General features: G+C 40.7%; 2 protein-coding genes across 2 annotated transcripts; both read right to left on the bottom strand.

The window, feature by feature from the left end:
• Nucleotides 1–5,385: 5,385 nt before the first annotated feature.
• On the bottom strand, nucleotides 5,386–15,388 carry calcrla (calcitonin receptor-like a; the record flags this gene model as incomplete). Its single annotated transcript, XM_079231304.1, has 12 exons — nucleotides 5,386–5,607; nucleotides 8,386–8,427; nucleotides 9,582–9,800; nucleotides 10,465–10,531; nucleotides 10,924–10,984; nucleotides 11,871–12,024; nucleotides 12,150–12,276; nucleotides 12,385–12,476; nucleotides 13,001–13,113; nucleotides 13,646–13,756; nucleotides 13,974–14,121; nucleotides 15,314–15,388. 12 exons carry the CDS (start codon nucleotides 15,386–15,388, stop codon nucleotides 5,386–5,388), a joined length of 1,431 nt encoding a protein of 476 aa, XP_079087430.1.
• A 17,053-nt stretch (nucleotides 15,389–32,441) lies between these two features.
• tfpia (tissue factor pathway inhibitor a) lies at nucleotides 32,442–67,163 on the bottom strand. The gene is made up of 7 exons (XM_079231402.1): nucleotides 67,074–67,163; nucleotides 46,353–46,550; nucleotides 37,803–37,979; nucleotides 36,894–36,971; nucleotides 36,304–36,357; nucleotides 33,501–33,689; nucleotides 32,442–33,325 (listed from the first exon to the last, which is right to left on the bottom strand). The coding sequence occupies exons 1-7, from the start codon at nucleotides 67,144–67,146 to the stop codon at nucleotides 33,258–33,260; spliced, it is 837 nt and encodes a 278-aa protein (XP_079087528.1). The 5' UTR covers nucleotides 67,147–67,163; the 3' UTR covers nucleotides 32,442–33,257.
• Nucleotides 67,164–72,089: the final 4,926 nt, after the last annotated feature.

Here is a 72,089-nt window from a genome sequence, read left to right as displayed (position 1 = left end):
CAAACACATTCTTGTGGAGGGACACCGCGGCATTCAACAGGAACTGTCCGCCACGCTGGTGGACTTCTTTGTTTTAAAGCCGGTACTGGAAAGAAAGACAATCACAACAAATCATTAGAGTCTATTTGTGAACAGTTTCTGGAGCACAGGGATGGAGGGTGTGGGTAATATTGTGCAATGACAAAATATGCCACGTGTGCATAATCGAACAGCCCTGCATCTACCCATCTTATAATTTCATGATTAATACAACACCATAAATATGCCATGGGGTCCGCAGTCTTTGGAAATTAATAATGCATCCTCTCAGAGCATCATTTAATTTATTACATCAACAGCCCCAATGTACCATTAAAAAGTCCCACACTGCCATGCTTTTAAATGTATGATATTATTTCCAAATTAATGTCCAGTGGGAGGAAATGCAGTGAGTTATGGCAATCAACGGGCGTATTAGACTGACACTCTCACTCTTGTTAGATAAAAGATAGATAAATATATGTTACAATATAAAGCAAAGTATTCAGAAATCACCACTGATGGTCAACCCCATGAGTTTTTTGGCTGTGTTTTACCAGAAAAATTAAATTAATCTCATGCTGTGACAAGACGATATTCATTGAGTCTAACTTTAACTTTAACTTTATCATTATACACATAAGCAGACACGATTACTAATATTTAATTGTCACCCACTTAAACCACGGCCAATGATTTGTTTAGTCAAGATGAGGAGAGCTAAATCAAACGGGACAATAAATGAGACTAAATGAGACTATTTCCACTAAATATATAATATAACACCATATCACATTCAACTTATAAAGTCTATTCAACAACCTCTATAGCAACCTTTTTGAAACTCTGTGAGGTCGAAGTATTGAGTGATACTACATACTTTACATATAAATATGTTACTTCTAAGAAAAGCTTAATTATGTGCGACTTAAATATTAACTAATATGTCAGGGTTTCTTTTCCATTCTGCAACATTTTAATGATGTGTCCAGCGCTGTACCATTCATACAAAAATGTATCACATCTTATTTAAATAGTCTTTCCTCAAACTACTCCCCACCAAAGGGATTGGGGATATGAAAAGAAGCTTGTTTCTTCCAATTGACAGTAACTGTGGGGATGTTTTGCCAGTGAAGCAGATGTTTCTCATTACAAGGCTCCACCACCGAGCCGCAGAGGTGTCAATTCGGTTACATTGTGTTCTTAAGATTTTACAGACATGACTTTGACACTAAACTCATACTGTATGCAGTCAGTGAGACAAACACGAAGGCTATTACACGTTTGTATGTCTTGAATACTCTGCTAAATGGATTTGCTTGGGTGGTTGAGGAGGGACAGGACCTTTAATAACTTGAGCAGACCTGCACTGGTAATGGCATTCTGACGAGAAGGGAAAAGGTGATTAAAAGGTGTGCGATTCATTAACTGGATGACACGGTGCAGAAAGGTAAAGCAGCTGTTCACCCTCAACTGTCACTTGTGAAGTTAAGATGTTCATGACAACATGTTTTAAAGATGGATCACTAGCAATTCAACTCACTGGGGCTGGACCAACCTCCCAGCCTGGTCTGCTAAAAATAACATAACATTCCCATACAATGACACTGTATTGTCAATTATTTATCGGAGGGAAATGTTTTTTTCTTTGGCATTATGTTTGTTTTCAACGTAGGCCTCTCACAAATGCGTTTAAATTCATAGTCTGGGGAAGGAAGGAGGAAAGGTTGGATGGAAAGGTCACCCAGGAGGAAGCTGTTCGTGTCCCGCGTGAAACCAAAAGTCAACATTGATTTAACCCAGAGATACTTGCTTTTTAACCGCTCCATTCCACCGCTGCGCTGCCCCGACCATATGTGTTCATACGCGTATTGCATCTTGCTGGCGCAATTGTACCCATTTAAAGACAAACCATGCTTGTTGCGTTTTTCTTTAAAACGTTAACCACGTGATCAAAATCGCGACCGTAATCCTGGAGAAAATACATTTCCCTCGACGTATATGTCATTGAGAATTCAGAAAGCAAAAAGGTGTGTGGAGGAGACAGGGTTGCAACCTTCACACTAAACCCAAAAGAACAATAGAGCAACATATGACAGTATGTGTGTGTACAGCAATAGTGTGCTGTAAAGTCTCCCAATTAAGACAAACAAACAAAAACAATGACTGGAGTTGACAGCTGGTGCTGTGCTATACTGTATTAGTATGCAAATACACACAAGATAGCAACATTGTCTAAATCAGTGAAATAATAAAAAAGACACATTGTATTTATACATACATATGTACATACTTATATATATATATATATATATATATATATATAACCAGTTACATTCAAACAGTGAGGAGTCAATGTGGCAGGACTACAAAGTTAAATACAGTACAGTAAAACTACAGACATTGCCCTCGATGCTTTCGTTGTACATTACATGTCACCAGTGTCACAGGGGACTTCACAAAACCTTTGCAGAGAAACCGTTTGCATGAAACTCAAATATCATACATAAAATACTGTACACAACCAAAATAACACAAGTGAGTTAACACATTTGCCAGAAGCCGCTGGCTTTTCCATAGTTGTGATGAAATTGCTGTCGCTTCATGAAAGATTATGATGCATCACTTCACAATACATGACTTAGTTTATGAAGACTTAATTGTACACGAATTGCTTGCTGCAAATCAGAGCCTTGTGACGGTCATAAATGATATCTGTATATATCTGTATGATTAAATGGAGAAACTGTCCCGCAGATCTGACATAAAGAAGTAATAACTGTATGTGTGATAATGACACCTGTTGCTTAGAATACTGGGAATAGATTCCTGTGTCTGAAATTGAGCCTTTGCCTCAAACATTGGCAGCCAACGTTACGTATTACCCTAGAGGGAAATCTCTTTACCAAGAATAACTGACTGGAAAATTAAAAAAAAGTGGAAAATTGTGACAGGATGTGAACTTTTTGTTTTCACACTCATTGAAAGAGTAAAGAAAACATGCATTTTGGATCGGTGAATGTGAGTCTTCACGTGTCAGACTTGCAACACTATTTGTTTCAGGAAACATTTATGTCTGTTCTGGTAAATATGGCATGAACAACTCACACAGTAATACTTGTCTTTCTTCACTTTCGAATACAGGCAAAACAGAAAAGGTGACAGACTCCACCGATGACGATGGCAAATGCTATGGGCAGACAGACAGAGTAGCTTGTTGCAAGCTATTTCACTCCCTCCCTTTGAAAAAAAAGTAGAACGTCTGTATCAACGTCCCACACGCAGTCACATAAAGACGGTCGCTTCGTGGTTGAATATGAGTCAGAGTATAAAGTACTCATAAATACTGTATATATACACCGTAAATCATGCACACACACACACACACACACACACACACACACACACACACACACACACACACACACACACTCATATGTTCAACTTCCCCTCTTCGCAGACACGCGAGAATTACAAAAAAATATATATTACATCAGATTACACACGGCCTGCTTTAGCTAAATGCTTTACAAAGAATGTTTGTTGCAGAACAATTTTTTTTGCACAGTTTCTTGTGAGACCTGATAATATCATCACCTCTGAATAAGGCGTGTGTTCAGACTGACATGAGCGCTACAAAAACGCAAAGTCAAACCTGACTCAACTTTTGCTGCAATAAAACCCAGCAACATCTGGAGACACACTGCATTTGGCCAACCAAATAGGTGCAAGTGCATTTCAGGAATGTCCAAAGCGCACTTCACAACCCGAGGAGACGGAGGATAAAAGTATTCTCCCCATCGTCTAGTAGAATGTTTCCTCATGGTGTTATGACTCCCTTGGTGTTTGATAAGTCATGAAGGACGGGTTGGGATTTTCTAAAATCTATCTTAACATAATACTAACATGCCAACTAAGGCCGTTATCATACAGTAAAAAGTAATTTAAGCACATGTATGCTGAGAGTCGTTGGTTAGCAAGTAGCTAGCAGGTACTAACTCACATTAGCTGATTGGCTGAACTTCTTTTCTCCTCCCAAGGACTGTGGATTCCGTCCTCACAATGTAGTTTCACTATGACGGAGGGAATTAATTCAGCAGCCAATAACCCATTAAATAGTATACGAGTATTGTATTAAAATGGACATGGGAAATGTCCAAACCTATCCTTTAAAAAAGTCATGGACGGATCACTCAAACTGTCATTGCTGGATCATATTTCATTACCTGCATTTTGAACACAGTGCTGTTTTCGGTCTGAACACATGGTAATGCTTATACAGTGGTTATATCTAAAGAATCTCAGAGGAGTAAGGCTAAAGAGAGCAGTGAAGAGGAATGTGATACGTGTCTGTTGAGAGCCAAGTCTTCGAACTTCACTGTTACATTCAAGTGTAATGGGTGGATATAGGAGTACATGTGATTTAAAGATGACTTTGTTGGTGATAATATTGTGTCAACAAGTTACATTACAACCTATCATGTAGTTTACAGGATGCACAGGTCACGAAGGATCACTTAAACACGCTGAAACATAAGCATGATAACATTTCTAAAAATTAAGCTTTCAAGCTAACGGTATGATTCCGTAAATCATCTGCATTACCTGCACATGTAGAAACAAACACTGAAACAAACAAGAAATACATATAACATTTACAGTACATGAAGCTGGCAACAAGTCATATTTGACTAATTTTGAAAACATGTAGCATGTCAACTTCAATAAATACTGTATGGTATTTATTACTTTTTTCCTTCAATAAACAATTATACGTTCAGATAAATTAGGTTTAACATGTGAAAGATATAATATAGCTGTAATGTATTTTTATGCTGTCCTATCTTTGTTCTAATTCTGTTTTGAAAATAAATGATGAAATTAAATGAGGCAAGCGAGGATTTCTTGGTTTGGCACGAACCATGTCAAAAGAAATTTACAGTGTAACCAAAGGCTTTTTTTGTGCACAACATGACCGCCAAAAGGACAGTCAAGCAGTTCATATTTATCCATTTAAAAACAATTTTGTCAGGCAGAAAGGTCGCAACAACATTGTGATTATCAGAATGCATCTTCGGTCAAGTGAAGCAGTTCAGTGTCAAATTGGAGACAAAACACAGCGCAGAAATATTTGTATTGAGCTCACCGTACAGTACTGTTAAAAGGTTCTCTGTCGGTGTGACGGAGAGGTCACACTTTCCTTCAGGTGGTTGAGAGCCTGGGTACACAATCCATTTCCTCACTCATTGCTTCCGACATTGTATCTAAAAGAAGAGGCGAGTTTCCCCTGGTTGACACTGCGCCCCAAACATGCTGCAGTTTTTAAGGGGGAATGGGGTGGGCAGGGCGATGGGAGGAGCGTTGTGGTCAGGCGAAAGGGCTGTCTGACTTTAAGATAGAGGCGTCGGTGTCGTGGCAGCCCTTGCCGTTCATGTGTTCTGTGTGGCTGTCGATGCTGTAGCAGCCCTGTACCTCCGTGATGGAGGAAGCTGTATAGGAGGCTGAGCGCAGGGCATCCGAGTGGTTTCCTACGCTGCTTCCAAACTGGATGTGATACTGGTTCCAGTGCCTCCTCAGAACCGCTTGGACCTAACCATAGAAATCACATACCACATGTTAATGGGACTGCTAATGAATCATTAGTCAATACACGCTTTATTCATTTGCATAGACATTTTGGAAAATACACGTAACACTCGCCAAGAGTTAGAAAATATCAATATGAGTTTAATTTATGTGCATTGCATGGAGCTACACCCTTGGACACAATTAGCCTAACTTAACATACAGAAGGGAAACTGCTACTTTAGCTTAGATAGGCACTTTACACACCTTGCCCGATTAGGCTTTGAGGCTGGTCGTGGACAATATCTAATAAATGTCGGTAACATATCGAGTAACAGGTGCTTTTGCAAACAAAACACTTATTTGTTTCACTGGGAATTGTTTTTTTTTATGTCAAATATAGGAAGCTCACACATATGGTGGGGATTGGTGACTTCACACCCATTCAAAGGATCAGAGGTCTCAAAAGTATTCACATTCATAACTCAAGTAGAAGTATAGATACTAGGCCATAATGAGATAAAGGCCATAATGACTATAATGTTTTAAAATGTTCTGTTGAAATATGTGGGATGCACTAGGCTACCCGTTTCAGCTGCATATATGCCCATTTAAAATGATCACATTTTATTACAATGCAAATACATTAAAATACCATATGTGTACTACTGAGCATTAACATGCGTTTCATAAGTATTGTAATAGTTCAAAATAGGCGGCGACTCCGACACAAACACTTAAAGCTGTGGTTCTCAAACTTTTTCTGTAAATAACATAATTGTGTGACTCATCTGTGCTTTTATAAATAACAGAATAAAGAACATTGCAATCACTTTCAAGTAAATCAGATTGCCCCATCAGACAATGTTTTGTGTAAGTTCTATCTGTGCAAAAAATTACTCATATTTAGTTACTACTAAATAGCTCATTGTGGAAAACAATAAGCTTTTATTTTTTTTTGCCAAACAAAACTGAATGAGTGCAGATATGTGAGCCATCACGTTGTATCAGTATTAGTGGCTGCAGTGACCTGCTTTCCTCGACACATATGTTATAGGTTAGATTTGATACGGCCTCTCTCAATTCATGCTCAATATTGAGCTTAGATCTGTTTTTTTATTTTGAGAAACGCAACAGCAGGAAAAGACGAGCTCACAGAGCTCACGGCGTCGCGTCAAATCACGCATGCGTAAGCGTAACTTGTTAACGGCGTACCGTAACCATTTACCCGAAAGCACAGGCATTTGTCCATGTATTTATTAATGACTTAGTTTTATATCCGTGTACTTTGTACTTTTGTAATATGTGAAGCCAGCAGCTCATTGTTGGTAGAAGACACGAGCACTTTGGCTCGTTTCACCTGGAGCAGGACAGCTGCTCCGGTGCGAGGAGAACTCCGGTTGCTCCTCACAGGAGAGCTGCTGTTGCATCTTCACCCTGGGAGCGTTTAAAGCGCAGATATAGCGGTCTGCTTTTCATGCGACATATTTTTCGACGCTTTCTGTCCGCTGCTGTATGTGCTCAGCGCTCACCTGTGTGCGCGCGCGCACGTATCTGTGGGCAACGGGGCGGAGAGGTTTTTTGTGTGTGTGTTTTTGAACGATGACAAGCCGGAATGAAAACAAACCAAGATGAAATAGTAACGAGGCTATTTTTAAAATGTAGGGAGTAGAAAGTACAGATATTTGCGTGAAAATGTAAGGAGTAGAAGTAAAAAGTCGTCTGAAAAAGAAATACTCCAGTAAAGTATAGATACCCAAAATTTCTACTCAAGTAAGGTAACGAAGTATTTGTACTTCGTTACTTGACACCTCTGCAAAGGATGTATAACACTTGATCCTGACCGAATACCTAAACGTAGTAAATGGAAAAAATATAAAACTGTCTCAAAGTTTCTTTGTCTATAGGCTTGTCTATCTGCACAAAGAGATGAAAAATGTCTTCATCCACCGAGTTAACAGTTTCCCTGTGCAACCAAATATATTGTTTAGCTAAACTAGGCTATTAGTTTAGCTTGTCATTGACTATAATATTATCTCAATCTCAAACAAAGTGTATTTCACAAATTGTTAGCCAGCTAACTAGCCAGCTAACTTGGCTAAGTGGAAACAAAAACAAAAACACATAACTGACTAAATAACAAGCTACATCTCTTTAGTTTAATAGTCCACAAACATAAATGTAAAAAGTAAATGTGTGCTTATTAGAGATGGTGAACAACAGCCAGGCACAGTGACTCGTGTTGTTGTCATAGTAAGCTAGTCAGGTTTGCTAACCACCATACATGGACAGAGCAAGCAGGCTAGCTGTCTCCCCATGCTTCCAGAGCTCGGCTAAATACCAGCTTGTTGCACATAAATGAGACTGGTGATTATCCTTGTATAATAAGGTTTATATACACATTTTATGAGACAGCCGTAAAGCTCCACTATGTGTTAACCTTATTAACATGATTCAGTGGGAGTAAGACATTCACTTTGGGCGTAGACAAGTTATTTTGTATGCAGATCAATCACCTGAATAATTTATAGCAATCAGTGTACACTCCCTGGCTGTTTGCTAACAGTAAACAATATTTAGTCCATAGCAAAGCCTTGGAGGACTCAGCTTATCAAGACATTCCACTTATCCACCATCCTGCTCTGAGGGTCATGCAGAGGAAGCTGCCTCGTCTATCTTTCATTACAAAGGGGAAGTGTGGATGTATGTATGCAAGTCTAAATATATATATATATATATATATATATATATATATACATATACATATACACACACACAGTGAAAGGACAAGCCAAATCTTACTTCTCCGTTGAAAAAGCAGAAGATGGTGGCCACCAGCAGACCCTGAAATACAGAAAAGGAAACACATGAAGAAGCGAGATGATAATTACAAAAATCTTGTGTCTTAAGCATCAACAGTCACTTGTCTGTAGGTGTTATTTTAAAACCTAAAGTGCTGTGAAGCGGAGTAACTGATACGACTAAACTGAATGAATTTCGAGAGCTGATTCTGCCTGTTGCTCAAGACGCTCTTCCCACACTGCCCCACGGCTGGGACAGCTCAGCATGATCAGATAACACCTCACCAAACATCCAACTGATTTCATCCCCCTCACAGATAATTCATGCCTTCCTTCCTGCTGTTCTTGTGTGCGCTACAACATAAACAAAGCCGGGTCAGAGGCCAACGGGACTGTTCAACTCCTAATGAAAGTTAAGATGGGGTTCATGTCCAGGCAACAGTTCATATTAGTAAAATAAATGTCTCTGGCATTAGTGTAACGAACGTAATAGTTTGTTCCTTTTTTTTGTCCTTTATTTTAATCCGTTTTGTTACTGCAGTTGGTGCATTTCTGGTTGCGCTCTTATTTTGAAGGTAGAAAAAACGGAAGTTGTTCGTAAGAAACGGAAAAAAGGAAAAGTTGCCATAATAACGGAAAACAGTGATAAAAAGGTTACGTACGTATTAGTTTAGCACCTGGCTGATATGGGCACAAGGTTTGTACCTGTTCAAGTTCATTTTTTGAGAAAACATTGTTTTAGATTGTTACGTTTTTTGTCTGTGTCAGAGCTTAATCTAATCAACTGCTATTTCCGTTTTTCTTCATAGTTCTTACGGTGAGTTCAATAAATCTTTACGAACCATCAGTTAAAGACTCCAGACTATAATTTAGCCGGGGATGCTACAGTTGGAGCAAAGTCACCATTAACATGCAACCAAGTTTCATAGCAAATAGTTCACATGTTACAAGGACAACGGCTTCATAAATAGTGCAGAGTACCCTGCAGTTCAACAGACTGTAAACTTTGAATAGCATTCTAAAAATACACTCTGGGCATGGATTTTAAAGAGCATGACACAATGCACAGCTGTTTATGTGTTTATAAAAATGGAAATGTTCGAGGAAGCTGGCGGCAACCGCTCAGCCACAACTAAGACCCATCCCACAGTCTTGGTGTCTGGACAAGTCAAACCTTCACACTGGCCACCGTCTCACCTGGTAATGCATCAATATGTGCATTATGTAGTCATATATCTCGGAGGATACCCGTCCCTCCGGCTTGTAGGGGAGCAGGACGTACTGGATTCCCAGAAGAGGCACGAGGATGAGGGTGGCCCTCACGGCTTTCATGTAGAGACTAGACTCCGCTTGGTGGGTCACCTTCAGTTTGGTGATGAGCACTCGCACAATGTTTAGTAGAAAGAACAAGTTGACCTAGGGGTGGTAGCAGAAGAGAGGGGGCATCAGTAAATCAGCATGATATCATGGCTATTAGCTGGTTATAGATAGAGTGTAAATTCACAGTCTACAGACCTTAAAATATATGCAGAAAGTGCAATAATATATATATATATATATATATATATATATATATATATATATATATATATATATATATATAAATGTATTTGGGTACATCCTGGCATACCCTGACTCTTGCCACATCCTTTCATTACTAAAATGTACAAATCAAGTAAATAAAACAATCCATTCTGAGCAAAACAACATCAAGACCTATTTTTGGGGGTCTATAAACACAACCAAATCTTTGTTTAAGCACTGAACATTTAGTCCTGCGTGAGCGCTAAGGGACGAGCTTTCTCTGAAGCATGCCTGGCTGTGCTGACTAGGTGAATTCCTAGAATGCAACACAGGCCTGGGGACCAGTGGGTGGATCTTTAATGGGGCAGAAACGTTGATTTCGCAAGATAAAAGGCAATTATGCATCCTACGAAAACATGTCCTGGATTCAGACCCCCCACTGTGTCCACTCAGAAGAAGGCAAACAGATTTTTTTTTCATTGCGCAATAATAACACTTAAGCAAGAGAATTATGGAATAAATAAAATATTATTTGTGATTGACTGAAGCTTCTTACCAAAAGAGCAGCGCAGATGGGACCATGGATGATGTAGAGCAGCGACGTTTTGGAGCTGATCCAACAGCTTCAGCCAAAGAGGGAGAGAAGAGACGGACAACAGAGATATGTTTACACAACAGTATCAGTGCATCATATGACAGCTGACCCATGATGCAGATCAATGGCTTTAATGAGAAATGTATTAGCATCAACAGCTGAGTGGAGGGATTGATTAAAGAAGCTTTCAGCGAGGTTGAACGATGTATTGATTGTTGCAAGGTAGAGATAAACATCAAACAATATTTATAATATATACAGAATATATTATTTTTGTTACTGTGACATTATGTTGCCCGAATCAGTTGAATCCCTCATTTTGAACAGATTTCCAAGCAGGATTTTAATCGCTTTAATAATTTTATATGAACTTATTTTACGACTTATATATAAGCTATAATAATGCACTTGAACACTTACTTGTCGTTGTAGTAGTAACTTCGAGCAACGGCATGTATGATAGCTGGAATGAGAGGAAAACCTACCAAATAGATAAAAATAAAAAAGTTACAGGTGTTTAAACATGAACAAATACAGGGGTATATGTAAATAAATATTACATTTCTGCTAATAGATCCTACGAAATGCAACACACTGGACCAAAGCTGTTCAATCACACTTCCTGTAAAGTACAAATGTGGTTTGAGCCAATTTCGTATACTAGCCTTTTAAGCCCCGAATGGACCTATATAGGTGATGTTTACATGTATTACAAGTTCATGACCAGATGTGTGACGCAAATGTGCCCAAAATGTGCCCAAAAATCTCGCCTGAATTCTCTCTGTACTAAACCCTCTAACTGTGTTCTGCTTCACTTTTTCAAAGTCAAACTTTGCAGAGAGAATGTTCACATATTGTGTTATGATTTTGGAGAGATTTAGACCTTAGTGAGACATCATTTCAAAGAGATAATCATCCTGAAAGTGTTTTTTTTTATTTTCGGACTTGAAACTTCTATTTTTGCTGTGTTTCAATCTTTATTTACTCTTAACCAGTAACATATGTACTAATATTTACACATCTGAACAAAAGCTCACATGGGTTGCCTTTATTATAACACCAAATTTATTCAAATAGCCCTTGTGGTTGCAGAGATAAACCCTTTTTAGTTTGGGTATGCAATTTCGAGCAGAATCCTAAAAACTGCCATAGGGCTTAAAAGGCTAGGCTTGTGCTTATAATGATGTATTTATTTAAAGCTCAGCCATGAGAAGGAACACCAAACCTTGTTTTCTCTGTTTTAATAAACTAGAATTAAGAGACTGGCTCAAGTTTCACTCAATTAACAAATTAACAAATTATGGATTCCTTATTACAGCAGAGAGAGAGAGCGGCTGCCATTGACACGAAACCTTATGCTGACTTACCCCAGCCTAGGAGATAGTACCACATCAGGTGCTGCTTCTCAGCAAACACAGCCACCACGATGAGCGTGTGCAGGTAGATTCCCTCACACAGCATCCAGAAGTAATTGCAGCCAAACAGGTACAGATGAATGAACTGGGCCACTTTACAGCTCGTCTGAGAAGGGAACAAAACACACACGTCCTCAATGTGGCTGCTTAACTCTGCTTCTGCTATTTCACTGTCATGTGAAATTATGAAATTTAAATAAATGGAAATGCAAAAATGACAGATAAACTTACTGGATTCCTCAGCACCAGCTCGTGATTGTTTGCCACCGCTGTCAACCAAATGATGGTGACCACAGAGTTCAGGACAAAGGAGAAGAAGAGGTTTTTGTGAAGCGTGATCCTTTGGCAACTTAAACTCCTGCGAGAAGACAAAAGGCGACGTTAAATCCTGGGCGCTATTCATTTATGCAGTCGATAGGACACATGGGTCCGTAAGGCCTGCTGAAGATGAGGTTCGTTGACTCACTTGAAATGGACGAATATCCCGAGGGAGACGAGGAGGGAGGTCAGTGACAGGCCGTGTCCTATGAGAGCTAAGTACAAAAGATTCATTGCAGTCTGGATAGAAAAAGAAATAGACACAGATTAGATTATCTGGATCTCCTAATGACTGTCATGTTGTGAGACGATACTAATGTCCTCTTGAAGAGGCCTTATATCCTTTCAAAATCATGTTGAACTAGGATTTAAAGATTATTACGTCAATAGGTACTGACAGATTTTGTTATGGATATTCATGGTCACCGGAAAATAATATAATTATAATGGGGACCCCTCATCCTTTCATCAATTGCCATCCCATTGACCATTATAGTTTTTCTGTTCTCCCTCCCAAACCGCACATTTAGAGAATCATCCCAGTACATTTCAGCCAACGTGAGCATGACACTTGTGTACTAAAGTAAAATGCATGTGTGAGAATGAAGTGTCATGCGATATGGACATTAGTGACCTCTCACTATCCTTTCATCACTGCATATCTACAGCCACTGTCCACAGATTTATAATGCAGGTCAGTGCTGATCACGACTCACTTGCTTTTATTCTATATGCATTTGGTGCCGTTTCATGAAGTGACCTACCACTCTGGCTTCATTGGTGTTTGCGTTGCAGCGGGAGTAGTTGGTCCACGTCCGGTTGCTGTCCGGATGCAGGAACCAAATACCATTGTCGGTGCAGATCTTCGTGACTGTCTCTGCAGGTAAGCAATGATGCAAAGATGAGAGGACAAACCACCTTCCACTGATAGCTGTGATATGCTACACTCCTGTAGGCGGCTTCTTAGAGGATACTTCTTGGTATTTGTGTTCACGGCTAAACAGGTGGGAAACCTAGGGTTAAGTCAAAAAGAAGGTCCCCTTGGACACACAACCAAACAGTATTACACATGGGACTACGGAGAGCAGCTTTTAGAGGGATTGAATCTAATTATACATCAGCATGTCCTGTTGAAGGATGTACAACATTAAGTTAACGTCATGCTGCTGTCTGTATTTACTTACCCAGGAAGCCTTACATGGTCATTTTTTCCAGCTGTTTAATATCTATTTAAGTCACATTATGGAAAGTGCAGTTTTAGAACTTTATCCAAAGTAAAAGTCAGAATATAATATATATTCAAATTATTATTTAATTGATCGGTCTTTGTGAGATCCCTGAACTTTGTGGAATTTGCGCTACTAAATTGCACCTTAGGGCAAATGCAAATGTAAGGCACAGCTTTTTACCTGAAGGATCAAAATCCTGGAAGTGGTCGGGGCAGTGCTGCTCGGAGTTCACACCCGCCTGGGTGTCGTCCCAACACAGCCAGCCATCCCAAGTGCGATTACACATGGGCTCTAAAAACCACAGGAAAGGACATTTTTTCAGCATAAAAAAATACTTTAACTAATTATTTAGTAGAGATATTATACTTTTATATACTATGATCCAGTCTAATGGATTTTGTCCTACTACACTAAGCCCAAATAATACCAGTGCAGAATTTTGCGAGCAGTGTATTCCAATTACTCTCGACAGCTGTAAAGTTCAGGAGCATGAAACTTAACGAGCTACCTTGTCTGTCTTGGGGATCGTCCGTCATTATCTTTTGATAGCACTCAAACTGTGCTGAAACGATCTTGTTCCTGGTGAGTGTCAGCTCATGGTAGACGTTGGTTGGATGCTGGGTTTCGTTCACCTCCAGGCTTGCCTTCACAAAAATCTGCAAGGAAAGGGAGACATGGTGAATACATCTTTTCGGTTCTGATTTTAATCATAGGATGTTTGCCCAAATAGGCCCCGGCTGGTGTCTCACTGCAGGCACGTGCATGAACGCCACAGAGCAGCCACAATCAGCGGAGAAAAATGCTTTATTTCAAAGTCTTTGACCACTGAGATTCATTCCGGGGAAACAGAAAGTGTGTGCATGCAAGCATATGTCTGGACCCAATTTTTGGCTGTGTATTCTGACTCTATGGGACTGCCCATTATATCCTACTTAGAATGCAGGAAAGGGAGTCCAACATACACAAGCTTCCATTAAATCCATTTGCGCTCCATAGAAAATATGACATCTTTGCAGAAGTATTGCCAAACAGATATGTTACATTACATTTAGCTGACGCTTTTATCCAAAGAGACTTACATTTTTGCTCTATACACCGCAGACACAGCAACGGGGAGCAATTAGGGGTTAAGTGTCTTGCTCAAGGACACAACGACATGGACTAGCAGAGCCGGGGCCGGGGCACGAACCACCAACCCTCTGATTGAAAGACAGGCATGCTAACCACTTATTCACAGTCGCTCCATGTTCAGCTTATTCGTCACACAGCAGAAACTAACCTGAAGCAACTTTAAATCCGTCACAAAATCCCCAACATGAACTGAAACTGACATTAATAAGTCTAAATAAGTCAAAGTAAGTCATGGTTGAATTGCGTTGCAACTTAAACTACATAATCTATAAAGTTTCTACTACCAACGGATTCATGGTACAATAAACATCTAAAAAAATGTGTCATGGTATTACACAAATAAAAAAAATCAATAACGAACATTATTATTATGTAATATTATTGTCATTACTTGTATTTTCATATTCAAATTATAATTATCAACTTTCATTTAAACAAATGCTTTGTTATAATTGAAAACATTTATTTTAATGGAAGTATGTGTAGAAATAGTCAAGTTATCTGTCAATTATTTATTTTTCCTTTTACCGTTGATAAGCGAATTCATGAAAACCATCCATTTTCATACCATGGTGTACTGTGAACTATACTGTGAAACCGCCATACCACTGCAACCCAACCAAGCATCGACACATTAGATGTATTCACACAGGTACATTTATTAAATGGAGTATATGTTGTGCGTGTGTGTTCTCGGCTGATTGCAGGCTGTCCTACCTGGGTTACATTACACAGCAGTATGAGTGCCACCATCCCACTCCGCACAATGCTATCCATCTTCCGTTTGGCCATGTCAGAGCCGGTTGATGATTTAACAGCTGCAGATCTGGAACGGAGAATACAATATGGAGCACTGTTATTAAAGCAAAAATAAAGGCCACTTCATAACACTACTCATCTCTCCTGCTGCATACAAAGCCCATAGAGAACATAAGATCACAACACACACACACACACACACACACACACACACACACACACACACACACACACACCAACTTATTTTCAACATACACAGATCTTTTTCTGTTTGCTGTTTCTGGGCCGTTCTTAAAGTCTAACATAACATTCAAAATCATCTTAGTGGGAACGACAAGCAGCTAATGGATCGGCAAGTTACCAATTCATTACTTAATAATACTTATTATTTGCACAGCGCTTTTTAAGGACACTCAGGGGCACTTTGCATGGAAATAAAAAGAGTAACGACAATAATGAAAGAGGAAGAAGGTGGGGGCTAATGGATCACAGATTAAAAGCATGTAAAAACAGGTGGGTTTTGAGTGCAGTTATGAAAGCGGGGAGTGGGGGAGAATATATAAGGTGTCGGGTGAGAGAGTTACGCGGGGAGGGGGGCGGCACTGGAGAAGGCCCCATCCTTGGACGGTTGAGAGGGTGAGAATGTTTGCGGCGGCGGATCTGAGGTTGCAGGCTGGAGTATGTGTAGGAAGTCAGTGAGGTATGAGGGGGTATGTTATGGAGGGCTTTGTAGGAGATTTTAAACTGGATTATTTGCCGAACGGGGAGCCAATGGAGGTGTTGAAGTAATGCAACAAAATGTATGCTTTTATCTCCCGACTCACCGGAATAGCGGCAACGTAGATCGAGCTGGATCCGGACTCAACAACTGCAATACGCGTGTGTCTACCCCTTTATAGGCAATATGGCGTGCTATCACTGACTGTACATTAAGCCTGTTTCAGAGTTAAATGTGCCCACCATGGTGGTAGTATTTTGGCTTGGCGATCGAACAACACTGCTGACACAATAAGCCGTTGAAATCAGTCCAACAGAACCCCATCGATCTCATAAAGTTCCGGTTCCCTAACAAAGGTCATGGAAGCACAGCTGAGACGACAAAAACCCCGCGCTCTCACTGCCGCTGTGCGTTTGGCGAGCCATGTCTCCTTTGGATTCTATCATAAATTCTCAAATGTGGCACCATTGATTATAGTGGGTGTGTTACTTGTTACTTTTTGGGGGAGGGGGGTTTGTTTAAAAGGTGACGCCGCTGTCTCATCAAAGCAGAATCCCAGAAAGTAGTTTGGGGCAAAGCTGCAGGCCACTGGGATTTAATGTCACGGCTGCTGCATCGCAGATGAGACAGAATTTAAATGGAAACACATCCCCCAGGTCGTACAAATCTGCTTTGCAAAACAGTGGGAGCGGGTAGCGTTAGATACTTTAAGCCTACCTGCTACAGCTAATGTGCAGCTATCAAAGAGGTCTGCAATTGCATCGGCTCTCTGTGTTCAGATTCTATAAGCCCTGTGTGCCACTTATAGTGAAGAATGTTGTTTTTTATCTATCTCAGCACAAACCAGGAGTTTTATACTGGCAAGCGTAGGTAGTACGCATTGTTCGAAGACCTGATACAAATCACAGGTTAATTTTCTTGAGCAGTGCAGAAACAACAAGAGACAGGAGGGAGAACCTGAACCCAGGGTGACACACATGTAGGTACATGGCCTTCAGGAGTGGATTACATCTCTTTCAGATGTGAAATTCAATAACGTCTTTCATACCCCAAAGGAACTAGGTCATGATTTGTTTGCAATATCTCAAGTCTAATTAAATTTGGTGGAATGGGAACAGCTAGTCAAACTCTGCAACAGGAAATTAGTCAAATGCATTGAAGAGGGGGGCGTTCACAAGAAGCAGGGCCTAACATACACACATTTGTTTTCTATAACTGATGATGAATCAAGTTGTTTTTGTGCCTTAACTGCATTAATCAAATAAAGGTGGAACATGTTTGATGTCCTAAAAAAAAGAAGAAGGAAACCACCCTCTGCAGAATTTCTGCTTTCTGCAGGGGGTGAACAATCCCAGTGTGCAGTCTCTGGTTTTAATTCTGTGACCAATACATGTAATTTATTAAAACCCTGTATTGACACAGTTTGTTATGAGTGAGGTTTTAACTCTATAAACTGCCGACATCTAATGAATCTGCACTGATCCATAGTCAGGAGGCGGCGATCAGCAAAATATTGTAAAGATAAAGTACACCTAAACTAATATTGATTTAAATTGGAGGGCCTTTCTTTTAGGTTTAGGTGCTGGCCTCATCCACAGCATTACAATACTGGGAACCTTGTTGTTACTCCTATCTGCTTCTTGAGGGGGGGTCTACTGTAGGTAATGTACTCACTACGGATAAGGTACTTATCCGTAGTGAGTACAACCCCACTTCAAAACACTCCAACTATCACGTTAGTAATTAGTTTGCCTAATCCTAACCAGTTGTTTCTCAATGTTAACCCTGTGGCATTGTGTGTTTCTGCAAGCTAATACCAGTCTGAGCGTATTAGGAAACACATGTTTGGTTCAGAAACGTTAACATTCAACAAATCCAGAGGTTTGAGGAAAACTACCATGCCACAAAATGTTTTCATAAAACTTATTTTTACTACTACTAAGTATGCAATAATAATGGAGCTTTGCTTAAAGCTTGGATATTCATTGTTTGGTTGCCAAAACACATTTAATACAGTCTTGCAACACACTGACAAAGGAGGCGCAGCAGCACATCACTGAGAGATTTGACCCAGTTGATTCTTAGAAGTCTCCCCGCTGCTCTGTCACCAGAGGGACGGGCCCAGTGCCTCCTCAAGTCTGCTCAGAGTTAAAACTGCATTACCCTGGGGAGAGGAAGGGGAGGGGCTTACTGAAAGTGGGATTGTAAAACATTATGGTGATTAGAAACAGCCAGGAAAAGATCAGCTGCTCTGTCGCACATGCACACGCAGACACACACACACACACACACACACACACACACACACACACACACACACACACACACACACACACAGCACTGCGCTTTGCCAAGTTCCCTAGCTGTTTCTTGGCAGAGGCTGTTTTTCATACATTAGCAGACTGATACAGAGGATATATCTTGTCCGATGGCAGCAATAAGCGCACGTTGCAGTATGCTTTACCAATGGCTGCTTAAATGTTGCTTATAGCTAGTTGTGGATACAACTAATGTTTTGTTTTGTTTTTTTGATCATACATTTAACTAATACTAAAGGTGATAATTGTCATGGTGGACACTTAGTTAATTTCTGCCTTGTTTATGATGGACTATGTTTTGAACAGCAGGCATTGAACAGTCAATATAGAAGATCATGATCAACTTCAGGCGAGTAAATTAACTATATACATACATATTGGGTGAAGAACGTCAGGTCTTAAATACATTTTGTCCAAACAAAGATACATTATTCTTTTTCCATTCATTAGGAAACCCCTTTTCAAAAAGCTATTCTTGGTTCTTCAAACCAACTGACTCTAGTTATAAACAGAGAATATGCTTTCAATTCTACGTGTCCTAAAACCAACCTCATCTCCCCACTGCCACACAGCATGCACCCGATATAGAATACCCATTATGTGCACCAGCAACTTTCATTTCCAGGACAGGAAGCAGTGGAATGTCCCAGCCCAGTCACAACAAGCCGTAATCTAACACGGCCATAACGTTTCCCTTACCCTACTACAGCTGAATTAAAATACAGTAAAGTGTTCCAGTTAGGTGCTATCAATGACTTTGGAGGCCTTGGATACATATGACCTGATGCGCCGGGTGCTTTGTTACAAGGAATCATCTGAATTCTTCAATGGAATCTGTTTGGAAAAGGTCAGGCACTTTCAAAACATACTTGGGTCGGTGTTTTGAAAGTAGGCTGGATGAAATGTCTGTCAATCAAACCCTCAAACCCTTGCAGAAGTCCAGAGAAGAGAGAAAATATCTTTTCCATTTTTGCTTTCCTTTCTGATGTAACTGATGCTATTGCAGCCTCTTCGCTAACCACTTTAGGCATCCGCCCCTGATGTGTTGAATGAACACACACACCTAAACCACGCCCTGACCGCATGACATCACCAGAATCCAGCCGCGGTGCAAGGTAATGGATATAGACCGATGCAAGACTTCGTCGGCTTTTCTTTCAGGAGTTGAAGTCATCCTGCATTTGCTGCAATCTAAAACATTCACAGTCTTTCTCATGGTCCAGAACAGAAGCTAGACGTGTCTTTTTAACGACAAAAGTTATGAGAAAAAAAAAAACGATAAATTGAGCAAGTGTCTCGGCTAACAGTCGCCTTGACTTTCCGCAGCTTTTTGGCTGCAGATGGTTAACAAAGCACAGCAGGCACACATCGGTAGCAATGTTTTGGAGAAAATATAAAGGAATGAATGAACAGATAAATGAATGATGGTCCACAAAACCAAAAAACCTGAAAATAACTCAACAATATGTATTCCAGCTCAAAGCTAAGAGAGCAAACCTCCTACAGAGGCACAACACTTGATTATTGATCCGTTCGGGTCAACTCCATCCAACCACACACACCGCCGCGAGCTGTGGGCGGTCCACTATTATATGTAGTACCCTCAAGAGTGTTTCGCAGAAGTGGTTAGTCATGTACTCTTTGCACAAGAGCTGACATCACCAACATCTGTCAGCATGCAGAAGGATACCTGGAAAAACAGTCCACACGGAACAGCTGTTGTCTTCTCGCCCAGAGCCAGAGCTCAGCCTATAACTCCCCGCTGTCCCACAGAGACTGTAAACATCCTTCTGCCCTCACCGGATGTTTGGCGCCTCATACTCCAAGTTCCACTCAGTGGCATTCGGATGTTCATTAGGCTGGTGAGCGGCAATAACACCGTTACTACTGCGTTACTATTCTACTGCTGGAAACCGGCTTAACTAGAGAGGGGAGTAACCATGAGAACTGATGGGGTTACTTCATGCAGAGGCATGAATATGAGAATAGTGTGCTTTTTTTTTGTCTTGTCAGTTTTACTTCCCACCAAGCAACGTATTCTCATACAGCGATTAGTATGATGTCTTAGGATAACAAGTTACTTCTAGGAAAGTTCAGCAACATAAGTCTTAATAACTTAGGTTAAGTTTATACAACATAACTACTTGGTTAGGTCTAGGAAAAGATCGTGATTTGGGTAAAAATAACTACATGAGGGGCATTACTTAAATACGGATGTTACGTGACAGAAAATTCATTGTTGACTTCTCGTTTCACACGGGAAACAAACTTTTTTTTGTTTCCCGTCCAGCTCCTCCACCACCCACCATGAGTGGGTCTTTGCTGTCTTTACACTTCCTGATTCACGATTACATACACATTGATTTTGTGGGATATTTACTAAATAAAAGTGCATTCATGTCCGTGGGTATAGCTATGAATGCTGTACGAGAACAGTCTGCACCAAGGCATATTCCTGTTCATTTGTCGCATATGGCAAATGAAGTGATCCGGATTGTTGAAGGAGATAAAAGTAAAATAAAAGAAAGCGGTATTTTCCCTTTCCCTTTCACCAAAAGCCAAGACAATTCCATCTGATCCATCCGGCTTTCCGATGCACCGAACACCATTTGGTGAGAAGGCAAAAATTAAACACGGCCCTGTTGCTGCAATGTCGGCTTGATTCTGTTATCAGTCTCTGAAAGCCAAACACAAAACTGGTCACCGGAATAAGTATCTTGTGCTGTTATGAACCAGCACGGACAATGGCTCCGATTTCAAATGACCGGCAGTCTAATATCATTGCGAGAAACAGTGGCAGTCAGGACACCTCGGGTTCTGGGTCATGTTCCAAGCACAGCTAGAGTTATATAAGCATATGCATATAGAATATAGCATTTGTAGTTCTAAAAGCAGGCTGCACCTCAAAAAACTGTTCATATCTTGATTCCTTTGTGAAGATCACCTGGATATTTGACCAATATGGAAAGTTTTTTTTTTTAATCATGGGTTACTAAACTACATAATCCTAAACTACATTGTGGTATTGAGGTTTTTTCCTTTAATTCTCGATGATGCCTCTGAAATACTAATAAGGAATCTAAGACATCCAACTCCCAAATGTCAATATGAGTACCTGCCTCAACAAAAAAACTAAAAAAAGTGAGAGACCTCAATATCCAGTACCTGAGGTCTACAGCTGGTGAATGAAAGCGGAATAATATCTTGACTTGATGGTCACGTTCTAACCAAGAAGGCATGATGGCCACAACATACATATTTGAATTCATGCACTGCTGAAAGATGTGGAAAAAAAACTATGGTCAACTGGAGGAAATGTGCCGACGTAAGAATGCCCACCGCCCCTCTGCCAGCGTTATAATATGAGAGACTTCCACATTCTCTGTACGTGCGCTGCATCACATCAGACGGATTTCTTAGTGTCAATCTGATGTTGGAAACAAAAAGAAAGTGCTCTATCGTGACGTGTTTACTCCAGTTTTGCCACATGACACACATACGTGTCCCCATGTGTGCCTTTATCAGCTGCTTACCCAACGTGTGTCGGTGGACTTAAACTCACACTAACCTCATGTAGGTCCAGTGGGTAAGTCACGCAGGGCCCAAAGCAGTTTGGCCCTTTAGGGCCCTTATGTTTTGGGTTAACAACTTTGAAAAGCCCAGACTTAGATGATAGAGAATATAGTGTTATGCTATGTCATGTTAGCGTACCTCATGCATTTTATTAACAATCATCTTCAACAAATAGTTTTTTTAAAGTTTGTAAAAACAGAATTCTGTTGGGACAGTAAAGCTCATCCTGTCTTTTTTCTTTACCACAGGCTTTATAAATGATTACGATTAAAGAATATAACATTTCTGCTATCTATTGTGAAGTGAAACAACCTCTTTTGGTCAAGGGTGAGTGTTCACAAACTACATTTTCTTGGCCATTTATGGGAGACGTCCTGTTAATAAACTCTTTTAATGTAACATACATTTTGTCTCTGTGGGCTACATCAGCCCCTGAATTTAGACACAGCTTTGCTGTACTTACATATTAAAGGCTTTTACCAATGCTACAGTTCCTACCCACATTTAACATGTAGATTTGCTCTCATACATTAATGAAAATGTAAGTGTGTTTATTAAATTCACACATAATCTGGATACATAGTCTGTATCATAACTCATTATTCCCTGAAATTTAATGACATATTACTGAAGTTGAGTTGACGAAAAAAGTGCTATAGTGGACAATACCCATGGGATCTGCTGAACATTTGGATTATCTAAAAAAATAAGCCACATTTAGAGTTTAGCATTCAAGCCACTGATCTTACCAAACCATAGGACGTGAGCGCAAACCTCCACGTCGCCGAGGGCACCGCCAGATGTCAGAGAAAACAATAACAATCCCACACAGATGTGAGGGAGGAGACCTTCTTTGCTTCATAAGGAGACCTCCTTTAACTCTCAGTTCCCCCGCACCCGACTGATGCACGCAATATTGTTTGCATTAACGCGGAAAGAGGGGGATTGCGTTCCAGCTCCGACGACAATCCGGATGCCGAAGTATTCATCTCATTGCTTTCACGCCCTCGTTACCGGCATGCCAGCGTTCTCAGGACAAGCACATGGATCTACTTATGACTACGGCGCTGAAAAGAGGAAAAGACTGCGTTCTGATATGTAGTTCATGGGGGAATACGAAAGGAGAGGCTAAATATTATTGGATGATGTCAGATGTTAGATACACGACCAATCACATTGGTCATTCAAGGCCTGGAGGGTTACAGTAAAGGACAGCTGATGCAGCATAGTATCCCGAGGAATTATGAATATTCAAAGATTCTGTCACACACAATCTTCTCCCAGGGCCAATGTGCAGAACATAGTGTGTTCTTTTTATAGCACGACAGATAGCCAATGTGTGGGAGTTCTTGTCCCTTTATAAACCAAATATTCAGCCTGGTCTTACTCACAGGGCGTCAGATAGCAACGCCTTGGCAGGGGCCCTTTGCATTTTGATACAAAGGCACAAGACAAACTTTAGTGTCTGTTCGGGACGCATCAGGCTTTCAACTACCGCCAATACGAACCCATCCATTGGTAACGGTGAGAGCACAATTTGCTAGCGGGAGACTCAAAACATTGAGCTGAAAGAAGCTAAAACACTCTGCAAAACCGCAGAGTTGGTTTATAATTATTCATTACTACCAGTGACTTCTTTCTCATTTGAATAATGTTCAATATAAATACATCTAATAGTGCAGCTTTGAAACTATTGTCGACCGGTCACATTTTGACCAAATTAATCTGAATATGAGACTGTTGTGAAGTTTCTTGACATTTAAATCAGCCAATTAGTACATATAGAGCAAAGTTTGGTAGAAATTAGGGCAACACTGCATGAAAAAAACATTATTCTGAAATAGAGAAGGAAAAAAAAAGGAGCGGTGAAACGGCTGCTCTAAGTAGCACTCCTATTAAACATGAGTACAAAGTGTCACGTACGTCCTTTATGGTATGATTTAACATCCTAATGACCACATAGAGAATGTTTAAGATGGACAAAAATATCACAAAGCTGCACTTTCAAGCATCCATAAAATAGTCAGTAACGCACTGAGTCACACTGTGCTGGATGTCAAGTATGTGTGAGCTTTAAAAAGAGGTCTGCCAGTTTAACTCGAGTTTTGAAAACACCACGGAGAGGCTAACAAAGTCACAACGATGCCAAATACTCAGTGCCTGAGCTCTAAAGTCGGCACATGAGTCACAAAAAAAATCCAGTGTGGGGAAGAGTGTGAAAAACTGCTAAACACAGCAGCGTTATCAAAGAGCAAACAGCTCACTGATACGGATAGATGCGCTGGTATTGTGTGTACTGAAGATATGTTAACATAACACCTGCTGCGACTCACGATTGTTCCATCATCCAAACTAATCAAAAGGAGCCCCAGTAAAGCCAAACTATGGGTTCAATCAGGGTTTTTTTTCATTTAGCTTTCATGCAAATAACTTTTAAAAACTCTCTTTTTGGGAAATGAACTCATTCACTTTCTTGCTGAGAGTTAAAAGAGAGGATTGATACCACTCTCAGGGGCGAATCCACCAAAACATTTTGCGAAAAGAAAAAAAAGGGGGATATAGCACCCAGCTGCTAAACATTTGAGGCCGGTGTCATTTAATGTCATTTGAGTAATATTTTCTGTGAACCCCAACCTCGAGATGGGGCAGGTAGCTGTTGTGGTGCTCAATTAATTGTGGATGCAATCCAGTCTTTGTGAATTCGCCCTTCACTGTGGAGTAAAATGGAGCTAAAGCCAACAGCTGCTTAGCTTAGCATGACAGGAAATTGGGGGAAACAACTAGTCTGTCTCCAGTGGTGGAATGATGCTGAGGACACTGACTCACACATGGTACTTAAGTTCAAGGCACATTGAGGAAACACTTACTTGCATATTTTCCTGTTATGCTACTTGAAAGTCGATGACACTAGTGGTTAAATCAAATTAACAGTTTTGAGGTTCATAAAGGAAAAACTCACACGAAAAAACAAGCAAGGATGAAAAATGTGTCAAATTGAATGCAGATTACTTTTTTTTTTTTTTACCCCATATATCATCCCTGGACCCCTCAGATGTATTTCAGATGTGATTCTTGAGAAGGGGCCTCTGGTTGGGAACCACTGGACTAAATAACAGAACTGTCCATAAAGCAGTGAACGAACTACAACACTAAATCAGTTAGTTAACTGTAGGTACATGCTGATGTTAATAGTTGTGTACTTTTACTCAAGTAACACTTTAAATGCAAGACTTTTGGTTGTAATGGAATATGTTTTTTACATTGTGGCACGTGCACATCTGTACTCCAGGCACTGATGGATATTCTCATCTAACCTTCATCAAGAAAGTGTATTTCCAAACAATTGCTGAACACAGGCATGCCATTAGTTGCTGGAAAGAACACATTGTATTTCCTCTGTGAACCTGAATACCATTCAATACCATGCCATCATTATTTGAACACGATAAACAGCCCGGTTGTCTTGGGTTTCTTTTAAAGGAGGTTAAGAGTACTAGAGTTCTTCCCATAGAAAGGGGATCCTATTCCACAGACCGCTAGTCTACGCAAAGGAAAAAATACTACAAATACCTTGATTAAAATACACTGGTTAAAAATAAACCACGCTCCTTAGTGCATTTCACCTGCATCGCTGCTACTAATTCTCTCCTTGGTGTTAATGCAAATGTTTTGATGCAGCTATAGAGCTTCGAGGCTGTGTTTAAAATAGCCTACCCTGCTGAGCATGTGCTCGCTGTTTCCCTTAAGGCAGATAGTACCGTCTGGTGGGAAAGTGTGGCTAATTCCACCGATTCTTTCCACTTACATGGAGCCACATTTTCACAGGTCACTAGATTTCTTTGTAGAGTGCTTTAAGTGCACTGACAGGCTGAGGGCTTTACACAACACTTTTTGCTGTCTTGGTCTTTTGTTCCTTCCTGTGAGATATTTCTGCATTCTAACTGGTTATTGCTGCTGACAGATTTTAGCTTCATGGCTGAGTTTTGTTGCAGCAATTAGTAGTCATTAAACTGGCATACAGCCAAAGGGGGGATTTTCATGCCCCAAAAACTGCCCTTGGAGTTTAAAAGTGCTCAATTTGATATTCAAAGCTTTGATATGGCACAACTATTTGCTATAAAAACATATAGTTGAGTAATGTCTACCTGAGCAGAGAGTGAAGTCCCTCTGCCTCAGTGTTTGTTGTAATCCGAGCCGGCCGCTCGTGCTTTTAGTGCATGTGATCGTGCCCCACTGGCTCGCTCATGGCCGCCGCTCTGCACTGTGCTCACACAGCTGTTACAACTGATAACTGCCCACCTTCAAATCCCCTCTCATGTGAACACTGTTGGCTCTGCCAGCACTTTTCCGTTGCTGCTGTCAGCACCGTTAGCTGGGAAACGACGACTCAACCGCCGCAATGTTGAAAGCCATTGAGAGTCAATAGGAATGCTCCCAATCCCGTACAGAGCCCCTTTAAACGGATGTTTGCATGTTCTTTTCAGATTTGATCTGGGGTGGGGAAATGGTTCCTTATATCAGTGGGTTTCATTAACGGTGTTTTAGCTCAATATCATCTTTTTTCTTCTTCTTCTGTCCGTGGCAACAGTATAAACCCATAAATATGCCCTTTGGGATTGCTATGCAGCTGGTAGGAACCACTCACTAATCCTCCCTATGTTCAGGGTCATTCTATCTATCGGAGCATTCCCATATGTGACATACTTTGTGACACACACAGACACGACCATGGAGAAGCAGTAGGGGTAACATTTTTCTTTTGTTATGCTTTGTTCTCTTTTATGCTATGTTTTGTGTCTGAACTTTAACAGTGAGGGGCCGTGTGTGTGGTTCCAAGGAATATCCTCCATGTGCTCGCTGTGGGCCCTAGATTTGACCTCCGGGGGAGCTACTCACGCCATTACTAACGGGATCAAGTTGCTCCGTATGCCTTGGGTTTGTGTTCCAAAAACATTGAACTGCTCCCATGAGTGAGCTATTGTGAAAGTAGCCTGGAACATTGTATAAGGGGTATTGGAAAAATCTGAATTGGGAAAACTGTTGATAATAACCACCTATGCCAAAATACAAGTGCCACCACTCACCCACTCACAGCAGGCTTCTTCATAGCCAATGAAACAAGGCCGATTGTAAAACAAAGTTTGCAGATTGTGGTGAGGAAAGAACATTAATGAATAGCTCGAAAAGCTTAGATGTACGAGTAAGTAAAGTCCAATTTAAATTATAATCAGTCATTCCGTTTTTCTTAATATATATTAACTATTTATTTTTCATTGTCAGTAACTAAAGGGGAGTGTCTGTATACATGTGTTTGATTGACAACAACTAGCAGGCTGAGCTCCAACATGAAGCAAAACAACTGACAAGCCATACAAAGACACGGTTTCATTAATGGTTCGGATGACCACGATAAACTGACCATTAAATAACATATACAGGTATAGTTTTGATTTGTTGAACATGCTGCAGCACACTGGCTCATTAGCCAACGAGCCAGGAACGAAAAATTAGAGGCTGGCAGCTTTGGGTGAGTGAAACGGTTACAAAGGCCGAGTGGACAGCTGAACTCCAGATAAGAGCGGATGTTTCCATTAGACGGGTGTGAGGCGGACAACTGACAAAAACAACTGAAATGCCTCGTGTCACCGTTGGCTAGTGAGAGTCCACTGTGTGCCAACAATCCGACTCCGAGACTGTTGAAAAAAAACCCATTTAACTGACTCTCTCAGCAGAGTGAAGGACATTTACAGAGCAGAGGCATACGCTTTCAGAAGTTAATAGAAGGCTACTTTTCTTTCTTCAGCGATACTCCTACATTGAAATGAGTGTCATTAGTGTCTTACAAGCTTGTGAATCTGCAAAAATAACGCCCCCAGGGCATATGTGTTATGATAATGACCAGTATAAAGAGCATGGAAAACAATACACTGTGGTTTTAAAAGAGGAACAAACTAATTTGGGACTTTTAGAAACCGTGGAAACCAATTAACCGCAAAGTTTTTGGCACAGTTTACGGAAGCCCGCATTTGACAATAATAATAGTCCCATTTTCCCAGCAGAGCAAGTCGTAGCTAATTGGAGATCCAACAGAAACGTCTGCTTCCGACGTACAGGGAGGAAGAGAAAAAAATGAATTAAAAAGAGGTGCATCGCTAGTTTTTTAATACTCCTTGGTAGCTTTCCTGGCAGAAAGAATACAAACAGCAACATGTGCACATAACACACCGACTATGCAGCACTGCAACTTCACCACTGGAAGACAATCACAGACGCACAGAGCTTCCCGGGGACCGTTTCCTCTATTCTGTATATGCCAGAAGCCCCCTGCCAGGCAGTAAATCAGGAAGCTCGTGTCACTGACTGTTTACCTCACACAAATACGATACACCCTTAGAAACCACACAGCCTCTTTCCACTGTCCTCGATCCTCCACAAAGCACTGCGGCTCACACTGCCAGCCACTGCACACAGGCAAAGCTCCCCCGGTGCTGCTTCTGAAGATATTAGCTCATGACAGTTCTCATCGGGCATTTTGTGTGCTGAAATTAAAATAGAGAGAGAAAAGGAAGAAGAAAAAAAAGACCCTTCATAATGTATGAGTGGAAAAATTACCTCAAAAGGTTTCACATCCCCGAAACTGAATCCAGAACCCGAGGAGAGCGCAAGGAGACTGGTGCATATGTGCATCATTGTGCTCTTGTGTAATAGGATATTGTCGGCCTGGGGTAAGCAGACAGGGAGAGAAAAAAAACATAAAATGTATACTGCTGATTTGATCCGGGCTGAAAAAAAAACGCCCCACAATGAACGTTCAACTTAAAGAAGTTTGAGGGACAATAAAAGACGCTGGAAGGATATGGAATCGGCGTTTACAAGCCACATGCGAGAGCTCCCGACGGTGTCCGCAGGGAATACAGGGAGGTAAATCAATAAGATGAAGGCTGCAGAAGTCCAGTGTGCCTGGATGATTTATGAGGGGTTAAGTTTGAGGAGAACCGTCATTACTCTTGTGACTGGGAATCGAGCGGCCCTTGCACTCATCGGAGTCGGTTGCCAGAAGTCGGACCCCCTCATAATAGCATCAGTTAAACACACGCCATCTCTGCAGAATTGCCGTGCCATTTTATTACCGCAACAACTTCTCCTGATTGGAGGAAACCACTCCTTTGCTGATTGACTGCAAACATAAAAAAGGAATCCTAAATTCAAGGCCACAGTCCCACACAGCAACTATGGCTGACAGCGACAGTGTGAATGAGATTCCACTGGCACAACCTCACAAACACAATCGCTTTAGGGAGCAGAGCCACCGTACCATGGAGATGGCAGAGGGCTTTGGGAACTATGCAGCCGAGACCTTTTGCTCATGAATTTCGCATTGGCCATGGCGATTGGAGGACTCCGGATTGCAGAGGGCCTCGCAGACTCATCTGACGGCGGCGCTGCCAACTGGCAACTTTGGCGCGTCCGGCTGTCCAAAGTGTCCCGACTGGCTGACATGCATGGACAGTGAATTGAAAGCCCTGTTTTCCCTCGGCTACGTTTCTGGCATTCCTGAACAAGCGCGCCCTTCAACAGCTTATAAATTACAATCAAGCGTAATAAATTATACGGAATGTTTTACGTCGTCGCACTGGTAATATTCATTTTGCATTTAGAGAAGTAGAGCTGGAGAGTAGTGGTTCCTAACATGTATAGACGTCCACAAGTGTTCACATTGTGAGATATGTCAGAGGGGTTAACGCTAACAGATTAGGAAAGCAGAACAATTCATGTCTTTTTCCTGGACACAATTTTTTTCAGACTTTCTTAGAAAATTAGTATTTCTTTCTTCTGGTGAATGGTTGGATAGTTTTATTTCTTCAGTTCTTCACATGATGAACCGGGGATGGAGGTTACAGTTAGACGCTGCATCGCTTTAAGAGACTTGCAATGTACTTGCGTGCACAGAACAAAATTGAATCAAAATGTTGCAATATCTGTGGAGACGTTTGGTGCCAGGCTACTGTCAATCAAATCTGACCAACAAAACTTGAACTTTGGTGGTTGTTTATTTAGTGAAACATATTTAACATCTCAAAGGAAAACCTTTCAAGGGCTCAGCAGTTTTCTGTCTCAATATTTTTGCAATGAACAATCTTTCCTTATCTTAGTAGTTTCATTTTACCACTTCTTCTTCGCTTGTTTTTTCTTTGCGGAAGGCTTAAAGGTCACTTCTCCATGGGTTATTAACATGAACACTTTGAAACGTTAACATTTTCAAGGCAACACAGCGTTTCCCCCATTCATCAACACAGAAGCGCTTAATACAACATCATCATCTGGGGAACACTTCCCCTTTTGCTGTTGCTAAACCCGCGAGTAGCCTGCAGGTCAGCGTGCAGCAGTATCACATCTGACCTGTTGACAGAAAGAAAAAGAAAAAACCTTCACTCGTGTCCACAAACTTGGCTGTGAACAACCAATCTGCTTCTGCTCCGAGTGCTGGCTGCTTCTCGCATGCTCTACCACCTCCCTTGTATAAGTGACGCCAGTGCATCTTTTCATCAGCAAAGTGATGACCACCGTCATCACATTCTCCTCCTACACATCACCATCATCACTCCTTTTCTTTCTTTCTTTTTTTTTTACTGTGCAGCCCACAAACTTCCAGCATGTCCAAATCTGCTGCTTATGTAACCATGCAGAAGATTTAGCAACCAGTGGCCACCGCTGACATCAAAGCTCCAGTCTGAATGGAGCTGAATCACCGTTGCATTCCAGTTCAAACAATCTGAAAAGCCTGCGTGTGTCATCCCTTAATGTTGATTATTTCATCTACTGAATGGATGCCAAGTCCAGCACAATGCACGGGCGCAAATTCGTGACTGTATATATGGCCAAAGTCAGGCATGCATGAATACCGATATTCAAACTGCTCCTTTGAGTTTATGTAATAACACTGTGCATCAAATCAGAGCGTGTTTTTTTAAATTGTGAATATATATATATATATATATATATATATATCTATATATATATATATATATATATATATATATATATATATATAAAGCTCCATAAGCAGATACAGGTGGGTCAGGGTATCTTATGAGCACTATGCATTATATGTATGCGTGAACGTGCACGACGCGCTTGGATGGTGTCCACGACCCCACACAGTGAACACAGCTGGTTCTCCATCATGTTCTCTCCTCACATCCATCCGTACCACATGCAGCTCTTGACGGAAGGACAGCGGAGCTGGACCGGGTCACTGATGCCCATACGGCTCCTCCGATGTTTCTGATATGGATCCTGCAGCATATTATGTTCATGCACACATGTCTTGACTCTGGAGCCTAATCCAGTGCAGATGTACAGTTAGATGACATGGATACATGCATGCACACGCACGCACGCACGCACGCACACAGCGGTTAACACATCGCACCGTTCAACCGCGCGTTAAATACGCTCGGCGTTAACTGCCCAGAAAACATGGAAGTAAACACTCCGGATTCGGTGGTTCCTACCAGATAATAATTTTAAAAAAAAATCCAACAGCAAGCAGCAGGTAGACTGGTGGCTGGAGAGCGGGTCGGTGGTTCCGAGCTGGAATAGATCTCTCAAAAAAATTAAGGTTCGCGTCTTCGGCGCAGAGCACCAACCACTGCGGATCTCCGGCGCTCAATGAGCGCAGCCGGGGCGGCTGTCAGCTTGACGTTGGAAGGCAACCCACTACTTCCTGTGACGTCACACCGGAGCCTGCAGCGGAGGACCTGGAGCAGCGGCGAGCTGACACGGACCCTGCGAGAGGACGACTCCACCAGGGTTTCAACACGACCCGAACCAATCGCACTGTTTGTCAGTTGTGGGTTGTGTTATTTCCCAACGTCATTGAACCCCGCACGCTATTGAGGTTATATGATGGGCAATCACTGCATCGTTCTCTTGTAGTTATAGACAGAAGCAATTCAACTTTCAGTACATTGGGGATTGAAACATATTGGAATCAGCCTATAAAATACAAATACAATAACTGAAGTGTTATTAATGTTCTTAACCCTCAAATGAGCTGGAAAGAATACTGGTAACTTTTTTTTTTACATGTTTGTCCCTTCGTATTATTATGTTATTCATTAATTGCACTTCTATAAAACAAAAAGAATAGCACAATGTGCAATAGACATCGAAGTAAATAGTTGAGTTTAAAAAAAAAACACACACCATTAAATTAACAACATCCAACACACTGTTTTCCTCGAAATTCGAAGTGTCACCAGTTGTTGAAGCCATAAAGTAATCTCTGTACATCGTTTGATCTCCTGTGAAAAAGCTTTCTAAGACCAATAGGAACTATGGATGTTAGCTTGCTATTTAAATGTTTTGCTTCTTTTTTTTGCTGTAATGTTAAACATGTCTGTGCTTGTTACATACAGACTATTGCTGGGAAATAAATCAGACAGAGAACCCGAAGAGAGAAAGAAAAAGATCGAAGTTTATTCCATAAACTCGTAGTCACATTCATTACAGCCATGTTTATAAAAGGATAAAAGGAAAGTGATTACTGTGCTGGCGAACGCTTTCGAAAAACTTACTTTACACAACACTGCCCCTCTCTGGTTATCCTTACCACCATGCCAGCAGGACTGCAACAGTGATTTACTGAACTGCATACAATTGATTAAAAAAGAAGATGGAAACAAAAAAAGGTGTTCATGTTTAATCCAACAAAAACAAAACACGTCATTACCTTGTGCACTTTGATTTATAGCTGTGAAGACATGGTCATCTTGATTAATGTGGTTTCTTGAGATCATTGTGTGCACGGTCGTGGTTGATGGTTGCCACCAGTTTAATCTGCTAATGCTGTTGTTCACATTGATTCACAATAGTGGAGCAACACTCTTGTAGAGAAGCTTCAGTTACTGTACAGCAGGGTAAGCATTCATTTTGTTATTGAGCAAAAATATTGCTTTGGTGTTTTCCCATAAATTGTTACAGGAACAGTATCAGCGAGATGATAACAGAGCCCTGAAACTGGAAAATTAAATGCATAATATATTGTTTAGACAAAAGCATTGATACAAAAGAGCGTCAGTGTGGAGAGCTGCAAAAAGAGGTATTGAAACAATAATGTAGACAAGGATGATAATTGCATCCAGTCCCAACAAAGGTAAATCACGTACACTAAATGTCATTTATACAAGTACCGCAGCACAGAGAAACAATAGATACGAGTACAGCTAAACATAACAGAGGAACATAAATAAAAGGTGGCTCCACAGCAGTGCAGGATGTGATGTAGTGTTCAGACCGAGTGGTTGACGAGAAGGTTTCTGTTTTTCTTCTTTATTCTGATCCTCCTGGTCCCGTGAGCTGCAACAGCACAGAACAGGAAGTTAATCGTGAAATATTGGGAGTATTTCATAAAGAAAAACCTATACTTAAAATGCTTACAGACGATACATGTACTTTCTGCAATTAAACAATATTAAGAATTTTTTTTAGAAACATTTTGAAAATGATGAGGGTAAGGATAAAATAGTCATACCCTTTCCGTTTCCGATGCACTTGGCAATACATTCTTTCCGCAGTGTGAAGTTGTTGTCGTTCCCCCCGCAGCCGCTGTAGTGGAACATCTGGCATCTCTTGATCTTGGGGTTGAATGCAAACCTTTTCTCTGCACCGTTACATGTCCCCCTGTCCACGGGACTGAAGCACATCTCTGAGGGGCTCAAGGCTGTGGATCAGAAGAAAGAGTCAGAGAGTGCATTGGGGATTCATGTTCAACCACTCAGGTTCCAAAATGATGCACATCATCTTGAATAGCGTCCTTCAAATGTTATGTCATGATGTATTTGGATCTCTCGGATCCACTTCAGCTTGATTACAGGGTCAGGTAAAAGGGTGGAGCTCCTGAAGAAGAATGATGCCCGTTTGCTTAGCGTCCTCATAGCTTTTAACTGCAAATTGACATTGTACAAACACAGGACTTTCACCCAGGAGACAGCCGTTTGTGTCCCGTGTAAAGCCAAGAGCAAACCTTGAGTTTACAGCTGTTGTAACGTAACAAGCGTTATGAAAAGTTATTTTTAGTTCAGAAACGGTTGATGTTTTCCTTTGGTTTGCAGGAAAGTAAAATGTCAACCTTGTTTTCTCCAACTCCATCAAAATGTGTTCATATCCTCATCCATTAGGCTTCAGTCCAACTTAATGATTGTGTCTAGAGTCTGCAGGCTCTCGTCATTAAATGGACAGGTTTGAAAAAGTGAGAGTCGTTATAATGACTCCACAGTGCTGTGTAAGCTATCCGCTCTATTCTCTTCACCGGCTTTCCTCATGGTGAGAAACACAGGGAGGTTTTTTTTCAGCAATAATGAGTGTTTTTACCTCAACCGAAGGACGTTAGTTTTCACAAACACCACCACTCCACTACGACTTCAAAAGTCAAATATTAGGTCATTAAGACGTTTGTTGGGGTTAAACTGGGGTCAAATGAGCATTTGCGGACTGCATAAAAAGTTGTCCGAAATATTTTGAAGGTATTCATATTATTACCATCAATAGTAGCAAAGCATGAGACGGTATGAAATATGTAATATAAGAAGAAATCCTCTCATTCAGTTTAAGAATTATTGGATTAGAATTAAAAAAATCTTAAATAATGTTTGAATAAAACATTTTGTACCATGTCTCAAACCTTTTTCCTCAAACCTGAACTAACAGAAAAAAACATACACACACTGACGAACCCCAAAAGATAGCCCCATTATGTGGTTCAGTCATTATGTGGTTCATATTTTTGGAATAAAATGCTAGTGTGTGTGTGTGTGTGTGTGTGTGTGTGTGTGTGTGTGTGTGTGTGTGTGTGTGTGTGTGTGTGTGTGTGTGTGTGTGTGTGTGAGAGAGAGTGTGTGAGAGAGTGAGCTTAAAAAACCCAAGTTGTGCCTCCCTTTGTGGCCCACATTGCTTTGTTGAATCAATTGTTTTGTATTTAAATTCTTTACAGACACAAGAGTCTACAAAACAACTTCTCCCACTGACACTTAAAGTGTACATCACCGTTTAACCACAAGATGTCAGTCTTTGTTTTCAACATCACAATATATGCTTGGCAGAATGACACCATATACTCAAGTTGAATGCCAAATACCAATTCCATCATGCTAATTGTGTAGCTTTTACTACTTTGAAATTCAAAAGCCACCATAATATCAATGCAGGAGTAAAAACACAACAAATGTCATAAATACTGACATGAATCCTTACCAAAGATTATCCTCTACATCTGTCTGATTTAAGATTTGAATAATTCATTGTTACTGTAAGGGGCTTTACCTTCATGCCAGCATTATTTCTGAGAGACCATTTTGTGATCTCATCGCAGAATTAAAGAAAAACAGATTGAGAAGGAGGCGGTGCTGTTGAGGCCAAGTCATCCTGAATCTTTTCCTCTCAACGTTTTCTGACAAGAGGGAAATTGGATTTTAAAAATGATAACTCTTTGAATGAGCTGAGGGGAAGCAGGCCAGGGTCTGCCTGCGCTCTCCTGCTGTGGCACAAAAGAGCCTTGGAACGCTACAACCGTGATGTATGCTCCCTCAATCCTAATACACAGAAAATGTGTAAATGGGAATGCTTGACAAATGGGCTGTGGGAAGGAGACACCGATGCACTCGGTTCCTGCCCTTTGCCTTGCACAGCAGAAGCAATTTTGCAAGCTGTTTGCCATCCATGCATCGCTGCACCTTGAGTTTTTATTTCATTTTATTACAGTTAAGTTATTGGCAGCCCACGCAGGTTTAATAAAGTAAAGATATTTGCTTACAATGAGGTTTAGGCATAACTCAGAAGTCAGCATGGACTGGTTGCTACTCTCAAGACAGGATGATTGATGTAATTATGACTAACAAAAGTTAATCTATCCCAAATGACTGGGGCACTGGGATTTCTGTAATTAATGAACACTGCACTCTGCTTTGGGCCTCGGGGTCTGCAAATATGTGGTGAGAGAAAACACATTTTTCGCATCCTGAGGGGAAAGAAAGATACATTTTCCTTCCTGGTCAAGGGCACTGGACTAAAACTGTTATCAGCAACACAATCGGCTAATCTCTGAAGTTCTTTGAACTGAAAAAAGTTCCTTGTTAACTTGTGTTCAGAACAAATAGCAAAGCAAATGTTTGCCTCCCGCCATGACGCGGAACCGTTTGTGCAGTTTGCAGCTAACCACCACAATTAGCTACGTAGCGATACCGCCATTAGCTGGAAGCTAGCTTGTAACGCACGCACCAACCATGTCAGGGTTTGGTTCCATTAACATTATATTGACATTTGTATTCATACTTTCTTACCTTTTCGCTCTTGGTTAGTGTTATTCACTTGCACCGGAAGTTCAATCAATTCCTCTGAGAAAAAGAAAGGAAAAAAACACATCAAGAGATCTGTCATTTTAGTTTTGGAAATGTGCTCAATGGCTTTCTTTCCCCAGAGGGAAACGAGAGGATCGCTACGACTCATGTCTTAAGGACAGAACTAGAACCGGGGGTTTACTAGCTTAGCATAAAGACCAGGCTGTTTCCCCATGCCAGTCTTTAAGCTGCCTCCTAGCGTTTACTCCATGCTACGAGAGTGGCGTCAATCTTCTCATCTCTCCCTCAGGAAAAAAATGGAATTCCCCTGAATGTTGAACCATTCTTTTACAGATAAATTTGAGTGGACTTTGAGGGAGACTGTACATTCTAAGTGGAAGCACACAATTCAAACCTGAATTACACATAACTGCAAAACCAAATATGTGCTGTTTAGTGTTTTGAGATGATTTAACAACAACCCAGTGATAGGGGTTGATGGGATTTTAAGAATGACATTTGTTTTTAGATTACTACAACAAGCAATAAAACTTAAGCACGTTATACTTCAAGAGTGATTTTTGTATTCTTACCATTAAACATGATCGGCTGCACAACAGCAGTGTGTCTGGCAGACAGTGTGTGGACTTCTGGTGCTTTAGTGGGTTCTGCTATATTGACAAAAAAGAAAAAATACCAACTGAGACGGTGTGTCGCCACGGCTACCAAACATAAATCCAATGAATTAATGCCTATATTTAGAACAGATTGCATTAAGTTCTAGCCATCAATCATAATTCAAGTAAGTTTAATTGCATTAGTATCAGACCAGAAAGGGTGTTGGTCTGCAAACACTAATGAAACCAGACAGAATCCTCCTCCATCTAAAATTGTTATCCATTAAAAAAAAAGAAAAAAAAGAAAGGTTTTTCAATCGATTTTTTAGTACATGGGCTGTCTGCAGAATTGTTACAGTCGAGCGACTCTCCCGTTATTTTCTTTGACAATTTTAATCTCTAAATGACTTTTAAGTCGGGTCTAAGTCGAGCATAATTGGGTGTGCTTGGGTCGCTTTAAAACAATTTAAATGCAAAATCAAGGTGACATGTGATTTCATGGTCAGCTAAAATTCAACCAAAAGTTAATTTTCTGAGGTAGAACTATATTGGTTAAGTAACCGCTCCGAGATGAGTTTGCATTTGTTGTGCAGCAGCTGTGATCTGCTGTGCTTTGGCTGTCTGTGAACACAGAGCAGTACACCTTGCATACTGCTGTGAGGTAAAGGCCGGAAAACTAATTATTTCTGTAACAACTGACTTTTTTTTTTTTAAAGATACAGTCAATTTTCCACCAAATGACGACATCTTTAGAGCATTCGCAGCTGCTGAACATAAGCAGTCTTAATTAAGGGTTTTAAATGGAACCAAACAATGCGGCTGTCTGGACAGCTTGGGTGTTTGCCAGTATTTAATGGAGAAGGAGAAAAGTTCAACCTGGCCTACCTGGGCTCTGACATCTTGCCTGGCACTGCGACATGCTCATGAAATTGTTGGCATTGCCAAAACAGCCGCCATAGAAGAAACGCTTGCAACGTTGACTAGTGCTGTCAAAGAAGTAGCGCGTCAAGAGCGCTCGGCAGGGACCAGGAGCTTCGGCTAGGTGACACGGGTTCTTGTTATCTAGGAAAGAGAGAGAACAATTGTTAGAAACAAAGAAAATATTCCTTTAGGTATTGAGTCTATTGCTCAATAAATTAATAGTAAATGTCTTAATTTCTTTTTTCATCACACCTCAAATTGGCCTCACCCACTACTGGACTCTATGGGTAATACTCTCCTCCAATCACAAGCACGCGATCGGCCACTGAACATTTGCGTAAGTGTAGCCAGCCTATCCCCGTATGGACTTGTCGCTTCAAAAACCATGTCAGTGCTCGACACGTCCCGGCCTCATTGGAAATTCACAAAGCTTGCTTCAAGTGCCTGTGCACTAATCAATCGTTGGTTGGCGATACCTGCTAAGTGCAGTCTTCGCAGTGCAGGACTAGTGTTAATAAAGTTGTAAACGTAAAGCTCCAATCACTGACATCTGAAAATCAACAGTTTGCCGTCACTGGCCTCTCGGTCACAGCTGCCCCACTTCCTGTCTCCGCAGCTGAACAGTAACATGTTCTTCGGTTCTCAGATTCACTCACAATCTTCCTTTGCAGGCTGAAAATGAAACACTCACAGCAAGAACTAGCTTGTGTTCTCCAGTGAACCGAATCACCACCTCTGTAGTGCCTTTTCTTCTCTGCTTTATTTTTCCGTCATATCTTTTCTGTATCTTACCGTAGCTCTGACTCCCCATGTTCACTTCTTAACGCTCGTTGCATATATTATGACCCTCGGGTCTTGGAGTATTGGGATCAGGGCATTGCAGCTCTGAGCAGCAGTTTGATGTTCTTCTAAATTCTGCATCGTGCATTGTGTAAATGTGACGCAAGGTTGTTGTAATAGTGCATGTTCGTTTCCTTGATAGCAATTCTTTTTGCCACACTTTTTACGTTTTTGGAATCTATTTGTACTTTAAAATCTGTCATACAAACTGCTGACAGATTCTGTTTAATCTGAGATCTGTAACTTTAAGCATTGTCAACATTTGCAGCCGCGCGGGACACTCGACAGCAGAGGTGTTGTGGAGGGTTTTCAAGCACCCTCACGAAACCTAAAAAACGTGTTCGCGCTCGTGACAGCGTTTTGTTTGATTTGTGTCTGGAACATGAAATCAACCATGGTGTGAAATGCATCACTTGCAGTGGACGGGCTAAGTTTCAAACTGACTTTATTGTCATTATCAACCAAGACAGGTGCAGCCTGACACGGTGTGGCGAGTGTACCCAGTACACCATGGCAGGTGTACTGGGTAGTACATCCACCCACACAGATGGATTATGACGTATTCATCAACACATTTTATAGTTCTATCTCTGATACTTATAGGAGTCCTTAAATGTCTGTGATGTGGAAGGTTTGTGAAGGTAATACTTCATGATTACATGACATTTAAAATGACAACGATGAGGCTTTTCTTGCTATAAAGGTGCAATCCAAAGGTTGTTGATACGATGAAACAAATAAGTAAACCTCTGAAACCTCGTCAGAACAACCTCATGCTGTGAACCCCAACGTTGATCAAATCCACAAAACTGCATTTCAAATACGAGTGAAGATCTCACAAGTTTCCAAAAGTATCAAATATGCCAGGCTTCCTGTGGGGAGATGTCTCTAAAATAATGCAGAGTACATATAGAATATGAATATATATATATATATATATATATATATATATATATATATATATATATATATATATATATATATATATATATATATATATATATATATATATATATATATAATATATCATTTTAGGTTTGCGTCATAGACACATACAAGAAGTCATCGTCATCATGACATCAATTAGTTTATGGATTGCGGTTTTGAAGCCTTAAGTTTGACATTTTGGCCGTCAATATCTTAGTTTTTGCAACCAGAAGTGACAGGAAAGGTGGATCTAAGTACAACTAAATGATAAATAAGACAATCAAAAAAGTTACAAATATTTCCATAAACTGACAAAATATATTTAAGTCTGTGAATGTGGAAACTAATATCAATATGTAACTATATCAAGGATTATAGACCGTTTGTCTTCTAACATCATCAGAGAACCTTAAGGACTTTTTGGGGCCTTTCTTTTAGGTGGCCAAAACATGTTTTGCTGCTGCCTGTTTCCACATCAGTGCATTGCTTTGTTCCCGTGCTTGTACTCACATCTTTTTCTCCAAACTCTAAGCGTGCCGGCCGTCATCTACTGTAGGTAATACACTGACTATGGACAAGTACCTCATCCAACCTCACTTCAAATGATGCAAACTATGCCTTTAAGCTCTCGTAGCTTCTATAAGACATGCAGCCATCAAGGGATTGCAACAAGGCAACAATTCACTGACCAGACATTTCTGATTTAATGTCTAACAAGCTGACAACGCAAAATCAATCATCTTTGTTAGAAGCCAAATTAAAATTCTGTTGGGACTTCTGACGAAAACGCAACGTGTCCTGACAGCTGCCAGAGCATGTCTTACACAATGCTTAACACTCACAATCTGGTTTATCCTTTAAGTCGATGAAATAACTCACTACTGGAGAGTGACGGTGATTAAAAGGGCTATCATTGTAACATCTAAATGCATTTTACGAGGTGACTTTGACTGAAAAGCACGAGTCTGGCGCTCTCTGTGGAGCAATGCAGTAATGAATAATTCAGAAACACAATTGTCTATCCGAGCTGTGAAGGTGATCTGTGTTTTGTGGAGAATTATCGGCCAGCTCTCTTTTCAAATGCTGGGTGTCAAATGGACTCATCATTCTTCCAGAAAGTTGGTGTCGCTTTCCAGGAGAACATCGTTTTTTTGTTTTGTTTTGTTGTTTTTTGTCTTCATATTCTGTCCCCTTTGAGTGTCATACCCAGAATGAGGAGACAGTGTACCACATATCTATTGAAAACTAAGTTTAGACTGCACTTGTTGTCACCACAGCCCTTCCTTATTCAACACCGCTTTCTTCCTTACATTTTTTGTTCAACTTATTTTATAAATATTTGTAGAGTTTCTGCATCTAAAAAGTGCTGACACAATTTTGACCAGGCCTCTTGTGGGGAAAATAATGGAATCGATATTTGAGCTAAATAAATTAACCTGGGCGTAAAAATAACATTTGCCACTGGATGGAGACAGACGTAATCCAATCACATAGAAAAACAGTGTCCTCAGCGGCAAAATCAGCATATGCATATATAAATAATAATAATAAAAATAAATCAATTTCCGCTGCTTTATTACAATGCTATTGTTTGCCTATTGCAAAGTGCTATGTAAACATAGCGGGATCAAAGTGTTAAAGGCCCATGTTTGCAGGCTTAGCTCTGAGGAGAGTTATTCTTCAAAAAGCTTATTTTTTTCAGATCCCAAAGCCCCAAAATTGTCAGTATACTTTACATGAGACCAGCGCTTCTCCAGGTGGTTGTGGAGAAAAAATAAATAGAAAAAAAAGGTTGAGATAACATTGACGTGGAATTTCCAGAAGGTCAGGTGGAGAGAAAAGGGTCACGGAACACATCTAAAATCCACAGTGCATGGAGCACATTGGACAAAAACTGTCAAAACAAAGCCTTATTTATTTATATTTATTCATCAGAGTATATATGTGGGATATTTGTATTTGATGACATGTTATGAGATATCAAAGTGTTTAGGAACTAGATGTTTCAGCTCTACAAAGCAGGCTCACGTGTCTCCAGTCCAAACAATCTGCTAAATGCTGACACCTCCAGCAGCATTTGGTTGTTTGTGCTTTTTTCTTCCCTTTTTCCTTCCCTGACCTTTCTTTTCTTTTCTTCTTTTTCTTTTGATCAGTGTCTGTGCTCCCAGACTGAGCATAAGCCCTGAGCAAAGAACAAAAAAGTGCAACTGTCACAGAGAAACACTGTGTTCCCGTCTCGGACCTCTTCAAGCAGAGCTGTAAAAGGGACAAAGGACCAAAGGGGGAATGTGGGACACGATGGCTATATGAGTCATTGGGGTTTCAGTAAAGCGTCAGGGCTGGAGAACAGAAAAAACTTTTGCAGAGATCGGAGAAAAAGGTTTCCCGGACAGTAAGACAGAATGTCCCCTCACAGAGGTGTGTGACCTTTAGAAGAGCATTCTTGTTAAGTGGCCATGTCATCTCATGTGGTGCTGGCAGCATGGGGGGGAAGCCTGTTTAAATAACATAAACATATTATAATAAACGTTACATTTTATGAACATGTCTTAAAGATATTAACCTTTTCTTCAATAACTACTTCATCCTCGTAACATTACTGTTTTACACAGAACACACACATACACACACACATTCATTTTGAACATAGAGGAGAATTCTTTCTGATATAGTCACGTGCACTTCTAAGAATGTTCTTCCCCAATAAAAAAAAAAAGACATGAAAGTATGACTAATGCCGACATGAGGTTTGACTCAGCAGAGATAGATTTAAATGAGAAGGGGAGTTGTGTTTTCCTTTCCATGAATAAAGACATTTCCAACAACAACAACAAAATCCCCAGAGTGCAGGAAATTAAGTGATAGTAATTCATAGAGTTATTTACTGTTTATAAAAATAATGGAAACATAATGTACAGGAAAAGTTTCAAAAAGTCAGTCTCAATTACTGAAAATGAAATGACTGTTGTAAGTTTAGTCGAATGTTTAATTAACCTACAAATTAATTAGACTTAATAAGCCAGGCAAGATCAGTGTGACATTCATTTCACTGCACTGAAGCTCAAGGCTAACTAATATTCTCACTAATGTCTTTTTTTTTTTGGCAGCAATCTAAATCATGTCTGTTGTTGGTAAAAAAAAAAATAGAGCTGTGTCCACACTGCATACTGAGTGAGTACAGTATACTATGTGCTACATGCCAATCTTTGTAGCGTAGGTGACTGCTTTTGCGGTTGCTACCCAACGCACATGTACTTGGGAACCAACAGGCCATGATAAACCATGCGACTTTGGGAAGACATGTCAATTAAACTTAACAAAAAGAAAGCAAAGTGCATTTTCTAAAAGAGGTATCAGTTTTTCCTTTCATTTTGTTTTCCCACATCTTTCTGTAGCTAAATCGCCATGGATGCATTACGGGAGAAGTGCACGGAGATGGCAGCCCATTCATTCCTATGAAAGTTCACCTCACGCTTGTGGTGCTCAGAAAAATCTAATTTTACAACTGCTCCTTTTCAATCATTGCGGATGGGAACTAGATTGTTTGCACTGTTAGCTCTGTTTGCATTAGCGCTGTTTGCACTGTTAGCGCTGTTTTCATTAGCGCTGTTTGCACCATTAGCTGTGAGCCGCCGGTTCAATGTCGCCGCAATGTTTACCTGACCCAAACTTGTTGTGTGTATCCTGCATTGGAAACATCAACGTTTGATGGCTCGCAGTCTTCTCTTCTCTGTCTTTTGTGTCTTACCGCCACTGATCTTCATCAGCAGAATCCCAGAAAACCTGCATGTGAATGTGCATACGTGTGTGTGCATGCACGTGTGTGTTTCCCGTGTGTGCGTTATACAAACAAAAAGGACAGACTTTTTCAGTGTAAGCTAGCGGGATGACTGAATTGGAGTCGTTTCCTTTCCATTCTGACTTTGGTCGTTGAGACAAAGTCACCATCCGAGCAGTAAAAGTGGATACACACATGGACGCGCGTTCAATTTAGATAAAAGCGACCACTCCGAGGTGTTATGCTTTCCTGCAAACTGCCCTTTAAATGCCATGGAACCAATGCAAGTTTTATAGCTCTGTTTAATGCAATGTCATTTTCTTTATGATCAAAAAGCAGAGTAAGACTACACTCAGACCAACTTTAATCTCTGCTCGTCCCCTTCATATTTCTGTCAGAGCAGTATTTAATATCACCTCAGCTGGAGCCAGAAACTCCACACCTCCAGATGCGTCTTTACAGCCCATAGTTGTTTGGGAGGAGACCGATAACGGAACACCAAATCCAGGCAACCTAATGCATTATGGGAATTCCTGCAAGATGCAAATACATTCATGGTCCTCTTGTAGGACGTATCTCACGGCATGCAATGTGAAGGTGAAGGTTATTCTTTGTCATGCCGCAGGATAACGCGCCATCTAAATACATGTCTTTCATGTAAGAGCATATTTCCTGTTGAGCTAACAAGCGTGAGTATCAAAGGCATATTGTTTTTCCTGACAGATATCATTACACACTGCACAGAGCTGATAAAGAAGAAGAAAGGCGTTTCCTTTTGTGGACGAAGCGTTTCACACTCCTAACTCAGCAGCCACCTGAAAAGTGCCTTTGAACCAAAACCAGCTCGTCTCGCTGTGGATAAATTGAACTCCCACGGGTGAAAGGTTTAATTGTGTCTCCATCGATTGCTTTTCACAAAAGCTAAGTGCAGCGTGGTGAGTGACACAATGTATCCCTGCACTGCGAAGACTGCACTTAGCAGGTATCGCCAACCAACGATTGATTAGTGAAGGAGCGGCAAAGACCAACGAGCGCCCTCCGTCTCGGCAACTTTGAGTCCACTTAGTAGTCGTGTTCAGACGCACTCGCCGTGACCTTAAACACTCTACTTTCAGTCATCGTCAGACTCTATCGCATGGTTATGAAAACATCTAAATTCAATGTTGTGTGCAATCCAGAATTGAGCTTTTGTGTTTGTGTATCCATTGACCTCAGTCACGCAACACCACAGAAAGCGTTTAGCGACTGCCACTTAAAGCGCTTTGAGCCTAACGGCCGCATGCAGCTGTGTTCCACTTGAAGGTGAAGAAAAGCGATACAACACTAAAGCAATGATGAAGGTCGAGTTAAGTTTTGCATTTGCCAACTCCGAAAAAGAGTTTAAAAAAGGAACCTGTCTGTGTTTATATCTCCGCCGCTTTTACGAACCATAGATCTGTAACGGTGGGTGCAATATTTGATTTAACCAATTGTGCAAATGATCATATATCACCACTGCCATTGGAACTGATTGATGCATCTTCCGATGCAATCCAGTGTGTTTCAGGCACATCACACCACACGGGCGTCGTGCGAGGAAGCTGAATCCATTCCATTATCCAAACCGTGTATCCTATTTAGGATCGCGGAAGTAAACTGAATCTGTGTCATACAAATCTGGATGTTTTCACCGACATTATTTTTAACTCAACACTTTTTTCACTTTACCCTATTTGATCTATAAAATTCATCTACACGTTTGGATCAGGATGCACACCCTTTTCTACATACAGACAACACAAACAGATTCAGGTACGACTCAGACTAACAAAGACATGTATTAGACACACACACACACACACACACACACACACACACACACACACACACACACACACACACACACACACACACACACACACACACACACACCAGAGGTAGACCACAAGTTGACTTTATGCTTGTTACCAGTCGTTACGTAAGATAGTCCGCTAAAGGAGGATATTTCTATGCGATATTTATGTTGTTACGGTTGTGAGGTTCGATGTATTCCTCGCAAAACGTGTAGAGACGACGGAAACAAACTCTCAATGGAATACAGTTCCTTAAGGTCACTCAGGCAAAAGGCTGCACTGAAGCAACAACAACTGAAGGCCACTTTTAAAGGAATAACAGATTCCCTCGACACGGCGACAAGGCCAAATAGATTACAGGCAGGGTTTGTTATTTTATACTGATATATTTGAAATAGTATAAATAAAAAACATTAAGGAACAACTTGGCTGCCAGCGTTTGTTTGTCATAATGCAATAGAGAGCCATTTAATTCTCAAGCATATATATTGGATTGATGTAATAACTTTAATGTAGTAGAAGAGAGCACTGTGCAGCTGTTATGTCGAGGGAAATAAAAAAATTGGATCAGAACTCTGTGTATTCAATATTAAATGAGTTGGGTTGGGATCACAGGCTCCAAAAAAAAACTTGATCAGGGCATCACTAGTTATATTCAATTAATTCAACTTCAATTCATCATCAGTTCAGTAAGTGCAACCTATAAATAATACAAAACCGGCTGCCTCTCTTAAATGTGCCCATATTTTACATTAACCAGATGGCTCGAGAAAAACTGTTCAGAATGAATGTGCTGGCAATGTTCCATTTTAGCCACATACCAAGAAAATGACTTTGTAATACGATTTAATGCCCAAGGTGGCAATACAATCTAATGAGGAACAACAGTGCATGAGAAAACAAAACTCTTCATTTGCTAACAACATAACAATGCAATGCTATAATACATATCTATCCCACGTACTGTGATTGTGCAAAATACTCCCTTTTGTATGAATGATGTCAGCCTCTGTGTTCACTCGTGTTAACTTTGAGTGGAGGAAGTTGAATTTGTCCACCAAACATCAAGGCGAGTCATTGGACTGAAACCGTTTGATTAAAAGGAGTTGTAAGTGTCAGCCAAAGGGTCGTACCCACCTGAGACGACGCACGTTTCCTCACATTCGTCCATGGTCATGAAATTATTGGCGTTTCCCCCACAGCCTCCATATTCAAACGGCTCGCAGAGGCCCGTGTCGACATTGAAGAATACTCGTGGCTTAATGGCCTTGCAAGGCCCTGGATCGTCCTTCAGGGCGCACAACTCATTGAAGATGAAGAGCTCGGGTTGAACTTCTGGTGAGGTGGGATAGAGAGACAAACACTTAGTACACTGCTTCCCATAGAGAAATTAGGTCACAACAGCAAACTCTAACCTCGGGCTTCAAGATAAAGTAAAGTTGCATGACTGTATAATTTCCAAAAGACTTCAGTGTGTGGTTAAACAGCTTACTGTTTCTAGACACTCAGATAGAGGCTGTGTGAGGGATTTGTTAACGGCAAAGCCCGAGCTGTGTGACCTCACATAACATTTAGACTGAATAATTAATTTATTAAATATGCAATATTGCAAAGTCAAGAGAGACACAACTCACAATGCTGTAGATGCAAGCTCACAGGTGTGTTTTTGCACTGAAACTAAGGAACCACCAAGGAAAATCTAAATCCCCCAGTACATAAAGGCTGGTGAGAACTGAGTGAAAGCTGCTGGCATTATACAGGATGCAGCACACAGCAACAGTTTGCACTGCAGCAGGTCTGGTCCGATGCGGGAAAGAGATGACATTTAGAGCCCTACTGACCACCGTTGCCGATGTTAAATCCCTATCTCAGTGTGCTGTTGGAGAATGGCTTTCTCGGCCCTCATCCCTGCTGATTTTTAAAACGGCTCTCTGTTATGCCTGCCTGTCGAGCTGCAGCTACTTCCAAACCCAGAGAAAAGAGGAATCTCTGTCCAAAGGGATTTGCAGCTAGCCAAGGCTGAGCGACTGCATTGTTCACTTTATAAGCACAGTGGAGAGCGACATACAATTAGGTTATGAGTTGGAATATTAATGTGGTCAGGTTTGGATTGCAATAGCAGTCTGTCGGTCAAGCAATACACAACTTTAGCTCAGACTGAAATGTCTCAACAACCACTGCATGGATTGCCATGGAATTGTGTGCAAAAATGCATGTTCCCCAGAGGAAGAATCCTATTGACTTTGGGCTTTTACTTTCCTACTGGCGCTGTTACGGGGTTGACACTTGTGGTTTTGAGAGAAATGTTTCAACTATCGGAACTATAGCAATGAAATGTGGTACAGATGTTTATGTCACCCAAAAGATGAACTGCAACGGCGTGTCGAGACCACGTCGCATGACTACATACTACCAGGCAAGATTACATATTTAAACTTGAGCAGAAGACTTGTGCAACGTTCTGTTAATAAGTTCCGCCATAATTGCGTAGACATATAAATGTGTAAATAGTGTCCAATAATTTGGTTTTGAGAAAATAATGCAAAATCAATAACATATAAGCTGCTAATGATGTTGATATTTAGCGGTTTATAAAATATTGTTTATTGTATTATCATTGTGGCCAAAATACACTGTGTGCTGAACTTTTCAAAGTAAAAAAAAAATAACTCATAACTCTGGTGGATGGAAACACAATTATTTTATTTTTTTTTAAATACCTCAAATTAAGTGTGTCATTGCTGTACTGCAATTATCGGCTTATGAACACAGACATATATATACACACACACACACATATACATATATATATATATATATATATACATAAATAAATGCAACAGGCTATATCTAGCGCCAGCACCCTGGGTTAAGTGCTACTTTGAAGTTAGCATGCTAATACGCTTAACATGATGAACAAAGTCATTGTTAGCATGTTGGCATTAAGTTGATTGCACCTCTTTGCCTAAGTACAGCCTCACAGAGCTGCTTGCATGGCTGTAGACCTTTGGTGTTTTGGGATTTTTTGGGGGCTAATCTTGGGCTTTTGATAAAGCACTAAACTGATAACATGTTTAGTCTCGTTTGACTGCATCCAACTGTATTTTATTCTCTGGTGCAATTGGAGAGTTGGAAAACAAACATAAAATGATCTTTCCTGTAAGGTACAACGTTCTATCAAAACACCTCATGTAATGGGAACCACCCTGTCGGTCCTATCAGCACAGCAGTAAACAAGCAGTCCCTCTGCCAGGCGAGGTAATGAGGGCAGCAGCTCAGCACTACAAGCTGACCTCTTGAAAAAAACCTGTCCAATTTTAATTTATAAGCAGGGATTTGGGACACCATTTCAAATACTCCCAATCTCCTTCCTTCCACCTGACCTGTGGTATTGCGATTGCATGTGGGAGGTTGGGTTCCCTGCAGAGACTTATAGTGTTTTTTTAATTGCGTTCTTCTTGTTGTTTCTGATAAGCAGCAGAAAATAGGGCCATCTAGCAGGGAGAAATTACACAGCGACACACAATCTGGGTCTCCGTCTAGTACCCAACCCCATGTAGGCTATGTAAGCATAGCACGACTGAACCTCATTAAACAAACTTTACAGAAACATTGAGATTGTTGCTCTCTTCTTTGTCATTTGGGAGCCTCGAGCTATCAGAATTGTTCCTTTGGGGAGAAAAAAAAAAGAGAAAAAAGTACAAACATGGTGCAGACGGCTCTTTTGTAAATCTAATAACTACGAATGTTCATTATGCCAGACTTTGGCCGCCCAAAGCGAGGGGAGAAAAGAGCTTCCTCCTATTGATTGCGGTGCCCGTTGTCTGAGACGGACCAAAGTACAATAAGCTGTGTGATTTTCAATCGCTCATGTCCAATATCCATTCAGGCGTTCTGAAAGAAAACCCATCCAAATACAATGTTGAGAGCTAAACTAAAACATTTTCTCTGAAAGGAAACTAGAAATGGTCCTTGAAGAACAGAGTACAGCCGCATAGACACATGCTTGCACTCTAAGTACTTATTTTTATGTCCATTTTTAGGACGGAATACAGACTTTACGATAGATGAACATACAATAGGCCCAAAACACTTCTTTGACAGTGAAGTCCACATTCAAATGAAGCCATCGGATGAACAAGAGTACGACACATTGGTACAGCTTGTGTAGACTATCGAGAGCTCAGACACACTCATGGGAGAACCATACTGTGAATCGTAACATTGTCCAGTGAAGACTATTTGAGCAGTAGACAACATGTTAAAAGTTAAAAGTACTTCATTTTCTATCACCTTTTGAACTGCAGAATGAACAAACAACTTTCATGAAATATGTTAAATGGAACAGAAAGAAGCTGTTAAGACTTGCAGTGATCTGCCGCCCGCACCACCAGTCAGTCGACACCTGCACTGAGGGACCCTTATTGGTAGCTGTATGAGAGCTTAACACGAGCACCAGCAAGACGGTCTGACAGACTGTTTGGGTTTTTATAATGGTAATTACACCGTTAAAACTGCATGTCTTTCAGCCCACAACCAAATCTTTGTTTTTGATCTTTTCTGAAGCCTAAAGGGTACAATAAAACACAAACATTTCCAAGCATTTATTCCTCTAACTGACACCTGATTTATCATTTAATTTAATTATTTATTCTAAATGAGACCATCATTTTGTAAATAAACATCATGCTGTATTGAAGAAGACTTGAAACTAGCAATTGGGACCATGAACTTGTGTTTGCAATGTGTACTGAGGTAATAAAACATGTGAGATATGCATTTTCTCTTCTATCCAATTGCACTTATCTTTGCAACCAGAAGAGTCGCCTCCTGGTGGACATTAGAAAGAATGCAAGTTTAAGGCACTTCTGTATTGGCTTCACGTTTCAAAACTGGAGGTTGTTTGTCGCATGAATCCCATTAAAAAGTCAAGTAATTTAGCTTAAAAAGAAAATCTGCAGTTTTTTAATAAACTGACCATGTGAGCTGCTTTAGTAAGCTGCAAGTAATTTCAATATTTTTTCATCTTGCCTTGATTAGTGACAACCTTTATTTGTTTGTCAGCGATTATTGGCTTCATAACACACTGCTCTACTTTTAGTGTCATACTAACACAGTGTAGAAGTGCGATAGGCTGAAGAATATTAATATTTAATGAATATTAAAACAGAAAAGCAATGAGCAGCATGAACTGAGTCTTGCAATACATGCAGAAATGATCACGCTCTTGCAGACAAATATTGGTAAGATGAATAGCTTTTTTGTTCATGTGAGCTTTATGGTGAATAATGGATTTTGCAGACTAGACATTAATATCAAAACAATAGATTTCCGCACGCGTTGCAACGGCTGTGAATGCAAACGATTCTGGGTAGTCCACAAATCCGTGCAAAGCTCCAAATCTGTCATCAGGAATCCTCCATGTTGTTGAACAGAAGGTAAATAAATATAATCCTACTCTCACAATGCATCAATAAAAGCTGGGAACTCAACCAAACAAAATCAGCCAGCTTCGTAAACAGAGCCCATGCTGAAAAGGAAGGAAGATGTTTAGATGCATCACATTTCCATTGGCAGCTAGTCTCCTGAGCATCGCTGATGTGGATCAGCGCAGTCAAGATTTGCACACATTTGGATAAAGATCTGAGTTGCTCAACATGCACCGTGCCAAGCACCTCTGTAATGCCAGAGATGGGCAGGTTGAGTCAGTTTGAGGCCCAGTCCCAGCTTGTCTAATATACCTTTAGACAAAGTGGACCCAAGTACAAACTGTACAGCAGCCATGGAGCAGAAAACAACATAACGCAGCCCATTATTGATGACTCAGCGAAAAACAACCAAAGAGCACATGCCGGGGCCAGTATGACAATAAGGTATGATGTTCTCATGAGACCGCTGGAGAAAGTGAAACAGATTTAGACAGACACACAGAGAAAGCCACAGTGTTGACAGCTCCCAGCAGTTCTGCCATCTGCAGCCTTAAATATATGACTGTACACTCCATTAGAGACATTTGTTTATGTACTTTCTGCGGGGAATTCTTCATCGTTTTCACATGCGGTGTAATTGAGAAGGAAATAGTTGAAAAAGTGAAAAAAGGTCTCCATAAAACTGAAAAGCATTTGCTGACTAGGTTGAAACAATAGCCGTGTTCAGAGACCGTGGTATAAATAAACACAATGAAAAGAAAATAATGACAGAAGAATAGTGCAAGTGACAAGAATCTCCTTCTTACGTGTACTCATTATCAAAGTACAAGACATCATCTCTATGATACAATTCAGTAATTCACAGATGGCTCCCTACAGTACTTAGGTAGTCATTCTGTCTGATTAGGTACTTCTATACAGAGCAATAATTACAGAAACATATTTTCCACTTATTCTAAACCCCAAAAAGGCAATGTGTTCAAGTATGTATAATCGTCTACAATCAAAAAGGTCAAAGGGCGCATATTTGTATACGTATAACTGACTTTACACCATTAATATAGCAATGGTAATGGAAAACAAATAAATACATTTTGTTCTGGCACAAACTTGCATGTAAATAGTGTGAAGGTATTAATGGGGTGTGGATTTTATGTATACATATATGTGTACGACCAAGCAAATCCAAGAGAAACTAATTTGGCTCCCATGTTTAAAGTTACAAAACATAAAAACATAAACCCTCACAATGAAGGCAATGACTGACCTTTTCCTAGCAAGGTTTACTAGGCGCTGACCTAGAGTGAACTCGCTTGCTGTATGTATTATTCCAGTTAGTCACCACTGAAGCAGCAGGTATTGCCTTTAGTGACTCACGTGGCTGAATGGGTCATTAAGCGATGGGTGCAAACTCCATGAAATAGAAGTAATGTTGGCTTGCAACACATTGGTCAGTGCAGTATGCGTGTGCTTTGGTGAAGGAACCAAAAGGGTGCATCAACCGTGCCGGAGTAGAGAGGCCCGCAGCGTAAGAAACACTGTCAGTGCGTATCGGAGCCGTGCCCCGAGGCCAGCGGACAAAGGGCTGAGGGTGAGTCACGGCCCGTCCCAGGTTTTACAGCTGAGCCCTGAACAAATGAGGCTACCCTTATTGAAGAAGTGTGTGTTTCTCTTATATAGATAGCTTCAAATGGACTACTTTAATGGCCCTGAGAACACAACATGTTTGTTTCTTCATGGAAATGTTTTTTTTATGAAATTCAAATACTAGACATCTGTATGTTCCAAACAGCAGATGCTTTCTTTGAATTGAGAAAGTACAGAGCCATCGAGTGCTATAGAGTGAGCTTATCACTTTAAAAGAATGCTGCGTCATATGGTTTATTGCCTTTTTTTTATAGCCTTAATGTCGCCAGCCAGTTTCTATCTCTTCATCTACGACTTCCTGTCTCCTACAATTAGTCAGCATCAAAAGTGACCAGCGAGCAGTGGTGGAGGAACTAGTCAGGTCCTTTACTCAAGTAAAGTACTAATACCACACAGTAAAACTACTCTGTTACGAGTGAAAGGCCTTGTTCCATCTTTAGCAAGACCATCTTTAGCCAACCTCTAGAGATGGCAGCATGCAGAGAGCAAGTAAACCAGGAGCCAATACGTTCTCCTCTGTTGTTTTTGTTATGCTCACATAATTAATGCTAATTAGATACAGCTGAGTAAAGCCAGTGAAATCTTCCATTTTTTACAGCTTGTTCAGACTCTGTTAATTATATTTGTTATAATCACAATTTGAAAGAGTCCCAGTAACTCCCCATGTGGGGACTGGACCATAACTGTCACAATAGCTAATCTTGTTGGATGCTTTTTGTCCCAGACATAATTGCAATAAACAATGTTATTGTAATGACCATTTTATGCCGCTGTAATGCTATAATGATAATAGCATCAGGATGTAGGAACACCATTTAAATAAGCAACAACGTTGTTATTCTTAAAAGATATTCTGAAATAATTGTTATATAACAAAAAAAATATCCATTACATTCCTATGTAAACGAAAAAGCATGAACAGAAGGGGCAATATCAGGGTTTTGTCCACATATCGTGCCATAAGCTAGCGTAACAATTATTGAAGTCTTGTCCATATATATTGTACAATAAATGAACGTAAATATTATTGAGGTCATGTGCATACATTGTAAGATAAGTGAACATAAATATTTAAATATTATTGAGGTCAGGTCAATATATTGTAAGATAAGTCAACGTAAATGTTAATTGATTAATTCATATAAAAATGACTTAAATCAAGTGTGAAGATATATATTTAATGCGAATACCGCCGAGACTACTAAAACAAAAATCCCACCAATCTGAGAAAGATGTTGGGCAGGAAATCTAAAAAGAAACAAAGCAATGTTCCCACCGATCATCTCAAATGCAGCTCATTAAAGGCAACAGACTTTGGCCTTTCAGCAGCCAGAGAGAGATGACCTCCTTCTTACAAACCGGCAGAGAGCACTTCCTACAGCGCTTCATGTTGAGAGATCAAAGTGGGCTTCAAGCACCTTCTAAAGCACTTTCTCTTGCCGATCAAAGGAATCCCGCTGAAACACAGACACGTCCGTGCCTCCAGGGGAAATCGGTTGCCATTTTGACAAAACAGTCAAATCTTTGAGAGCTCACGTTGTGTGGTTGGGAAACAGACTGGGGGGCCGGCCTGAAGGCTGAGTGAGTAGTGAATCTATTTGTGTTTGGGCAGCAACAGGCCTGGTCCTGTATAGATCAGTACACAGAGCGGAGCACGAACTCTGCCAGGATTGGCGGTTTGATTGTTGGAGACGCCCAAGTGGAAAAACTCTGCACTCGCATGAAGGATCAATGTCAATGCAATGTCTTTTTAAGCTCACAGCAAGCCTTACGAAACAAATTTAATGTGGTGTTGCTGAAAAGATTGAAACCAACCCACTTGTTCTAACTAGCGGCACTGCGGGGGAAACCTGCTTAATTATCTAAAAGGCTTGTGAGAGCCCTGCATTTTTAATCAGAGCCTGCGTGTTGGTATGGCAGGTGTTGAGGGAGGAGGGATGCTCATTGCGAGTTAATTGTCGCTCCGTAACTCGATAGCTTTTGTAGTCCCATTTGTCCCTGGCAAGCCAGATTTAACATTCATCTCAGTTTGCCTTTTCCACCCATAGTCTCTGATTTTTTTTTTCCTCGCTCTTTCAAAAACGGGACTCTGGACAGATAAACAAAGCTAAAATCAAAACTTTCCGTCTGCCTTCTCATGGCTTTAACTCCCTTCCCTCCATCTAGCAGCTGTTTTAATCAACTGACTTTTCTCCGATGTCAGCTCAGTGGCGCTCTCCCTCAGCAATGGCATTATCTTTTCCTGGCAATATCTACGTTGAGCCCCTACCTGCCGTTTCCCACTTGGTCTGGATAACGCAACAATAGTGGGAACTAGAAATCCCTCTTTCTCTTCGCTGATTCCACCAAATCCGCACTCTGACATTTGCAAAGCTTGAGCGTCGGCGAACCGAACAATCCCACTCAATGCCAATTAGAGTCCAACTCGTCTGGTTCCCAGACAATCAATGCGACAAAGTGTGTTCCCAGGGCACCACTCGGATGGGGCTTTATATGATTAGATGAACTGCAGGTTGGTGACATATATCCTTAAACCGGTCATGCCTTTGGTTAAAAAAAAAAAAAAAAAAAAAAAAAAGAGAAAAGAATCGAGCATGCCTCGGAGCAAAAATGGTGTGTGGCCACTTCTCTGTCCAGAAGGAGCAGATGGCAAACAATGATGTGGGCATAAGTTTGCCATAAGTTGCACAAGCCTGTAGGGTAGAGACTTCCAAGACACCATCTGCCAAATTGAGGCAGTCCTAATTACAAAAGACTCAGTGAATTATTCATCACATTTCTTGCAATAAAAACCACAAGATCCATGAGGATGGAGGTGTTCAAACCAGTGATATAAAATGTTCAAGAGAGGAAAGAAATCAAAGGATTTCCATACAAAGAGCAAAGACATATTAGAATGTGATTAAATTAACATGAATATAACTGCCTGGAGTGAAACAGAGGCCACAAATAACTCTGACTTTAATGAATATAATTATATGTAACATAGCATTATTATTATTATTATTATTATTATTATTATTATTATTATTATTATTATTATGTGAAGTTGGTTAATTTCCCAAATGTGAGATCAGGATTTAAGGTGAACTTCCCCAGGTATATGTTATGTCGGCGTAGTATCATTTTTAACGAGCAGATGTACATTTTGTTGGAAACATTTGGCACATGTAGCAGCGTAGGCCTGGAGAACGTTCCATCGTAATGCTGATTCCACGAAAGCCAGATCCATTTTAAATGAAGAAAAAAAAGGAGCAGAAGAAAGAGAAGAGAGAAAAGCTTTTTTTAACAATTTTTCTAAGTTGAACTTCCCTGAAGTAAAATGTATGACGTTTCTGCAATGAGTCTTTTGTGTTTTCTCGTGTATGAAGCGTCTGCTTGTGGATATATTGGGCTATTCAATAATATATTATGGCAGCTGCTCAGGTTTCTGTGCCGTGCTCACGAACTGAACCAGGTTATTTACTCGTTTCAGATCTTTAAAACAGGTGAGCCTTAATTTAGGCTCCCTGTGAATTTAAATAGCCCAGTTTAGATCGAAACCAGAGACGGCAACACAATCTCACGTGCCGATGACCTGCATGTAATTAGAGCGTAAAGTGGAGGAATCTAAGAACTGGCATCTGGCCTATCACACAATTTGTCTCACACACACACACAGGCCTCTAAAAATGGGGGACCAGCCGAGCGTTGCAGGCGGCTCTCCTCCACGTATCGGGTTGTCGCTGTGCCATCAGGAGCTTCCACAACGGTCACGCACTGCGATTCTCTCCAAGAGATTAGATCAGGTAGGGACACACCGGTTTTCTTATCCAAGATAAGTTTGCAAACCTGGCAGCAACATAACACATTTAACTGGCAACCAGTCACATCTCACGTCCCCTGTGTATTTAATGTAAATTGCTGCCTATTGTTGTTTTAATTTTTTAATTTCAGCTGCTGCAAGAGCCTGTTAGACAGTGAAGCCTGTGAGACAGGAAGTAATTGTCTTAAAAAGGTTAAACAGACACCACGTTGTCCACAATGTAAAAGTGTGATCCATTCCATCCTGATTCTGACATTATTTATTGTCCCCTTGGGGAAACCTTGTATTGGGCGCCGTGTGACGGTTGATGAGCTCTAATTAGAAGCCCTGCAAGTAAATATACAACATTAACACATTATCAACACGATGAATAAGTATATGAGTCTATAAAGACACCCTCAAGTACATTTTCAAGTGGCAGTAAAGACGTAGTGCACGACCTCTGAGGCCAACACTCTTTTGCTCTATGTTTGACTACCATAGGTATATATGAATGTTTGTGTGGCTCTAATCCTTTTTCCATACCTGCACAATCCACCTTTTTTCATTCATTAATTCATATTTGCTATAGTAGGTTTGACCCACAAAATACATAATGTTCAAGGAAGGTGCAACGTTAATGTTTTTGGCCTTAAAAAAGAGAATCTCATTGTTTTCGTCGGGGTTTCATTCGATCTTCGAACCAGGAATTTTAAAACATCCATATTGCACTCTGCAATATGCTGTGATATTGTGTTATCTCATTGCAATATCATGAATACAAACTATTCCCTGTCCACGCTATGCCACCCTTGCGATGTGTGGGAGCGATGTTATTTGCTGTGAGGAAATATAGAAAAAGAAGAAAACACTTTAGCAGAGTAAATAATTCCCACAGCAGGAACACCACACCGCAGGTTTCTGAACAACCGCCGAGAGCTTTTACCGCACGGGAATAATAACTTCTTGTATTGGACATCGCAAGTTGGGAATTTGCCATTTAGCCCAGCCTGAGAAGACAAGTTAAAACTCTTTTCTTCTAAACGCATCTTCAATACCCCCCACACACACAATGAAGCTGTTATTTGTCAGATATTGAACCAACCTTCGATGACTCTCCAGGCTGCAGCCATGAACGTTGGCGTCTTTGATGTGGCTCCGATTACCCAGATGAATCAATGGCTCATTCCCCGTCTGTGCAAATGCCATCCACGACTGATTGTACCGCGCATGTGCTCTTGATTAGATGAGAGGATCGATACAGCTTTCCTCTTATCCAATGCAGGTTATTGTTCAAACAGTATAAATTATAAAAAAAAAGGGGATGCTTCTCTATTGGTAATTGGTGAGCTTTAGTGAAAATGAGAGTTTAGCTTGAACGCGCGCATTCTTCAGGGATTAGACCTGCAGCTGGTGGGAGGAGCACATTAATGCACATGAAATACACTTAAAGTTCAACTGAGATTGCAGCTGTTGCCTTTCAATGTTGTTCGGTCTGATGTGGTCACTTTGTCCCCGTCTCAACAGGAAAGATAAGCAGAACACACTGTAGCGTGACTGCAAATGAATATATTTGGTTTGTTTTCTATTTATTGTAGTACATTTGCTGTGAGCACGGATCCCTTCTCTTCCAGTTAAAAACAGCACTATTTTGGGGGACTTTATTGAGAATATTCTGTATGTGGCCCAGATGTCAAGCAAACATCAGACTTCTGTTATTAGTGTGGATATATAAATATAGAAACACAGATATAGCCATATCCTGCTCTTATTATTCAGTTTATGTATTATCCGAGTCCATATGTACACATATCAGTATGCGATTGCAAATACCACATTTCTAAAAATAAAATGTTCATTTTATTCGTCTATGCCTCAGTCAGAGAGTTTATATTACCACTATATTAGTTGAGTCACACAGTTTCAGACTCACACCGCACTTGAATCATTGGCCAGCTGATCTTCAAAAGAAATAACTTGTTGATGTGGTTGTGACTGTTCCAGCTATCTTCTGCTTTGTTGAATCCTGTATGTGTAAATCTGTTTTAAAAGGTCTTGCTGCGCAGCTGATGCTACCGCCGTGACAAAGGCAAGATAGTTGAAAAACTTGAAAAACAGCACGGTGTACTGGAGAAGAGTTGTGCGACCTGTTTTTACTTTGAAGGATTTCCATGGAACCTGACACACAATCTCCCAGTTAGAAAAGGTAAGGCTGAAAGAAATGAAAAGGCTGATCCAAACTCACACGGCCCTGACAGCTTGCATCTCTATCTTCACTTTAAAAGTTGATATTAATTCAACTTTTCTACATTTTTGCTGAGCAGCTTTGGAGTGCAAAAGGGACTCTACTGCATTGACAATCAACGGCAAGCAGTTAAAAACGAGATGCCCATGGTCCATTCTCACCTTGTCTGAACTGGCACAGAGAGAAGAGAAGTGATGCTTCTTTCATCACAGAGTCTATCGGAGCGCTACCGCGACAAGTTCAGACTTCACCTCTTTCTTTTTTTCCCTTCACCTTTTGTTCACTCCACTGACACCAGTTGCTATGGTTGAGTGCAAAGCAAACAATTAGTCTCCACACCTTATGATGAGAGGAAGGCTTTTTTGTTGTTAGAATATCAAGAAAGATTGCAACCGAATTTCTGGCTGACTTTCAAAATTGCTTTGCCATCTCTTTTATGTCTCGAAAAACACATTTCAAACAAAATAACACGAAGCAATCGCACATCATTAAATGTCACATACAATTTGTGTTTTCATTTATGGTACCCACGCATAATTTCCAAGTGACTTACTGTAGAATAATTGCTATCTCGGACATGTTCAGTATCCTGTGAGATGCATCACTTTCTGAACTCTCGAACTTAAATAGAGTTTATAATTGTCGTCGACTCACACAGGAAGTGCTAGCATTGCCTTATTGGTCTGCAGATGGCCAGTTGCAAACATGTTCCCAGGCTCAGAAGATACCACTTTCTTTTTACACAAACGAAAAGGGAGAGAGTCATGAAGGCATGAATAGGACAGGACTACATCCCTAATTAGGAATCGGTGTTGGTGTCATTCACCTCCCCGCCGAACATGTGAAATATGTATCCAATTATCCGTCAACATTAAAAAGATTAAAGCTTCCTGTGAGCTACAGAGAGACACTAATAATGAATCCCCAGCTGTAGACTCCTTTCTCCACACAATGCCCTGACAGACACAACACACTGTGCACACAGACAGATCAAGGGACATTTATACAGAAGGCTTACTTTGTCTGCAAAGATTCAGCATCACCAAAACCATGGAAGTTAATCACCATGAGCGGATTTTTACCCCAACTATAAATTGGTCTGGAAAAGTCTTGTTTTGACCAAAAACCCAAAAGGTATCAACATCCCAGTGATATAAAACAGAGAAAAGCAGCACATTCTCACATTGGAGAAGCTGAGACCAGAGAGTGTTCATAGTTGGTCCACATTTCTATCTATGGCTCACTTAATAGTAACTTTAGTAACTTAACAAGTGTCTTTATGTCGGGAAGATTCAATGAGTGAGCAGGGAAGGAGTTTGAGACGTTGCAGGAGTCTGTCTAAAAACCTGTCATGGGAAACTTTCAATTTTAAGCTAAAAATGAGTAGCCTGGGAACCAGACTAATCTCAGAGGGAGCTTGTTTGCTCTGGCAGATGCGTCCCTCTGCTTTGGACAAGTTTCCATTGACCTAAGACAGGCCGGGCCAATCCCAACCAAATATCTAACATGGGGCATGTTTGAGATTAAGACCGTGAAGACAGGCGCTGTTGAGGCAGTTTAAAAAACAACCAAGATGGCTCCAGCTGATATGGAACGGAGCTGAATAAACAGGACGATATATTTCCTACTTAAAGGCGAACTATGCCCATTTTCTAATTGCATACATGTTTTTCCAATGGTCTTAAATTATCCAAAAATATGAGTAAACATGAACTATCTCCCAAATCCAAAATCTTAAAGTGTTAAAACTAAAAGTGTGGAACTGCCAACCCGAATGCATGGTCTATGGAGCAATGTCATGCTACTATTTCAATACAGAGGACCTGCTATGTACGACTATTAATGGAAGCTTGTTATGGAAATGCATGATTCCGACACTAACATTACATGATAAAACTCATTTTTATCCATTTTGGTCTGGTATATTGTGAGATTTCTCGGTTGTTGGTTTTGGAAATGAGTCGGATCTCAGACTTCCGTCAGTAGCCGGGCTGCTCTGCTGCAGCTGTGCAAGGCAAAGCTAACTTAGCCATCTTGTCAAGTTGGTGGAGAAATGACCAATGAGTCAGTATCATCTCTCTAATTATAGAGCAGAGGAAGTATCCTTTGCCAATTTATACAGACGACAGGGCACAGGACACACAGATTAAAGTGTGGCTCATCCTCCTCCAAGTGCATTTTTCATCTCCACTGCGGTGTCAACCTCGGGAGGACAGGCATTTTCTCACACAGGAATACATATCTTCACCATATTGCAATGTAGTCAGCCATTTATATGGGAGTGCAATACTAATGACTCAGAGGTCAGACACTCAAAACCAATTTTCCTGGAGCAAAGTCTTTTGGTCAAGCATCTGATAAATCACATGTGGGAATGCTGTGTGTTGCTTTATTGTCTATTGTTTACTGCGAGGTCTTCATAAAGCTGCTCAGAGTACACCAACTCAGCATTTGTATTGCCGTCCTTGTTTCATTCTGCTTCATCTTGGATTCTCCCTATATCACAAGATTACGCGAGAATCGCTGGGTCACGAGGTCACATCCATCTTGCCCGGCCTCAAGTAATGTGTTTGTGTCAGCGGACCTGTGAGGAGCTAATGGCAGCTAGGGGAGTGGTTTAGGTGTGTGTGGCTGGTGTTCAACAATCACCAGCCAATTATTTTTCAAAACTGCCTGTCCATTTCCCAACGATTTTCAATGATGGATTCTCAAATGGTTCTTTCGTAACAAACCAACTGGCGCATCAAGTTACATGACACCCATCACGCCTAGGAAACCCAGTCAACTAGCGCTCTAAACTAGCATTCCTGTTGTCATGTTATACAACAAGGTGTCCTTCATTTTGTATTCTGCTACGAATTATCTAGTGGTTTCCTGTCAATAAGTTTACATATTGTGGGTGTCTTAATGAGTGTATGACTCCCACACAGCTGTGGGGCATCCTTATTCAGGTGGGTACTCATACACATTACCAGTGCATATATTATGTAAAACTTCATGGGAACATACACGGTATACTCACTGTAATTTACTGAGACAGTGAGAGGCAAAGACAGAGACAACAAAAACAAGATATAACCAGACAAACAGTGTACTAGATAGAGGCGTCCACACAAGAGGAATTCAACCCTTCACCTCTGAGAACTACAGTAACCTACACTGATGCTGTGTAGGGACAAACTGGACATGTCAATGCTGGGGATGCACAATGGGATTCAATCATTTCTGTTTTTCCGTTTAAAAGCAATGTCACGTACTTAGATTCTGCTGAGATGTGGGCAGTAATGGTCAGGAAGCAGAAGAAACACTTGAAAAGACAAGACAGACCCTGAGGACTGTCATTAATGGTCATGTGCTTTGGTGCAGCAAAGATTACATATTAATTGCTGTTATTATGACTCACACAACTCATTTTCACTATTGGCCATCATTATTTAATCCATGCAGCCAACTGAAAGCACCACAAAAAGCAGCGCTCCTTAAAATGTGTCTGACAAAACAGACGTGTAAGACATAGTCTTTAGAGAGCAAGTCTAAGTCATGTCTCAGGTCTTTAGAGAGCAAGTCTAAGTCATGTCTCAGGTCTTTAGAGAGCAAGTCTAAGTCATGTCTTTAGAGAGCAAGTCTAAGTCATGTCTCAGGTCTTTAGAGAACAAGTCTAAGTCATGTCTTTAGAGAACAAGTCTAAGTCATGTCTCAGGTCTTTAGAGAACAAGTCTAAACCATGTCTTTAGAGAAAAAGTCCAAGTCATGTTACAAGTCTTTGGAGAGCAAATCAAAGTTAAGAACCCAACAAAGACATTATTTAATAAATTATATATCAATATAAATACAAAAATAACTCACTGTAGCTCGAGATTGAAGTCAAATAGATTAATTAATTAATAGTCTGGATTATAATGCTGGCGTCACCCCCTGAAAGAGCTGCTGCTTCCACTGCAGTGAAATTGCCTCAAGATGAGATTCATGTTGGGACAAAACAGACATCTTCTCAGAAAAACTAAAGACTAAAAGGCCTGCGTACTAGTAAGTGCAGAACACATTAGCTAACACCTAATTGGCTAAGCAGAGAAGCGGCTTCACTTTCCACTTATAGGTGGATTCATTTAATGGACTCCAAATAGTTTTTGGTGACAGTTTAGTCGAGCTCTTTTCTGAAGTCTACTCCTTACTGCAATGCTAATTAAGATGGCACATGCAACGCAGTTTCCTCTCATCCTATGGCCTGAGGCGGCCTAATGAAAAGGCCACTTCAAACAGCAAGTGAGCATCTAATTAAATTCCTCCACAAATTAATGAGACACAATGTTTACTCCTCCGTGAGACGATTAGTGAAGCTCCTAAGACTGTGCACCCATGATACTGATGTTTAGTCCTGATTGTTTCACCTCTCAACAGCACCGAAATGATATGCAAATAGTAAAAGCTAATGTTCCCTGATGGACAAAACCTTGAAGAAGGCGATTGTAATGTAAGTAGCTCAGATTGCCTCTCTGTATTTACCTGTGGCATGTATTGTCATTTAGCTGATGGAGCCACGGTATAATTGCATTTTTGTTTTACTGCCTGGAGGCCCAATTTACATTTTTTTATATTTAAAAACACATTTAGCATATTTGTTCTTTTGTGCTCTAAGGTTTAAAACAGTAAACATGAGTTGTTTGCAAATGTTAACTGTCAATACATTGCTGATTGTCTCTTAAAGACAACATATGTCAAATGCTTGGTTGGGGGAAAGCCTATGGTAATATTAAATCCTGTTTTAAATAAAGCCTAAACACATTTAAATGTAGACACATATTATGCCAAACGTGATAGTAAAAATATATCTGCAAAACCATTTGCTGTTCCATTTAGGATAAGCACAGCCTGTCCCGTTGTCTTTTCCAATGGAAAATAAACTGTTGCTTAAGGGACTAATGCAGGGGTCGCCAATAGGTGGGCCGCGGTCTGGACCCAGACCCAGGCAGAGTTCTATCCGGACGTGATCTACAACCGATAGATAATTGAGAATTATTATTTCATCAAATCATTTTGAAGGAGCGCTTCTATTTTGACCGGCGCAGCTTTTCTAGTCTTTACGGCACTCGTTCAGCGGTCCAGTAAACACACCAACCAATTACATGTAAAACATATCATGTGATGCTTTCTCAGACCATCAAATACGTGTATTTCGATAAGAGTCGCAACTCCAGAAAGCTCAACCCGGGAGAGACGGGGAGAGAGAGAGCCAACAGTCGGTGAAGTACGCAAGTCAGAAGTTATTTCACAGGACGTGCTCCAAGAAGAGAAATGTGGACAGCGAGACCAGAGCCTTTAACCAAGAACGGATGTTCACTCTTCCCACTGGCCGTTTAAAACCAGCGTCTCATATGTTCAAAGGCAGTGAAGATGAATAAAAGCAGCAATATGAAGCGCCACAAAACACAACTCTTTTTAGCAGACTGTTTTTTTGTGCCTTCATTCAGATTTAAGTGGGTACAATTTAAATCCAAATGAAGGCACACAAAAAAATCATCCTAAAAGCTCAATATGATCAGAATCCTCACATATGGATCACCTCCCAACAATCATGTTAACAGAGGAGAATAAAGTTGAAGTGGGTTCAATAAACACAGATATAGTCCCTGCACACACATTTCTCTTTTTATTAGATGAGAAGAATATTTTTGATTGACATCCCTTCACACCTTACTTAAATTAATGTAATGCTGCATGGCCAAGACGATTCAGTTAAATAAATGTTTCTAAAATTAAGTACTTTATTTTAAGAGCCACATTTGTCAAAAACCTTCTGTTATGTATCATGTTTTCTTTTTATCCAACCCTTATTTTACTGGAAATGAGAGTGATGTATTATTAGAATATGCATTATTTATACTTTATCCAATTGGAAAACTGACAATCCATATTATGGAGATGTTATTCAATTGAGCTTTATTTGATTTGACAGTCGGTTGTTGACTACATACATTTGTTGATACAACAATGCTATTTCAATATAAATGGCACTTTATCATCGTGCAAATTAGACATTGTTATGACGTTCCGGACCTTTGCATAAGGAAATTCTCTCTAATTGGAGCTCAATGAATTCTAATCGAATACGGCCGGACGAATAGACAAAACAGTCAATAACAACAATCAAGTTGTTGCTATTCGTCTCACGATTAGATTTGGGAGAAGTTGACCACTGGGCACACCTATGAAAACAAGCAGTTGTTTGAGTTCATTGTTAGGCCAATAAGGCTGTCCTCAGTAACCAAAAGCTCCATCTTTTCCTCAACCTGACAGCGTAGTCGTGTTGCCCAAACAGGTTCTACACTCTATCGGGCTCAACTTTTATTATCATAGATATATTTGTTTTTACTGTTTATTAAGGCTCATAATTGACTGCCTCAGGCTACGAACATAACAACATACAACATCGCCGACATAATGTCACCCAGTAGGAACAAAGTGTAACATATACTACGGTTCTTTACTAAGGCAAGTCCTCTGGACTAACAGGTCCTGATCATGGGCCCTGAACACATCTACAAGAAAATACAAGCGCTCTTTGCCCCGAGTCCCAACATTACATCAACAAACATTACGTCAACAAACATTACGTCAACACCCAAAGCTCTTGAGTGTTATTTTTTTGCTTTGAGCCTGAAGCAAAATACAAAGTCCAGTCAAGTTTATTATCAGCTGAGGAATGTCTTCAAAATGAGATCATATCTTTGACTGAGTAACAGAGAGAATGACGCGCTTTTATAGCCTCCTGCCTCGACTATAGCAGCCAAACTATTGAGCGGAACAAAGTGTTTCTAACACATCACACCAAATTTGCCTTTGCTGCATTGGCTTTCAATCTCCTTTAGATGTCACTTTAAAGTACTATCAGACACCTATAAGGCTTTGTGTTGTCTGTATAACTGAGAATACCACCGTGTGGCAATTATGTTGTGCTATTTTAATGAATAGTAGAGTCCTCTAACATTCCATAAGAAGTGGTTTCTGTGACTCTGCACAAAGTGATATGAAGCCGTCATGGCTTTGCAGAGGTCACTTTACCCGGGAACGGACCTTTTGTCTGCCTCCCTCCGGCAGATAAAGTAATAAGCCACATGGGAGAGACCATAGTGACGAAGCAGCAGGTAGTATGGCAGAAGTCAACTTTCTGGACTGGATTTCAGTAAAAAAAGAAAAGAAAAGGAAAGAAAGGCACAGGAAGACTAAAAGAGAGCTCTTTGGGGCGGGGGGAGATATAGAGATCTCACCTGCAGGCAAACGTGCGCCGGTGTTAGAGACAGACACCACAACTTCAGTGTACAGCCAATTACAGAAAGCTTTCCCTGGCGGCGAAAGGCTTAATCAGCATTGTGTGAACTTGTTTTGTAAGAGCGTTAATGTAACAGACATTAATATTAATATAAAAACACAGGATACACACAAAATGTAAAGTTATGAGCCGCCAGAGGGTTGACCCCCAACGCAACCAAGCATGGAGGGCGAGCCAATCTTTTTTAGTTCTTAACGCACAGTCAGAAGTTAAATGTTTAAAAAAAATGTTAATAGTAGACTTTGCACGCAGTCACTAAAATAGGTTTTGAAACAACAAAGGGGATTTTAGATAAATGTAGGAACACTACTTGGACATTGGGTAGTTTGAATATGTCACTATAGCAAGAAGTATGTTGTATTTGTGCAATGTTTCTAAAGAGAACACGTCACATTTTCTTTCCATAAGACGGTTCTCAGCCTTCATGCTTTGCTGCAAATGCTGCTTATAAAAAAGGGTGAAGGTTTAAGTTTTTTCTCCATACAGGGAAATGACGCAAAAACTCGCTGTGCAGTACGTCACTGAAAGATAAGACGTTGGCTTTAAGGCCATCCGGTGAAGTTCATCACTCTGAACTGCAGACGGACACATCTGACCTATACCACAGCTGGAATGACCTTTCTGGACTTTGCTATTAAAGGGCATCACTATAATTAGTGAAGCCAGGCAAGTTCAATATTTGCTCCCAGGGATGGAGGAGTGCAGTTTCTCTTCCACTCTGGGTCCACTCTGCCTCCGCTCAGACCTTTCTCAGCTTGCTGGGAATCTGACATCCAATCCCGACAGCCTCATTACCGCCTGGAAGGCTGTTGCGACAGGACAGAGCAGGATGCCAGGCGGCTCAGGTGCGGGTCGTGACCGGTATGAGAACTGCTGGCTGCGTGGACTTTGACCTAGAGACTGACGTCACATCTCTCCCTTCAATAATAAAACCTTCCAACACAACAAAACAAAACAAACTCAGTGGCGCGTCAACAGTGGTGTCGATACGCACCTGATTTCACTCAAAGCATAAATTATGGATCGTGTGTGCGTGTTTTGGGTGTGTGTGCGCGCATGTGTGTGCGTGTGATTGACTCCTTGAGCAACACTAGCATAGTAGTGGTAGCCCGTTTAGAGTCATTTTGAGGCGCACATATTGTGTTTGAAAATGAGTTTTCGCTTCAATTTTGAAAGGCAAACATCATAAAAACAATAAATATTAAAGCAATATGACATCGAGGAAAACACGTACTACAAGAAAACACTGCATGCGAAAGCCCAAATAAGAATGAACCGACGCCATGACGTACACAACATGTAAACAAACTTTCGACTCCACTTTACGCACGACCACTCGTGACTGTAACTTTCCCTCGCGCTGTCAGACCCACTGGACATGACTTCTACACACATACATCTATTTCGTTACCGTATCTGTACTTACTGCAATATCCAAACCGCGCGACGAAGGAGAGCGTCAGGGCGCAAAGAATCCAGCACTTGTTGGCCGGCGTCATGCTGCTGTGCACGTTGGGGAGCTGGTGCGCGCAGAGTGTGGAGTTCAGAGGAGCTTCATCAGGTCTGAGGCAGAAGTTGTGACTGTTTGTGGGCGCGTCCTTCCGTCTGATAACACGAGAGGCTGCAGGCGCTACGGCGTTTAAATTACCAGTAATTGCCTGGAGGGACACACACTATACAGGAAATAAAATATTCCCCATGACTCACTTTTTTTTACCGAGAAAGTTAAAAGGAAAACCAAGGAGGATTTAGTTTTTCTTTCTTTCTTATTCATGGTACGTTCTCACATTAACCAAATAAGGAGTATGGCATAACTGCTTTAATAAAGGGACTGTGGGCAACCTGTACAATGGGATCTCAGCAGTAAACTTGACCTCTCTCTCTCTCAGCTGAGGACCCATTGTGCATCTTTTCAATCCCTCAACATCACTGTAATTTCGCTCCAATTCATGTCGCTGTGATGAGAATGTTTGCCTTCTGAAGCCCAAACTCAGCTGTCCGTTTCATTCACGAAATTTGTACCGAGTTGTGGCCTTTAGAGAGGTTTTGAATCCCCTTTTCAGCTCCACCAGTACCACAAACTATAATTGAGCTTCAAGCTGGCACATGTACGCTGAAATGGTTTTACCCCGTACTTTCAGAAATTGAATAGGTTCATTACACTGTGTTAAATGCCGCACAATGCACAGTAACACACTATGTTGGCAGCACTGTGCCAAGGCTGGAGATTTCAGACACAGTTGGGGGTCGCCCGGAGTACAAATTCTTGCTTTTGAATGTCATGCAAGGCCCTCTGGGGGATTTTTTTCTGAAGATGGGTGTCGTGTCGTCTACTGGACAGATTGTGAAGACCTCGAAGAAATAATTGTGATTTGGTGACATACAATAAAATGCGCTAAGCTGATTTTTAGATGAAAGCAAAGGCAATGACGTTAAATCCAGTCAACTGGAAGTCTCCACATGCAGCTGTTAGCTTTTCTGTTGCTGGTTCGAACTGTATTTGTTCAATTCCGCACACAGCCAGGCAGATCCAAGCACTTCCATTAATCTTCCAAGCTCAGAAACCACCAAACCGGACCGAAGTTAATTCGTCATGATCTCGTCTGTGGCTTTCGCGGTCTGGCATCAAATGTCATGCCACAAAGTAACTTACTGTATTGTGAAGGGGAGCTAAAAGATAATGATACAATGCAGTGATAAGTGATTACATTAGGGATCCAGTGCCAATGGTCTTGCATGAACAGAACACCTCTACTGTGATTATCATTACTGTAGCCAAAGGTGCTCGTCGTCTTGTTGACGGGTTCTGGCTTTTTGATAAAGGTGACTGTTGTGACTGTTCAGTAGATCACATGAATTGGTAGTTGTTTCAAACTGTTGTAAACTCTATAACTGCTTTCAAATAAAGTGAAAGACATCAACAATCTAAATTGTTCCTGAACTGATGTCCACACTTCATCTTGCGCTGTCCTCCGATGGGCCACACACACACTCCCTTTAGCTGGGAAAAGTTCATATTAGTTTTGTCTCCATGTAGGGTAGCTGAGGTGTCATCCAGACAGCTTCCGAAACCACAACTGCTCTCATGGAGCTCGTAAACCTCCAGCAACAGCAGACAGTGGTCATACTGGTCAGCTCCCAGAAGTGACTGTAGGGAACTTTACGAGCGTGATGCAGAGTAGGACATTGGCAAATAACGATTTGGAAATACAATAGTAAAAAGATAATAGTGCTATATCTCTTGACATGTCATTAAGATAAGCGGCTATGATAGGTGGAGACGTTATTCACGGCATGAGTCAGTTACATCGCATAAGCCCAACCTGAGTAAACAATGACTATTTAATTTCGTATGAGCCAATATCTTCCTGAGAAATGTTTTTCTCGTCAAGTAGTGTGTCGTCGTTATTAGAGGTTACTGTATTGCAGAAGCAGAGCTCAATTTCACACGGAGAAGGTACATTGGAAATCTCAAGAGAAGCACAGTTCCTAACAGCAGCTGTCTGCTGTGAATGACCTCCTTCGTAAGTAATTACATTTGAATGGCCACATTCATTGACAGTTTGGTAGGATGGATTCATATATTTTTGCAAAAGGTACATATGTGTAAAAATGGCCTACAGACACAGTTAGTGGCTAGCTGAGAGGCAGGCATTCGCTTCAGGAGTTGGTGGCTTAAAAGTGATGCTAATGTTGGACCATGTCCATAATATGTCAATGTTAGCTTGTAGTGCTGTCCCCAAGTGGCCCAAAACTGAATTAATTAAGGTGAAACTATATGAACCATAACGCCATCAACACATTATTTCCCTCAATTTAAACTTGTGGTGTTACTTGTCTATATATTTAAACCAAATTTACAAGGGACATTATTTTAAATATATTTAAGGAAAGTGTAACTTGAACATCAAAATCTCTCTGATGCTGCTTTGTAAAGCTCTACTTGTTTTTTTTTGGATTACCTTCATAGCCAACAGAGAAGGTGCTGTGTTTATTCTCTTTGCCACTTTAACTTAAGTCATGTGTGTTATAGTAGAAGATGTGTGGCAAACTAGTTTTAAGATATCTGAATGTGGCGCATGCATACAAATATAAGAATTAACATGACATTTTCTATTTTTGAGATAATAAAACTCACTTTTAAGATTCCTGAAATCAAATAAACCACACTGAAGGGAACCATTGACATATTTGTTCTAGTTTTGAGAAAAATGAGCCTTGGAGGCTGGAAATGGCACTGAACCACTTGCACCACTTCAGTCCACAGCCCTGGCACCCGCTCAGTGTGTGCATGCTTGGTTGTGCATTAGTGCACGTGTGGGGATGTCAGTGTACAAGAATGTGTCTGTCTGAGACTAATAGGGCAGCACTGTTACTCACTCTGTTCAAGGAAACTATGTCTATTATGCGGTCCCCCACCTTCCGAATGGAAAGTCCTTGAGGGAGAGAAAGTAAAAGTCACATGGTCAAATCCGTAGAAAAGCTTTGATGGAATTTCCTGTGTGCTGATTTTCCCACGATATCATGGCCTCTGTATTTCTCTCTGGAAAGAATGTGTTGGAGGAGAAGACTCCCGACACTTTGACTTGTAGCAGATGACATGATGTCGTTTGTTGGTAACTTCAGAGATGAATGGGGGCCTTTAAATATGTATTGGAAATGCAGAGGAACATTTTAATTTTGTTTTTAATTTTAGGTGACTGGTCATTTAAGGTAAAATCCTAAACACATGACACGTAAAAAACAGCTGGTTAGAAAATACTGCAGCTGTAACATTCATTGTCTGCAGGTGATTCGACTATTAACATTGCAGCTGCTAATACTGTCCTATCCCTTGGGACAGTGGTTCCCAATCTGGGGTTTGGGACCCCTCAAGGGGTCACAGGATAAATCCGATGGGGCTCAAGAGTATTATCGAGTTTAGAAAGTTGTACATTTTTCTGGCTTTTCATAAAACCCCGCTTCACAGAGACAGGATGTTGTAAATGGAAGCAGGGTTTTCAGTGCTTTTTTGGCGATCTCTGGATATTCTGCCTTGATTTTAGTTGAAATGTACTTTTAAGTGAAGTTACATTTTTTGGGGAACGTATCCCGTGACATCTTGACATGTGTCAAGAGGTTCAGACGCACAGACGGATGTATCCGGTCATTTTTCAAAATAAAACATCTTTCCGACCTTGATAATTGATCAACATTTTTTTCATTCATTCTTTCTGTGTGGCCCGGTACCAAGGGACCCACGGACCGGTACCGGGCTGCGACCCGGTGGTTGGGGACCGCTGCTTTAAACTACTATTAAAACGAACGATCTAGATATAAGCGACTAGGCAGCTTGTCAAGTCAAAATGGTTGAGAACCAGGGCTTTAGGAGGTGACATCAACATGTCCACATCTGGAGGTCTAAACTGTCACTAAAAGACACCAACAGGTGTTAGCTTGAAAACTGGACCGGCAATGAGCAAACAACTCCTCCTGGTGGAGAATCAGCAGGCTGCTTAATGTGGAGTTTGGGCTTGTGAGGTAGTGAAAGAGTTAGCCTATTCCTTCAAGTCAGTAACAACTAATTTCCTCTTTCCATACACGCAGGCAACTCTATCACAAGTACACCCGGTTGCTTGGTGGGTTGAAGTCTTCAAAGCCATCATTCTCTGTCCTATTGCAGCTCTCCCCAAAAGACTTGGATTAAGCCCTTTAGACCACTTCATTCTGTCATCCCCTGTTTGGCTCAGATAACACTCACAGTGCTTTAGCGCCGTTAGAAATCCTCTGCTGGAGCCAGACATGTCTCAAGTTATAAGTAAAAGAAGTTTAAAAATAGTCAAATACCGTTGGTGGGACAAATCAATAAGAGTGACTCGGCAAGACGAGTAACGAAGATTTTAGTTTTGAGTCGAGGGCCTTATATGCACTTTAGTGTGTTACTACTTTTCAAATAGCACGTCAAGTTCATGAAAGTACAATGTCCATACGGCGCTCCTTTATGAAGTCAAACAAAGGAGCTAACGATTTACATAACACTCCACAGTGAGTTAATCATCAGATCAATAATTTATTTAATGAGTCAGCAGAAGTTTTCGTTTGACAAAGGATGGTCCTATAGGTAGGTGGTGGATGAGAGAGCAGATGCTTAAATACAGGCCTGCAGTGGCTTGAGAATGATTCACGGCTACAACACCTGCTGGCTATGATGTGAAACTCCCATTCTGGATTCTGTGACCGCCTGCTGCTCTTTATCATCACAATATTAGCTTAGTAACTTCTTAGGAGGCGGAGAATATGCAAATTCTAATTCAAAGACACGTCATTGGCATGAAACTTTGAAGAACATATATATATATATATATATATATATATATATATATATATATATATATATATATATATATATATATATATTTATAAATCGGGGGGAAAAAAAACGATAATATTTAATTGTACACTC

This window comes from Taurulus bubalis (assembly GCF_910589615.1).
Source record: "Taurulus bubalis genome assembly, chromosome: 15".
Taxonomy (NCBI): domain Eukaryota; kingdom Metazoa; phylum Chordata; class Actinopteri; order Perciformes; family Cottidae; genus Taurulus; species Taurulus bubalis.
Note: the sequence above shows the minus strand (reverse complement) of the source record. Positions and strands in the feature narration are given on the sequence as shown.

Coding starts and splice junctions, on each gene's coding strand:
- tfpia (XM_079231402.1), bottom strand. CDS start 67,146: ATGACGCCGGCCAACAAGTGCTGGATTCTTTGCGCCCTGACGCTCTCC. Junction 46,551..67,073: donor CGCGCGGTTTGGATATTGCA/GTAAGTACAGAT, acceptor CCACCTCACCAG/AAGTTCAACCCGAGCTCTTC. Junction 33,326..33,500: donor GTGCATCGGAAACGGAAAGG/GTATGACTATTT, acceptor GTGCTGTTGCAG/CTCACGGGACCAGGAGGATC.